The sequence below is a fragment of the Triticum aestivum genome, chromosome 3A (assembly GCF_018294505.1).
Source record: "Triticum aestivum cultivar Chinese Spring chromosome 3A, IWGSC CS RefSeq v2.1, whole genome shotgun sequence".
Classification (NCBI taxonomy): domain Eukaryota; kingdom Viridiplantae; phylum Streptophyta; class Magnoliopsida; order Poales; family Poaceae; genus Triticum; species Triticum aestivum.
The window spans coordinates 543,535,066-543,607,154 of NC_057800.1; positions in this window are offsets into that span (position 1 = coordinate 543,535,066).

A 72,089-nucleotide genomic window follows, 5' to 3' on the forward strand; every position below is an offset into this window, starting at 1 on the left:
TTGTATGGGACTAACAGATAAGAATCTCAAACCGTCTAACACAGTATTCCACAGTGTAGTGCCTGGCAGATCAGCATATCCCGTTGGCAAGATAGCTCTGGAAGTGGCCTTTGGGGATGATCATGATTCCAGGTCGGAGACATTGACGTTTAAAGTGGTGAAAATCCAAAGTCCATATCATGCCCTGTTTGGGCGACCGACATACGCCAAGTTTATGGCTCGGCCCTGTTATGTGTATTTGCAGCTCAAGATGCCGGGTCACAAGGGGACAATAACGGTTCACGGAAGCCGCAAAATTGCTTTGGAATGCGAGGAAGGAGATGCGGCTTATGCAGAGTCGGTTTGTGCCACCGAGGAGTTGAAGTACTATAAAGACAATGTTGATCCGGCGGACATGACTCCATCAAAGAAGCCAACTACGGAGCATGATCCGGCCCTGAAGTTCAAATCGGCAGCAGAAACTAAGCTTGTTGACTTCGTACCCGACGATTCGTCCAAGCAGTTCAGCATTAGTGCCAACTTGGATCCGAAATAGGAAAGCGCGCTCATCGAGTTCATCCGTGAGAATCGGGACATTTTTGCATGGAAGCCCTCCGACATGCCAGGTGTACCGAGGCAACTCACTGAGCACACACTTAATGTGGATCCTAAATATAAACCGGTGAAACAGTTCCTCCGCCGGTTTAACAAAGAAAGACGCAAGGCGATTGGAGAAGAGGTAGCCAGGCTCTTAGCAACTGGCTTTATTGTTGAAGTTTTTCACCTTGAGTGGCTTGCCAATCCGGTGCTGGTCCTCAAGAAAAACGGCACCTGGCGCATGTGTGTGGATTAAACAGATCTTATTAAAGCTTGTCCAGCAGATCCTTTTGCCCTCCCCCGTATTGATCAAATTATTGATGCTACGGCGGGTTGTGAGCGTTTAAGTTTTTTGGATGCGTATTCTAGCTATCATCAGATCAAAATGGCAGTTAAGGACCAGGAGAAGACAACATTTATAACTCCCTTTGGAGCCTTCTGCTATGTGTCTATGCCCTTCGGGCTCAAGAGTGCCCAGGCAACTTACCAACGGTGTGTACAAAATTGTCTTCACAAGCAGATTAGCCGTAATTTACATGCTTACGTGGATGATATCGTGGTTAAATCCAGGGAGAAGGAGACTTTGGTTGATGATTTGAAGGAAACCTTTGATAACCTGAGAACATACAAGATGATGCTTAATCCAGACAAGTGTGTCTTTGGTGTATCGGCGGGCAAGCTATTGGGTTTTCTAGTGTCCAACAGGGGAATTGAGTCTAATCCGGAGAAGATCACGGCTATCACCTCCCTGGCTAAACCGAAGTGTATCAACGATGTTCAACGCCTGGCAGGCCGGATAGCTGCGCTAAGCCGGTTCATCAGTCGCCTGGGTGAGAAGGCAATCCCTTTGTATCAGATGTTGAAAAAGACGGATCAGTTTGTCTGGAGTTCTGCTGCTGATGAAGCATTTGAGGACTTAAAAGCGGCAATTGGCCAATCCGCCTGTGCTCGCCGCTCCAATTGACAAGGAGCCGTTACTGCTATATGTTGCTGCTAATGTTCGGGCGGTCAGCGTAGCTATTGTGTTGGAGCGAAAGGAGGCAGGTAAGGAGCATCCGATTCAACGTCCGGTCTATTATATCAGCGAGGTGCTCATTGAGTCCAAGCAAAGGTATCCGCATTGGCAGAAGCTGGTGTATGGAGTTTTTATGGCAAGCCGGAAGCTTAAACAATATTTCCAAGGGCACTCAATTACGGTGGTCAGTTCTACTCTGGGAGATATCATCCAGAACCGGGAAGCAACTGGCCGGATTGCAAAGTGGGCCATAGAGCTGGCGCCGTACGGTTTGAAGTATGTGCCTCGGACAGCGGTTAAGTCTCAAGCACTTGTTGATTTCATCAATGATTGGACAGAAATGCAAGCACCTGAAGAAAAGCCGGATCATACGTATTGGACCATCCATTTTGACGGATCCAGGCAGTTGGAAGGCTCGGGGGCTGGAGTCGTATTAACTTCCCCACGAGGTGCTAAGTTTTGTTATGTTATCCGTTTAATGTTCCCTTGTACTAACAATGCAGCTGAGTATGAAGCCTTGCTCCATGGTCTCCGGATGGCTAAGGAGATGAATCTAAGTCGAGTTAAGTGCTTCGGTGACTCGGACCTTGTGGCTCAGCAAGTGTCTGGCACTTGGGACTCCAAGGACCCACTCATGGCAGCATATCGCCGTGAGGTGGATACTGTCGCAGGTTATTAAGGCTATCAGGTGGACCACGTGGACCGGCGAAAAAATGAAGCGACAGACGCTTTAAGCCGGCTGGGCTCTTAGCGCAAACCGGTCCCACCCAATGTTTTTCTGGATGTGCTACACAACCCGTCGGTCAAGATCCCTGGTGAAGAGGATTTGGCTATTCCTGATCCGGAGGCTCAATTGGTGGCGGCTCTTCATGTTATTCCAGATTGGACGCTTCCTTACCTGGCGTACAAGAACCGGGGTGAGTTGCCAGAGGATGAGATTCTAGCCTGGCAGATAATCCGGTGATCCAAGTCCATGGCTATCATCAACGGCAAGTTGCATCATTGCAGTATATCAGGAGCTTTTCAACGCCGCGTGTCTCCTAAAGAAGTCCATGAAATTTTGCATGAGATCCACGAAGGAGATTGTGGTCACCACGCCGGTTCAAAGTCTCTGGTGGCTAAAGTGTTTCGCCATGGTTTTTATTGGTTAACTGCTCATGCCGATGCGGAGGATCTGGTCAGACGATGTGATGGTTGCCAAAGGTTTTCAAGGCGTGCTCATGTACCGGCTCAAGAATTGAGAATGATTCCAATTACTTGGCCGTTTGTGACTTGGGGGCTGGATATGGTTGGGCCTTTCAAAAGGTCCAAAGATAAGAAGACCCACCTCCTGGTGGCGGTTGACAAGTTTACAAAGTGGGTGGAGGCAGATCCTGTTAGCAAGTGTGATGCGGCCACGGCGGTTCAGTTCATCAAAAAGGTGATTTTCCGGTTTGGCTTTCCGCACAGTATTATCACAGATAATGGTACCAATTTGTCCAAAGGTGCTATGAAGGAGTTCTGCGAACAGGAGCACATCCGGCTCGACGTTTCATCAGCACATCCACAGTCCAATGGTCAAGCAGAAAGAGCTAATCAAGAGATCTTGAGAGGCATCAAGCCCTGGCTCATGGTTCCTTTGCAGAGAACGCCGGGTTGTTGGGTAGAAGAATTACCATCTGTGTTATGGAGCATCAATACAACACCTAACATATCAACAGGATACACACCATTCTTCATGGTTTATGGAGCAGAGGCAGTTCTCCCCAGTGATATCCGTCATGATTCACCTCGTGTCACGGCTTATATTGAAGCGGATAATGAGACAACACGGCAAGATGCTTTGGACCGGTTGGATGAAGAGCGTGACATCGCAGCCGCCCGGTCGGCGATTTACCAGCAGGATCTTCGTCGTTATCACAGTCGTCGGGTCAGAACCAGAACCTTTCAGGAAGGAGATTTGGTGCTTCGGCTCATCCAAGATCAGACTGATATGCATAAGCTATCCCCACCTTGGGAGGGGCCTTTCGTGGTCAGCAAGAATCTGCACAACGGGTCGTACTATCTGATCGATATTCGAGAGCATAAGGACTCACGTACATCAGAGGAGGAGACTAACAGGCCGTGGAATATAGCTCATCTTCGGCCTTACTATACCTGAGCCATTGGCTATACTTATGTACATATTACGACAATGTATATATTATGATTAAATATAATAAACCGGAACCTCAGCTAAAGCGGGGTATCTGTTCTTTTACATCATGTGAGGTTACAGGAGTTGCTCTAAAGCGGCCTCCGGTTTACCCCTTGAGTTCGCTTTGCTAAAAGCATCGTGCTATATCACTTGGAGGATTGGTCGTGTCCGAACCAATACCATGCCTCTTGATAGGCGAGAGCCACCAGATCACTTGGGGACTTGGTCATGTCTGAACCAGTCATGCCTCTTGATCGGCCTAAGGCCACAGAATCACTTGGGGGCTTGGTCGAACCCGAACCATGACCATGCCATTTGGTCGGCATAAATGCCACGGTTTCATTTGGGGACCTGGCTGACTAGAACCATAGTCACACCTAACGGGAGCTTGGTCGTGTTTGGCCATGGTAACGCCATTTGATGAGCTTAAATAAACCTTTTTTGGCAAACAGTTTTGTCACTGCTTTTGCTTCACACTTTTCTTTGAAGGTTTTTTTTGCTTTTCATTGTGTTTTTTAAACCAACAAAGTTTTTTAACCAATCAATTGACGGAACACAGTTCACGTCAATCCGGAGACTATTTGTCCGGTTTGATCCTTGTTATTAACATCCTCTTATGGAGTAACACGATGTTTATTATAACCCGGCACGGTTTACATGGTAAACCAGCGTCATATATATTACAGGAGTTGTTATCTCCTCCAACAGTGTGGGTTTGTAGAACTCCGCTTCAAGATTGGCCAAGCCAACTTCATGCTCAATGATGGCAGGTATTATGTATCTCAAAAATTTGATCATATACTTAAAATTTTGTTTTGATTTCATATATGCAGACATCATATTCCGCCTGACGGTACAACCGCGGTGGCACTTGATGAATTTTTCATTTCAGAAAGTGTTTTGGAAAGTTCATTACCACAGGAAGAACAAATTATGCACAAAGGCATATCAACATCAAAGGTATCAGCTAGCCTATTACAAGGCAACATGGTGCCCATAATAATATAATTGTTTTTCGCAAAGGAGAGGCAGTTTAAAACCGGCTTCCGGTTCAAGTTTGGTCACCGGCCTGGCCTGATGGTTGTGGGTCATCCTGCGCCGCTTCAGCCTTCGTTTCTCTACCCAGTGGCTGGAAATCCACAGTTGTCCAGTCGATTCCCATTAATGCTTGAAAAACAGCTTCATCATGGATCAGCAATGACGGGTCAATATCGGGAGCGTAAGTATGCTTACGAATTGGAGGGATCAGATTTTCCGATTCATGGATTGGTGCAGCTATTCGCTTGTTCTGACTGTCATATTGGGCTTGATAATGAGACAAGTCTACCTCCTCAACCAGTTGACAAGCTAGCGGACGTATCTCCTGGTTTATTGCTCGCAGATCTGCTTCGCCAAATTCTGACCCATCTTCCTTCAAGCTGGGATAGCCCTGAGCCACTTCAATAGGATCAAAATCCGGCACCCAGGCTTTTTCCCGGATTAAAGCATTGATTGCGCCGGTTCGAGCAGCAGATTTCTTCAGCTCTTCAACCTGGGCAGGAAGCACCGACAATTTCATCAGAGTATCTTGAATCAAAGTGGGCGCCGGTTTGTTATGAGATGCGGTACAGATGATCCGCTGGGCACCAATATACAATTGTTCAACCAATGTATAGGCGGCTTTTAGTTTCTTCCGCACATCTGACCCCAAGTGACCAATACGTGTCCCTGAAATACCATAAAGGGTTAATAAACTGGCGACTCTGTCATAAGACAGAGCCAATTTAGAAGGCAAACTGGCTTACCAAAGATAGCAGTAGTCATGGCATGCACGTGCCACTTTATGCTAGTCAGTTCATCCACCACTGGTTTTAGTGCAGCCTCGGCATCCTCTGCTCGTTTGATCAAAGCGGACTTTTCAGTGGCCCAATCTGCCCGCTTCCTCTTGAAGTTCTCCTTAAGCTATTCCATGGCGCTTAAAGCGCTGGCCAGTTCCTCTTTTGCTTTGGAGGTTTCAGCCTGTTGGGTTTTCAGGTTTTCTTGGAGATCGGTAACTTGGTTTTCTTTCGTCTTTAGCTCCGCCTGCATGCATACAGTTATATGCTTCAACAAATCAGTATAAGGATTCAAGTACCAATCACATAACAAGTTATGCACTTAGCACTTGGGGGCTAATGCATATTAAGTTTTGATCTTTCAATTGCTTACAAAGTCCCAAGATCAATACAAGTATTCAACTTGGCACTTGGGGGCTAATGGCTATTTGCTCGTATATATTCTGATGCGGCAATTTCAATTACTTAAAGTACCGGTTTAACTACGTTAAGTTGAACCGGCCCTTGGGGGCTACATCAGCGAATTTCAAAGCATCAAGATTTATATTGGTAAGTCCCGGTTTGAAAGAATATTACAAACCGGCCCTTGGGGGCTAGGAGAGTCAGCAAGAATGGAAGCATACAAGCAGGAAGGAGCATATGGAGGTTACCTCATATTTCTCTTTCATCATATTAACCAGACCGGCTTCATAGTCGCGACTGGTATACAACCGGTTCAGATAGCCGGAATGGATATCTTGGGCGTTCAGAGCAGCATAAGTCGTCAGATCAGCGTTCCACTTGCCTTTGCCAAAGGCAACAAATTCTTCCTTGGCAGAATGTTTGGATAAAGCGACAGGATTGCTTGGCTCAGTATGGCCAGTGCCAGTAATGACAACCTCATCATCCTGGGTACCGTCGGTTTGCACTGGGCTGTTGGCTTGTTAGTAGGTTTTGCTGGACCGGTGGAACTTTCAATCCGGATGGAACCTGTGGGCTGATTGACAGGACCTGAGGCGTCAGTAGGTCTCTCTTCAGCAATAAGATCATCATCCTGCTGTGGTGGATCGTTGGGTATATCTTCAGGAATAGCCGCTTCAAGATTGGGTGTCTTGCCTGGTTCAAGAATGACATCTTCTTCGGCCGCTTTGTCCAGGCGGGCCTTCTTGCTTGGCCTAGGTTTGGCCCTGAGAAGAATAACAAAATCAAATACAACATATGTTCTAAGGCAATGTACTGTAAACATCACAATAAGTATAGCTTACCCAAGCACCGTTTTGAGCGGTGGGAGCTGAGTAGCCGATGACTCGCCAGAAGATGAGTGGGAAGTAACCTGGTAATCGGAGTCAGACGGATTAAAAGGTTGACGAAAGCAGCCCGCTTTAGGACAAGCACTGACAAGCAAATTAGAGACCTTTGAATGGCGTTTCTGAACCGGACTATTCGGTAAACCGGCGGAGGTAACTACCTGGCTGCTGTGTTGGGTGGTGCGACGAGCTTCGTGTTGTTGGGTCTTCATAAGAAGTTTAGGATCCAAATAAGCAAGAGGATGAGAAAATTTAACTTTCCGGTTTGCCTGACAGATTTTTTGTGAAGGCAAAGTTTCTGAATCGGAAGAGAGAATAATTACCTCTGCAACATCCGCGTGCCTGGCTTCGGCATCATCCTGACAAATATCATCATCAATAAGACGCATGAAAAATAAACCAAGTGAGTCAAGTTCTACCTCAAAGTCTGGATTATCCACCTCATCACCAGGGGCCGGATTAGAAGATGCAGTGGTTCTTTTCCTGTGGGCAGTCTTCTTCACAGCTTTAGTCTTTTGCCGGGTTGCTCTTTCCGGTTTGTCTGGTTTTTCTAGTTTCTCCTGTGGCAGTTTTTTGCTCCAAAACGAATCATTGCCCTGATTATGCAGACACTGATATTAAAAACAATGACCTGACATATCAATAACAGATTCAGCAAAGAGAAAAATCAAAGTCTTATAGCTGGCGGTTTGTTGGTGGCACAGCAGGGAAGCAGGCCGGTTCTAGCGCAGACGTGTTCCGGTTCATTCAGTATCTTATGCACAGCCTCGTGATTTCTTCATCGGAGAGCTGGAGTTTTGAATGTCGCAGTGGGTCATCAACACTGTCAGTATACTCGCACATCAAATCGGAGCGCTGACTAAGGGGCAGTATGCTCCATGATATCCAACAGCGAGCGAGATCAACCCCTGTTAAACCGTTGGCCATAAAGGCTCTGAGCTTTGACAGCTGGGGAGCATATTTGCTTCTCTCCTGGGCAGTCAATCTTTGAGGAAAAGGGTGTGTATTGCTGAGCCGCTCCGGACGAAAGCCAGGCAAGGGATTCTCACCAGCAGGGGAGGTGTCTTTGCAGTAGAACCATGTCTGATTCCACTCCTTGGGGCGACTGTGCAGCTTGGCGTGAGGGTATGTGACCTCTTTCCTTTTCTGAATCGCCATGCCACCCAGCTCCGTATTAGAGCCATCAGTATACTCAGTACGGCGGTTTAGATGGAAAAGGTCTCTGAACAATTCCACTGTGGGCTCCTCTTGAAAGAACACCTCACAGAGCACTTGGAAGTGGCACATATTTGTAACAGAGTTGGGGCCAATGTCTTGCGGATGGAGTTGGAAATCGGCTAAAACATCCCGGTAAAATTTAGAACCGGGCGGCTTAAAGCCCCGGGCTAAGTGATCTACGAAAACAACAACCTCTCCTTCTCGAGGTGTGGGAGGGCATTCTTTGCCAGGAGCCCTCCAATGGATGGTATCTTTGCTGCCTAAAGCGCCAATCAGGACTAAATCGTCCAGTTGATCCTCTGTGACGCGAGAAGGAACCCAATTGCACTCATATACTTGCTTGGCCATGATGGAATCTACAAGGTAGAAGATCCCGGTTCAAAAATGCATTTGATCAAGGTACGTTGGTATGGGCACTGTTAAACCGGAGACAGAACTATCTGAACCGGAGTTTCATGAAGCAACCAACATCTGGCGGTTCAACAAGGGGACTAATGGCATATACCGGTTTGAAATTTTTTCTATAAGGTTAAACCTCCTGATCTAAGCATTGAAAAACTGAGATTGCGGATGGACAAGTACGCACAAACAGGTTTCACAAGATTTCTTTACAGCATTGGATCTGAAGCAAGTTCAGAGAAGAGATAAATACTTAGAGGTTCAAAGGAGCAGTACCGAACCAATGAGCAAAACGTTCATATAGACCCATGGTTTGAGATGCATAAGTAAAGGCGAAGGTCAAACAACTATCATTGCACAGAATAAAGATTTGCGGATTCATCTAAAGATCTATTGTATGAGCAAGAGGCAGACGATGAACACTGAAGAACTGCGAAACCCTAGGCCAGATATGCGAGGGAAAAGATAGAAGATTTACCGGAGCTGAGGAAGATGCGGAAGGTTGCCGTGATGTTCTGGTGCGCTCAGGTTGATGCAGCGGCCGAGGATGAGGCAGAGGTCGACGGCGGCGGCGGAGCTCCGAGGCTGGCGATGCGAGGAAGATGAAGAAGGCACAGAAGGAGAAAAGAAATGACCCTTCGGTCCTATTTATAACATGAAAGAACATGAGTCAGGCGCGACAATCAAGGGGCCACAAAACGGAGTTGTCGCCTCGATTTCCGCCAATCTATTAAACAAAGAAGCATAATGGATAGCTTCGTTTTGACAGGTGACATCACTCCGGTTTACATCAATCAGAGAAGATGACATCATGGCGGTTTACCAATTTATAATAAGATGTTGAAGATGAAGCTTTTATTAAAGGATTGACATGAACCCGTTCAAATCAATCTGGGGCCTAATGTTGGGGATATTACTACTGGGTGTAAACCGGCCTATTTGGGCCGGGTTAACTTCGTCAGTAGTTAAGTAAGTTAAAGCCCAAGAAGACAGAGGAGGGATCAAGGCCCATGGTTGGCTCAAGGCCTGCAGCCGTAAACCGGCGTTAGTAGTTAACCTGTATTGTAAGTTAGGAATAAGAAGAGACCAAACCGGACACATCTATGAGCCGGTATTGGGACTCCGTAAGCCGACGAGAGTCACCCGTGTATATAAGGGGACGACCCGACGGTGGTTCAAGGATAACAGACAACAACTCGAGACATAGGCGAAGCTTGTTTGCTCCCTAGTCATCGAAACCCCATCAATTCCATCACAACTAGACGTAGGCTTTTACCTTCATCGAAGGGGCCGAACTAGTATAAACTCTCTTGCATCCTTGTGTCCGCTTTAACCCCTTCAAGCTAACCCGTCGCGATGGCTCCACGACTAAGTCCTTTCTCTAGGACATCTGTCGTGACAAAACCACGACAGCATTGGCTGAGTAGCTTGCCAGCAAACTGCGTCGGCAGTTGGGAGGATTTGGAAGATGCATTCCTTGACAACTTCCAGGGCACTTATGTGTGACCACCGGATGCTGATGACTTGAGCCATATAACTCAGCAGCCAGGGGAATCGGCCAGGCAATTCTGGACATGGTTCCTAACTAAGAAAAACCAAATTGTCGACTGTCCGGATGCAGAGGCCTTAGCGGCATTCAAGCATAACATCCGTGATGAGTGGCTCGCCCGACACCTCGGCCAGGAGAAGCCAAAGTCTATGGCAGCCCTCGCGACACTCATGACCCGCTTTTGCGAGGGCGAGGATAGCTGGCTAGCTCACAGCAACAACACATCAAGGAATCCGGGCACTTTGGATACTAAAGATGCGAACGACAGACCATGTCGTAACAGAAACAAGCGCCGTAACAATGGCGATAACGCCGATGATACGGCAGTCAATGCCGGATTCAGAGGCTCTAGATCCGGTCAGCGGAAAAAGCCATTCAAAAGAAGTACTCCGGCCCCGTCCAGTTTGGATCGCATACTCGATCGCTCGTGTCAAATCCACGGCACCCTCGATAAGCCAGCCAATCACACCAACAGAGAATGCTGGGTGTTTAAGCAGGCCGGCCAGTTGCTTGCCGAAAACAAGGACAAGGGGCTCATAGTGATGACGAGGAGGAGCCCTGGCCGCTGAACACGGGAGGACATAAGAGGTTCCCCCCACAAGTGAAGACGGTGAACATGATATACGCAACCCACATTCCCAAGAGGGAACAGTAGCGTGCACTAAGGGACGTCTATGCGATGGAGCCCGTCGCCCCAAAGTTCAACCCATGGTCCTTTTGTCCGATCACCTTCGATCGCAGGGACCACCCCACTAGTATCCGTCATGGCGGATCCGCTGCATTGGTCCTAGACCCCATCATCGACAGATTTCACCTCACTTGAGTCCTTATGGACAGCAGCAGCAGCCTGAACCTGCTCTATCAGGATACAGTGCACAAAATGGGTATAGATCCCTCAAGGATCAAACCCACCAAAACCACCTTTAAGGGCGTCATCCCAGGTGTAGAGGCCCATTGCACGGGCTCAATCACACTAGAAGTGGTCTTCGGATCTCCAGACAACTTCCGAAGCGAGGAGTTAATCTTCGATATCGTCCTGTTCTGCAGTGGCTATCACGCACTGCTCGGGCAAACCACATTTGCAAAATTCAATGCGGTACCGCATTACGCATACCTCAAGCTCATGATGCCAGGACCTAGGGGGGTCATAACAGTCAATGGAAACACAAAACGCTCGCTCGTATGGAAGATCACACTGCGGCCCTCGCAGCAGAAGCACAAAGCAGCCTTTTAAGGCAAACCGCCAATTCGGTGATACAGCCCCCGGACACCGTCAAGCGAGTCTGGAGTAACCTGTAACAGGATCGCCTGGCACGTTCAGAGCTCGCCTACAATTCGTCCCCCGTCCTAGTCCCAGTCATGCGACGAAATCCATGCCGCGCGTACATAATTATGCACTGAAAATACCATGGGCATAGGCGGGGGCATGATCAGGGCAAGTCCCGCAATGCGGCTTAACTGCCCTAGGGGCTGCATACCTTTATCATTTTTTGTCTTTCAGGACCTTACTCTCTGGAAGCCCTTTCCGACAGTATGATTGCCGGACACATTACGGGAAGGAACAACCAAGGAGGCAAGAAGCTAAGACGTACAAGGGAACCCCAGGTGGTCTCTAATAACAATCGACATACCTGCTTTCTACTACCCATACGCAGCTTGCCCTTAGATAGGACATGTCAAATAGTCCTATTTTTTGCTTATTGCACTACTTGTAGCAGTACGCTTCGACGTATTATTTAAATAACAATGCATAACATTAGTCTATTATTGCATTGTCCATCCCTTTTTTCTTATATGTTCATTTACGACAACTTGCACCCGTACATTCTGGTACGGTTAGTATGCCAGGGGCTTTCGTTTACCCCATAATACGGCGTGAGAAGTACGAACACTTTCGACAGTGCGGCACTCCGAACTTATAGCATTATATGCATCAGCTCCAAATGATGCCATGGGTCAATAGTTGGGTTTGCCTGGCTCCCATGTTTTGGTACCTTACGTTCCGCTATATCGGCTAAGGTAGCACTGGGAGAACTACTGCGATTGTGTCCCGGTTCTTCCAGACAAGCACCTCAGTAGAGAAAGCCGAAAACTGACTGTCATGATAAGGCGAGAGTTGGTCACTGTTCGAGAGGTCTCAAGTCCTTAAAGACTTTTTCCGCTTTGGGCGAGGAGTCGGCCTTGCCCGAGTTAGGCGTATATAGCGCCCCAAATTCGGCCTTCCGAATACTAGGGGCTTCGCCAAAATTTAAAATTGTAGACTTCTATGGCTAAGTGAGAGTGATAAAGCATTATAGTCTGATTGCCTGGTTTGTTGTGCTGAACACCTCCCTCGAAGGACCCAAAATTGGGATAAAGAGTGCTCAGGTTTATCCCGAACACCCAAGTAATAGTTACATGGGGGCAGAAGCTGACGACTGGCCAACTCTCAGATTTTATAAACGGCCTCACATAAGGTAATATTTTAAATTCAAAAAGCGTTGCATAGTGCAAATGAACTCGTTTCACATTACAGGATCACATGAGCACGTTCATTCAAAAATTACATCTCTAGCACATTCCTCCGCCACAAGGAGGGAACCCTTCAGGACACTGTCATAATATGTTTCGGGGCAACGATGCTCCTTGCCCTCCGGCGGCCCCTCCTTCACCAGCTTCACGGCGTCCAGCTTCGCCCAGTGCACCTTCGCCTGGGAAAAAGCTCTGCATGCACCCTCGATGCTGACGGACCGCTTTATGACTTCAAGCCATGGGTAGGCATCCACAAGCCGCCTCACCAGACCGAAGTAGCTGATAGGCAGGGGATCGCCAGGCCACATCCGGACTATAAGACCCTTCATGGCCTGTTCGGCCGCCTTGTGCAGCTCGACCAGTTGCTTCAGCTGGTCGCTCAATGGCATTGGGTGTTCGGTTCAAGTATACTGAGACCAGAACAACTTTTCCGTCGAGCTCCCCTCCTCAGCTCGGTAAAACTCCGCGGCATCCAGCTCACTGCGGGGAAGATCTGCGAACACTCCTGGAGAGCTTCGAACTCGGGTAAGTAAAAGGAAAGTTTCCTTCACATGCTTGCTTTGCATAATGAATGCCTTACCCGCTGCTATCTTCTTCACCGCATCAATCTCCTAGAGGGCCTTGTGGGCTTCAGCCTTGGTGCTCTATGCGCTTTCGAGCGCCTTTTCAAGCTCGGACTCTCGTGTCTTAGAGTCAAGATCCAAGGACTCGTGTTTTTTGGCGAGAGCCTCGAGCTCTTGCTGCAGCTCGCCTACCCGGGCTTCTTGATTTTCCCGCTCAATGCGCTCCTTGGCCGCTTTGTCTTTGGCCTCGAACATCGCCTTCTTCAGGGTCGCCACCTCGGTCGTGGCCCTTAGCAAATTCATGATGATCCTATTATTTTCTAACCAAATTTCTTTTTAATATATAGACAAGGTATTGCTTACCTTTGCTCTCCTTGAGCTGCCTCTTGGTAAGGCCGAGCTCGTCCTCGGACCGCTCAAGGTCCTGTTTCAGCGCAGTGACCTCCGCAGTATGTGCGGCAGCGGCCAACAGTGAAGCCTGCATATGCACATAGACATATTCTGATTAGACTCCTGAGTCATTATTTGATCCTTGATGACCCACAAGTATATGGGATCTATCGTAGTCCTTTCGATAAGTAAGAGTGTCGAACCCAATGAGGAGCAGAAGGAAATGATAAATTGTTTTCAGCAAGGTATTCTCTGCAAGTACTGAAATAAGTGGTAACAGATAGTTTTGTGGTGAGATAATTTGTAACGAGCAACAAGTAACAAAAGTAAATAAAGTGCAGCAAGGTGGCCCAATCCTTTTTGTAGCAAAGGACAAGCCTGGACAAACTCTTATATAAGGAAAAGCGCTCCCGAGGACACATGGGAATATCGTCAAGCTAGTTTTCATCACGTTCATATGATTCGCGTTCGGTACTTTGATAATTTAATATGTGGGTGGACCGGTGCTTGGGTGCTATTCTTACTTGAACAAGCATCCCACTTATGATTAACCTCTATTGCAAGCATCCACAACTACAAAAAAAGTATTAAGGTAAACCTAACCATAGCATGAAACATATGGATCCAAATCAGCCCCTTACAAAGCAACACATAAACTAGGGTTTAAGCTTCTGTCACTCTAGCAACCAATCATCTATTTATTACTTCCCAATGCCTTCCTATAGGCCCAAATAATGGTGAAGTGTTATGTAGTCTACGTTCACATAACACCACTAGAGGCTGACAACATACATCTCATCAAAATATCGAATGAATACCAAATTCACATGACTACTAATAGCAAGACTTCTCCCTTGTCCTCAGGAACAAACGTAACTACTCACAAAGCATATTCATGTTCATAATCAGAGGGGTAATAATATGCATAAAGGATCTGAACATATGATCTTCCACCAATTAAACCAACTAGCATCAACTACAAGGAGTAATTAACACTACTAGCAACCTACTAGCACCAATCCCGGACTTGGAGACAAGAATTGGATACAAGAGATGAACTAGGGTTTTGAGATGAGATGGTGCTGATGAAGATGTTGATGGAGATTGCCCTCTCTCGATGAGAGGAGCGTTGGTGATGACGATGGCGATGATTTCCCCCTCCGAGAGGGAAGTTTCCCCGGCAAAGCAGCTCTGCCAGAGCTCTAGATGGGATCCGCCAAGGTTCCACCTCGTGGCGGCGGAGTTTCGTCCCGAAAGGTTGCTTCTTATTTTTTCTCGACGAAAGACTTCATATAGGAGAAGATGGTCATCGAAGAGCCACCAGGGGGCCCACGAGGTAGGGGGGCGCGCCCTAGGGGGGGGGGGCACCCCCACCCTCGTGAGCAGGGTGTGGGCCCCCTGGTCTTCATCTTTGGCGAGGATTTTTCATTATTTATTATAAGGTGTTCCGTGGAGTTTCAGAACTTTTGGAGTTGTGCAGAATAGGTCTCTAATATTTGCTCCTTTTCTAGCCCAGAATTCCAGCTGCTGGCATTCTCCCTCCTTATGTAAACCTTGTAAAATAAGAGAGAATAGCCATAAGTATTGTGACATAATGTGAAATAACATCCCATAATGCAATAAATATCGATATAAAAGCGTGATGCAAAATGGACGTATCAACTCCCCCAAGCTTAGACCTCGCTTGTCCTCAAGCGAAAGCCGATAACAATAAATATGTCCCCATGTTTAGAGCTAGAGGCATCGATAAAAAATAAAATACGGACATGAGGGCACCATGATTATTCTCATAACAACAACATATATAGATATTGTCATATGATTACTTATGTTCAAGTGATGATCTATTCACAATGCAAAAGTATGAATCAGAAACCTTATTGAGAACTAACAAACTATAACCTCAGTCATTGAAACAATTGCAATTTATCATAACATCAGAAAGAGTCTATGTCAGAGCTAAAAAGCAAGTCCACATACTCAACTATCATCTAGTCCTTCATAATTGCTAACACTCGCGCAATACTTGTGGTTACGGAGTTTTAATCGGACACAGAGAAAGATAGGGGTTTATAGTTTTGCCCCACAACCTTTTACCTCAAGGGTAATGTCAACAATAATAACTCATGCTCCCCTACATCCAATTAGATATATCTATCAGGATCTTTCCAACACATTGGGCTTGCCAAAGGATAAAATGTAAAAAGGAAAGGTGAAGATCACCATGACTCTTGCATAAGGTAGAAGATAATAATAATAAAAGAAATGCCCTTCGCAGAGGGAAGCAGAGGTTGCCATGCGCTTTTATGGTTGGATGTACAAAATCTTAATGCGAAAGAACATCACTTTATATTGCCCCTTGTGATATGAACCTTTATTATGCAGTCCGTCGCTTTTATTACTTCCACATCACAAGATCGTATAAAGCTTATTTCTCCCACACCAACCAATCATACATATTTAGAGAGCAATTTTTATTGCTTTGCACCGATGACAACTTACTTGAAGGATCTTATTCAATCCATAGGTAGATATGGTGGACTCTCATGGCAAAACTGGTTTAAGGGTATTTGGAAGCACAAGTAGTATCTCTACTTGGTGCTGAGAATTTGGCTAGCATGAGGGGGAAAGGCAAGCTCAACATGTTGGATGATCCATGACAACATACTTTATCTCAGATATAAGAAAACATAACCCATTATGTTGTCTTCCTTGTCCAACATCAACTCTTTAGCATGTCATATTTTGATGAGTGCTCCCAATCATAAAAGATGTCAATAATAGTATATTTATATGTCAAACCTCTCTTTCCTTATTACTTCTTATTAATTGCAACGATGACCAAAGCTATATCTGCCAACTTCCAACAACTTTTAATCATCACACTCTTTCTATGTGAAGTCATTACTATCAATAAGATCAATATGAACTTTTGTTTCTTTTTATTCTTTTTCTCTTTTCTTTTATTCACCCAAGATTATAGCAAGAAAATCAAGCCCTTGACTCAACACTAATCTTTATTATATAGCTCACGGACTCGATTACATAGAAGGATAATAAAGCAAAACTCACAACTAGATCATGCCATAAACTTTATTCTACTAGATCAAAATACTACTAAAAGGATCGAACTAAGAAAAACAATAAAGATAAAAGTGATGGTGATACGATATCGGGGCACCTCCCCCAAGCTTGGCTGTTGCCAAGGGGAGTGCCCATACCCATGTGATTATGTCTCTCTTTTCGGGGATGGTGATGTGATGTTTTTGGCGATGATGCCCTTCAAAATACGATTCTCCTCCTCAAGCTTGTTGACTTGCTGCTTGAGATCCATTATTTACTTTCGGAGTTTTCCTGTAACAGCCAAAGCTCCCTGCACCCAAGGGTGCTGCATAGCTGCGGGAGAACCAGTGACACTCTTTTTCATATTCTCATAAGAAAGAAATCTAACATTGGAAGGGATAACCGAGTTTGGAATAGCTGAGCTCTGCAGTTCTCCCATTGTGAATCCAGCTCGGAAGAGAGAGGTGACTTCTTAATCCTCCATGGCATCTACCCTCATTAGGCCAGCCTCCATCTCTTCCTCCATTGTTGGCTCAAAGTGGTCAGGGTCGCCGTTTGCCCTTGGTTCCAGTGCCGGATTAGATACTCGGCTCTCCCCGACTGACTCTTGAGAAGACATCTTGCTCTAATCTGCAGCAGCAACAGCTCAAAACAAAAACAGAGGATATTTGCGTGATACGGGAGTCAAAACCTTTGGGAGAATATATAATGAATTTTTACCGACCAAAATACGTATCATGCAAGAAAACGGAGTCCGGAAGGCACACGAGGAGCTCACGAGGTAGGGGGGCGCGCCCAGGGGAGTAGGGCGTGCCCTCCACCCTCGTGGGGCCCTCGTGTCCTTCCCTGACTGCTACTTAATTTTCTATTTTTCTAAATATTCCAAAACGGAGAAATATTGCCTTAAAAATTGTTTTGGAGTCGGTTTACTTACCGTACCACATACTATAAGTGCATCTAGTGCCACCCCTAGTTGGTTTTGGAGTATTGACGACAAACCTAGTTGAGGGACTAATGTGTTTGTGAGAATTGCAGGATAACACAGGTAGAAGTCCCTCATTGATTCGGTTTTCCCACCAGAGATGACCCCTAAAAATGTATGAAGACATTGAAGTCAAATGTGGTATATGAAGATATTCACATTGAAGACTATGACAAGAGAAGACACCACATGAAGCCTATGGAGCTTGAAGACTTAGATCTTTCGTAGTTCTCCTTCTTCTGCGTTGAGTCATAGGAACCACCGTACTGTTAAGTGGGGTCCAAGAGAACCAGTCAGAATGACTGAAGTGATGCTTAAACAAAACCTATGTCTTCGAGTGAAGACTATGAGAGCGAATCTTGTCCAGAGTTGGACAAGTCAGCTTTGCTTGTAGCCCAAGTAAAGTTGCCGTGTGAGTTTGAAATCTGACCGTTGGAACACGTGTCAGTTCCTTAGTGACCCAGGGTCATTTCGGACAAATCAGGTCGGGTTGCCAAGTGGCTATAAATAGCCCACCCCCTACAACCATAAACAGTTGGCTGCTCAGATTCAGAGTACGGCTTTTGTCGTTTGAGAGCAACCCACCTCGAAGCCTTTGAGAGAGAATTCCTTGCGAGGATAAAGCCCTAACCACCCACAGCCAAAGAGAATTAGGCATCACTTAAGTCTTCTTGTCTGTGTGATCTGAAGACTTATTACACTTGAGGACTGTGCATCCTCTAGCCGGTTAGGCGTCGCGTTCTGAGCATCCAAGAGACATTGTGGATTGCCGGTGAACGAAGTCTGTGAAGGTTTGGGAGTCTACCTTGAAGACTTACCAGAGTGATTGGGCGAGGTCTGTGTGACCTTAGCTCAAGGGGAATACGGTGAGGACTGGGTGTCCTGAGCTGCGTGTTCAGGACTGGGTGTCCGGGACTGTGTGTCCTAAGGTTTAAATACCTAGCTGCCCTAACTAGACGTACAGTTGTCACAGCAACTGGAACTGGTCCAACAAATCATTGTCTTCAGCGAGTCACTAGTTTCATCTTCCCTTCCCTTTACTTACTGTTACTCCTTGTGAAGTCATTATATGTTTGCACTATCTTTTGTCTTCACTGAGTGACTGCGTGTTCTGTGTGGCTTCACAATATCTTCCTACCTGATCCTTACTACATTGCTGCTATTAGTCATTGTGCTTTCACTCTATTGAATACTTGACTATGGCTTGCCTAGTGTAGTCTACCTTCCGCTATAGGGTAATAGGTTTATTTCTATCGTTTGTCTTCATAACTTCCACGTTTTGAAGACTTTCATAAAAATCGCCTATTCACCCCCCCTCTAGTCGATATAATGCACTTTCAATTGGTATCAGAGCAAGGTGCTCCCTTGTTCTGTGTGATTCAGTTTAACCACCTGGAGTTTTAGCTATGTCGACTGCAGGGATAATTAAAGTCTCCACTGCGTGCCCCGTCTTCAATGGAACCGAATATCCCTACTGGAAGAATAAGATGCGCATGCATCTTGAAGCCATTGATGTTGACCTATGGTATGTCGTCAAGAACGGCGTTCCCAAGGCTGGAGAAGGTGTCACTGCTGTTGATGTCAAGAAGTTCGTTCAACTGGACTCTACTGCAAGAATATCATCTGTGGTCATCTGACCAAAGGATAGTATGGCCGTGTGAGTGCTTTGGAAACATCTAAGCTGGTCTGGGACTGGCTCTCCAAGGTCAATGAAGGCGTCTCAACCCAGAGAGATCAGAGAATCAGTGTCCTTCGCAACCTCTTCAACCTCTTCAAGCGAAATGACAATGAGAATGTCGAGCTCACATTTGACCGACTCACTGACATCACAAATGAGCTTCAAGCCCTCGGCGCTACCGAGATCACCAAACATGAAGTCGTCAAGACACTACTGAGATCACTTGATAGTTCGTTTGACACCCTAGCCCTGATGATTCAAGAACGTCCTGATTTCAAGACACTCGAGCCGTCTGACATACTTGAGAGGCTCAACACACATGAGTTTCAGCTTTCTGAGAAAAGAGATATCTACGGTCCAAACTATGGGCGAACTCGTGCCTTGAAGGCAAAAGCTGTCTCCTCATTTGAAGAAGAATCTGATAGCAGTTCGGATGATCCTGAAGACATTGGAAGGGAACTTGCTATGCTTGTGAAGAAGTTCCAAAAATTCACCAAGAAGAAAGGTTTCAGAAAGTCTTCCCGATCAAGCTCAAGGAATGATGAAGCTTCTACTCATGACTACAAGAAGGAAACATGTCACAAGTGCAAGAAACCTGGCCACTTCATCTCTGAGTGTCCACGGTGGGACAATGAGAACAAAAAGAAGAAGAAGAGCAAGGAATATGACTCTGACGACAAGAAGAAGAAGAAATACTTAAAGTCTTCTTCCAAGTCTTCCTCAAAGTCTTCATCACACAAGAAGAGCTCATCTGGCAAGGCATGTGCGTTTGTTGGCAAGGAAATGGATTCAGAGGAGGAGTCCGCTTCTGAGGAGGCGGAGGTGGAGTCTGAGGAGGAGTCCGATTCAGGCGTCGCAAGTCTGGCTACAACATACGTTGCCAAGTCCATCTTCAACACTGAAGACAATGACTTCATCACCGACACCGGTGCAAATGACAAGGACTACTCCGCTTCTACCTACTGCTTCATGGCACGCGGTGCCAAGGTAAACACACGCACTACTCACTATCAAACATCTAGTGACGATGACTTTGATTGTGGTTCAAAACCCAGCTACAAAACACTTGCTAAAATTGCAACTGAACAACAGAAAGCTATGGAACATATTCAAAAACTGTTAGACAGAAGCGATGATCTGTTAGGTGCTGAAATGACTTGATCTGAATCCTTAATTGAAGACATAAAAAATCTTCACGTTAAGTATCAGGAACTTGAAAGTCGTCATGAAACTCTCTCAACAACTCATGAAAAGCTTTCCTATGATTATCTTCAAAGGAAGCAAGATCTTGAGAAATTGAGAGCGGCTCATGAAGATCTTCAAAAGGAAAACGAGTCACTTCGCGCCAAACAGATCAGTTCCGCTTAGGAAGGATTTGAACCACCATGTCTTAAATGCATTGAGCGTGATAATGCTACTTCTGTTGCTGAATGTTCTACTGCTACTGCTGTTGCAATATCTTCAACTGTTGATGTGGTAACTAACCCCTCTATTGAGGAGACCACTGCTATTGCTGATGAGAATGCTAGGTTGAAGACATCGCTTGAAACAGGGATGTACAAAAGTCTTAAAGGGCATCAGACACTATGTGATGTCCTCAAAAAGCAGATTCTGAACCGAAACCCGAGGAAAGAGGGTGTTGGGTTCGTAAGGAAAATGAATGCTGATGGCTCTTACTGGAAACTTGAGCAGTACCCCAAAACCACGTGGGTTGCTGCAAAGGAACCTTCAGCAGATCCATCCAATCTATCTGGCTTCACTTGTGCTAACCCCATTATCATTGATGAATCCCTTGATGCAAACTATAAACTATTTAAGAATCAGAATGGTGAAGTGTTTGCCAGGTACATTGGTACTAACTGTAGGAATGGACCGCCTATGAAGAAGATCTGGGTTCCGAAAAGGTGTCTGGAGAATCTTCCTGTGAATGTCATCATGACACCTCACGTGAAGAAGACAAACCTCAGACCAAAGGCTTCATACGGTCCAAAGGCTTCATACAGACAGAGGACTCACCTGAGTCGCACTAACGCAAATGTTTTGCAGGGAAACCATACTCAGGCATATGAATATGAGAGCGGTTCATCAAACCGCCATGTTCATAAGACCAAGAACTATTCTGCTTATTCTTATGAGTACTATTGTCCGCCTGCAAGACTGTTTGCTAGGGCTCCAAAGCCAAAGTTCTCAGATGCTGCACTTAGACTTATTGCTTCTAAGCCACCCTTGAAGATGTGGGTGGCTAAGAAAGCTTAACTCTCTTTTGCAGGGAAAGGTCTCCAGCAGAAAACCAAAATCGACTGACTCTATTGCTGGGGACCCTAAACATCTTGTAGGGCGCAAGATCAAATGCCCAAATAGTCTTACTATGTACTTCGTTCCTGAATCGCTTGCTACTCTCCCTATTAGTCCTAATCTGGATCTAAGCTTTCATAACCCACTGGTTCGTCAAACATTTTTGCTTCACAATGCTCTTCGTGAAGCCTATCCCCCTAACTGCACTGTAGGGTACGACACCAGCGTCTTCAGAATGGATTATTGATAGTGGGTGTACAAATCACATGACTAGCAAAAGAAGCCTTCTTATGGACTCAACCTTACGTCCATCCGACAAGAGCCACATCACATTTGCTGACACTGGTAAAAGTAAGGTATTGGGTCTAGGTAGAGTTGCAATCTCAAGGGATCAACACATGGATAAAGTCATGCTTGTTGAATCCCTTGGCTTCAACTTAATGTCTGTCTCAATGCTTTGCGATTTAAACATGATCATAATATTTGGAAAATATCGTTGCCTTGTTCTAATGGAATCTGACAAGTCTCTAGTATTTGAAGGGTATCGAAAAGATGATTTGTACGTGGTAGATTTATCAGCAGGACCACAGCTTGCCGTATGTCTTCTAGCAAAAGCTTCAGAATGCTGGCTCTGGCATCGGAGGCTTGGGCATGCTGGCATGAGGAACCTCCACACCCTGGCAAAGAAGAAGCATGTCATAGGCATCGAGGGCGTCAAGTTCAAGAAAGATCACTTATGAGGTGCCTGTGAGGCAGGAAAGATGACGAGGGCCAAACATCCCTCGAAGACAATCATGACCACTACTCGACCCTTCGAACTACTTCACATGGATCTTTTCGGTCCCACTCATTACTCAACTCTTACTACTACTGCTTGTCTCTATAGCTTTGTCATTGTTGATGATTATTCTAGATATACTTGGGTGCACATAATCCTTTACAAGACTAAAGTGCAGGATGTCTTCAGACGCTTCGCCAATCGAGCAATGAACAACTATGGCGCCAAGATAAAGCATATCAGAAGTGACAATGGCACTGAATTCAAGAACACTGGCCTTGATACATATCTTGATACCTTGGGCATCACACATGAATTCTCAGCCCCGTACACGCCACAGCAGAATGGGGTCATCGAACGCAAGAACAGAACACTCATTGAGATGGCCAGAACGATGCTAGATGAATACAAGACTCCAAGAAAATTCTGGCCTGAAGCCATTGATACTGCATGCCATACAATCAATCGTGTTTATCTTCACAAGCTTCTGAACAAGACATCTTATGAGCTCCTTACTGGCAAGAAGCCAAATGTCAGTTACTTCAGAGTATTTGGCGCCAGGTGCTGGATCAAGGACCCACATCACACCTCAAAGTTTGCACCAAAAGCACATGAGGGTTTTATGCTTGGATATGGAAAGGATTCGCACTCCTACAGAGTCTTCAATCTCTTTCATTACAAAGTGGTTGAAACAATGGATGTGCGGTTTGATGAGACCAACGGTTCACAAAGAGAGCAACTGCCAAATGTGCTAGATGAAGTTCCATCCAGTGAATCAATCAAGCTAATGGGAACTGGAGAAATTATACCTTCTGAAGCTCATCCTAAAGAAGAACTTATCATCTTAGCACCTGATCAACATGAAGACAATGCTCAGCCTGAAGACATTCCTTCTAACAACGACAATAATCAGCAAGAGAAAAATCTTCTCCCTGTACATCCTCGCGTTGCCAATGAAGTGCAGATTGAAAGAATAATTGATAGCATTAATGCACCCGGTCCACTCACTCATTCAAGGGCAACTCAGCTAGCAAATTTCTATGGGCACTTCGCATTCATCTCAATAACAGAACCCAAGAAAGTTGAAGAAGCCTTCATGGAACCTGAATGGATTCAAGCTATGCAAGAAGAGCTTCAACAGTTTGAGCTGAATAATGTATGGGAACTGGTTAAGCGTCCTGATCCACGGAAGCATAATATAATAGGCACCAAATGGATAAACGGCAACAAGCAAGATGAGCATGGTCAAGTTGTCAGAAACAAAGCTCGTCTCGTTGCTCAAGGATATACTCAAGTGGAAGGCATTGACTTCGATGAAACATTTGCTCTTGTGGCTAGACTTGAAGCCATACGCATACTGCTGGCCTATGCAAATCATCATAACATACTTCTATATGAAATGGATGTGAAGAGTGCTTTTCTCAATGGCAAGATTGAAGAAGAAGTGTATGTTGCACAACCGCTTGGCTTTGAAGATCCAAAACATCCTAACATGGTATACAAGCTCAACAAGGCACTGGTATGACACACTCAAATACTTCCTGAAGAGCAAAGGCTTCATACCTGGTTCCCTAGACCCCACTCTCTTCACGAAGACATATGATGGTGAACTGTTTGTGTGCCAAATATATGTGGATGACATTATCTTCGGCTGCACCAATCAGAAGTACAGTGAAGAGTTTGGATATATGATGCAAGAGCAATATCAGATGTCCATGATGGGAGAGCTGAAGTTCTTCCTCGGTCTTCAAATACGACAGCAACGCAACGGCATCTTCATATCTCAAGAGAAGTATCTCAAAGATTGCCTGAAGAAGTTCGGTATGCAAGACTGCAAAGGCTTCATGACGCCAATGCCAGCCAAGCATCATCTGGGTCCTGACGACAATGGTAAAGAGTTCGATCAAAAGGTATACTGCTCCATGATTGGTTCTTTACTTTATCTATGTGCATCTAGGCCAGATATTATGCTTAGTGTTTGCATGTGTGCTCGATTTCAAGCGGCACCAAAGGAGTCGCATCACTTAGCCGTGAAGCGAATTCTTCGATATTTGGCTCACACCCCAACTCTAGGATTATGGTATCCAAAGGGCTCAGAGTTTGATCTGGTTGGATTCTCAGATGCTGATTCTGCTGGTGACAAAGTTGATCGCAAGTCTACATCAGGCACATGCCACTTTCTGGGACGATCACTTGTATGTTGGTCTTCAAAGAAGCAGAACTGTGTATCTCTCTCCACTGCTGAATCTGAATACATTGCTACTGGATCTTGCTGCGCTCAGCTTCTGTGGATGAAGCAAACGCTCAAAGACTATGGCATTCATCTGAAGCAAGTGCCACTCTACTGCGACAACGAAAGCGCCATCAAGATTGCCAACAACCCAGTTCAGCACTTGAAGACAAAGCACATTGAAATTCGTCATCACTTTCTCAGAGATCATGTTGTGAAGGAAGATATTGATATCATACACGTCAACACTAAAGAGCAATTGGCAGATATCTTCACCAAGCCCTTGGATGAGAAGAGATTTTGCAAGTTACGGTGTGAGCTAAATATCCTGGAATCCTCAAATGTCCTGTGATCAGGCACACATCCTAACCCTTATGCATATTGATGACTTAGATGTGCAACACACGAAGTAAAGTATATCTTCAATCAATGAAGACATACATTCTAAGTGTGAATACATTAATGTGGAATTTGACTTCGGAGCGCCACGATAATTGTGCGCCGTGTCTGGGTCTAATACTTCCTATACGGTGGGTAATGCCACCACCAAATGTTCTGTTTGAAGTGTTTCACTCATGGCGTTACATTTGCTATGTCTTCACATTTGGTTTGGCTTCAATCTCAACATATCTTCATGATTATCTTCACTATGTTGATTATATAGATATATATATATATATATATACTAGTGTTCTGTCCTCTACAGCATTCACTTATAGCTATGTCTTCTTGTTGAATTTTTTGAACTAAGTGAATGTGATCGGACCCTAACCTCTCTATGCTATCTATCTCAAATTCTATCTCTCCAAATCATATGCATTCTATTGAAACTGTCGAATGTCTTCTCTGCGTCCTTGTCAGCAGAAGATACAGAGACAACCATTAAGTCCGTTTTCAATGCTCATTCCTCCACATGAAACCCGAATAAGTAGGAACGACCACCCGACAATCCAGGCGTGCGTGGGACGTGGAACAAACCCCAAAATTCCGCATAATGGCCACGTGTTCCTCATATGCGAATCGCCAGGGGCACCTGTGTAATAACGCAGTGCCGCCCCTGTACCTATAAATACACACTTCACGGCGGTCATTATCTCTTCTTCCACTCTCGCATGAACCCTAGCGCCACCACTAGCCCTCGACGACGCCGGCGACGAAGCGCTTCGCTGCCACAACCTCTTCGACGCCGTCTTCACGCCGACCGTGGACATCGTCCTCTCCGCCGTCGCTGTAGGTGTCCTCCGTCGCCAAGTTAGGGCACGGAAGATCGAACTGCTCGGCCTCATCTTCCACTCCGTCTAGCAGTTCTTAGTGTGGTAAATAAAACTTCCTTTTTACGACACCGTTGATCCTATGGCTTTGTCACTTTCTACCACAAGCAGTTTCTATTCACACAAGTTAGATCTCTCTCATACTGCATCTCATAACATGCCTAGTATATTCACTTATGCTTCACAAAGTAGTTAGATTCCTCACTTGTACTGATCTCTGGATTCGTACAAATCTGGAACCAACTCCTTATCTATGAGTGAATGTCTTCGCACGATGAGGTCAATGTCTTCTAAACTGATTTATATTCAAAATCTTCTGAGAATGCATATGACCTCTTCCCCTTCCCTCGCACCTTAATGCTGTCACAGGTACATGTCCATGGGAGAATCCCTTGGTTCTCATAGTCTGCATTCATTTGCAGAATTCTTACAGCATCATATAAATTCACCCGAAGCAAGTTCCTGTTTGTCCAGCAAGTGAAAATCTTTGAAGCCTTTGAATGTGTTGAAGCCTTTCAGTTTAAAGTTCATGGCTTCAGAGAAATCAGCAAGGAAGGGTGGCAGAAAGCATCGTGGAGAAACATCTAGAGATCTGCCAGATGACCTCTCAGAACTGTACAAGACAGATCCTGAAGATGATTACAATCAGCGCAAGACCCGAATCCAATGGATTCGAAGATATTGGGCAGAACAATGGTTCAAATACCGATTTGTAACCCAGGAATATGCTGAGAAAAATGCCATCAAGAGACCGTGGGGAGACATCCTATACAAGAATCTTCAACCCAGGTCCAGAGATGAAGCCATTGAACAAGGCTTCTATCCCTGCATGGTCCGTGGGCCACAGCCTATTGATGCACACCCATCGTCACTACTATGGTGTCGTGACGACACTTTGTTCAAGCGCAACTTCCAGTTTGCCCAAAACTCAGCGAAGCAAAACAAGAAGACATTGGGACTAGACTTCAACCTTGGTCCCTCAGCTCCAAGGGCTGATGGCACACGAGATGCAGAACCCAATTTCATCGGTCCTTTCTACAACCTTGAAGGCCTCATCACCCATATCTTGGTTTAAGGGACTGCAGAGAATGAGCCTGCAGCTGACGCTGAATTAGATGAAGCGCCTGTAGCGCCAAAGCCAAAGAAGTTGAAGAAGCCTAAAGCTTCAAAGCCTGCCCCTTCACCAAAAATCTCACGGGCGAAGCCACTGGCAACTGCACCTCCTGAAGACAGTGTGCAGTCCAAAGATTTATCACACATCTCCAAGCCCCAGAAGATCAAGATGCCTCTGCCACACACCAGCCAAGAGCTAACAGCTGCTGCCATTCTGCGCAATGATGCCATTGATCTGTCAAGTGATGAAGATCTTGCAGATGACGCTCTTGAGCAACTCATCAAGAGCAAAGAAGAAGCAAAAATCTTCAATGATCTGCCTCTCTTTGATGTAACAATCATGCACAACTTCATTGATGAGTGGTTTGACATGCCAAACATCAGCTTCGAAGATCTGCAACTACCCATTGGCCTCAGTGTCGCCTTCCATGGCGCCATTGCTTCAGAACTAGCTATCGCCCAGCGCATTGTTGAACTGAAGCAGAAGATTTACTTTGAAAAGCTCAGTTCAAGAAGCATATGGCCAAGCTCAGCATGCAAGAAGTGAAGAACTTCAAGATTATGCTGCACGAGCTCAAGGAAGCCTTTCTAAAGAAACATGCAGAAGCTCAGGGTTCGCGTGAACACATGAAGGTTCTGGCTGACAAATGTGTGCAGGCCTACAATGAGGCTGAGAAGTGCAAGGCCCTTGGGCGTCCTGGCATCGACCCCAGGATGGCAGCAAAGAAGATGAAGAAGCCCGCTACGGCTGAACCTGACGCACCAAGGCAGGAAGCAGATCCCATTGTCTTCCCAACTAGAATGACTGGCTCGGAGCCAAAAAGCCGGTCAACCGCTTCAGAGCTCAAGAAGACGAGGACTGCTGAGGCTGAAGCCAGGAAGAGGAAACATCCTAAAGCCTCTCCTATTTCCCCCTCCAAGAAGAAGAGGAAGACCAAGAAAGATCGGGCTGCTCCCACAGAGCCTTTGATAGTTGAACCCATTTCCATGGTTCGTCCTGACGCTGAACGCCAACTGACAATCCATGAGTCTGCTTTCACAGAGGCTCATGAAGCTGAAGACTTTCCAGCAGCTGATCCCATCGCTGCTGAAGACATTGGTCAACACGACCATGTAGAAGATGGTGCAGTCCTTCCTCAGCTTGAGAACAGCGAACTCATCAGCATTGATCGTCCTCTGACGCCAATCGCTCAGGATGCTTCATGGGCTGATCGCCCACAAGAGGAAGAAGACTTTGAGGCCCAGCCAACTCCAACTCCACAAGCGTCGCCAGCGTTACGCAGGCTTCGCAAAGGACCAAGGCCTCCAGCCTCTGAGTCTGAAGCTAAAGCTGCTGAAGACATTCCGGCCGCATCAGCCGATGAAGAAGAAACCCCAAGCACTGCTACACCCCCGTCTCACCAAGAAGCTGTTCTCGAGGAGAATGTGATTGAAAATCTTGCGGCTGCCACCACCAACACCACTAAAGCCACTGACGCTGTCATGGATGAAGCAAATGTGGAGCCCTCACCAACAAAAGCACCAGAAGTCAGCGAAGCCACTGATCTCGCTGCTTCTGTTCCTGCGTCTGCTGCCGGTCCCCAATTCGACTATCATGTTGAGCACAGACCTCAGGTACAGAAGCCAATCCCAAGATTGCCCAAGTTTGGATCCTTCAATTTCAATGGCTTCAGAGCAGACAACACATTCTTCAATAGCTCCAGGAACCCCTACTCAAGGGAAAGGATATCATCTGATCGGTTCTGGAGCTATCTGCAGCGAAGCTATTACTCCTGCATTCTATATAATCAAGGTCGCATCTTCCCCCACAAGCGTCTTGACATTGAAGCTATAGCTGGTCTGCCCTGTCTGGAAGAAGCTCTGGATTGCTTCAAAGAAGTTGGACTGCTGCCATTCGTCACTGACCAAGAGCATTGGAATGAAGAGTTGCTGCTCCAATTCTATGCCACACTTCACATCCGCGGGTATAGCAGAGATCCGAAGACTTGGGTCCTGGAGTGGATGACAGGAAACGTTCATCACGAAGCCAAAGCCTTTGACATCATTGAGCTCACTGGTTTGCCCACTCCTGGCGATCTCTACGAGCATGGCTGTCAGCTTCATAGTGAAGCTATTGAGAGCATCTTTCAGAAGACTGAACCTAATATGAGTCAGATGCTCAGTATGATGAAGCCATTGCCCCAAGATGCTGCTTATCCCACGGGGTTCTTCGTTGAAGACCTTGAGTATCTGCCAAGAACCATTTATCACATCATAAGGCGAACTCTCTGGCCCATCAAAGGGCACTCTCCACATGCCAAGCTTGAAGGTGCAATGAAGACTTTGGTCTTCTATATTCTTCATGGAAAATGCTTCAATGCACAGGACCTCTTCATTCGCCAACTTGCTGCATCAGGCTCTGATCTGTTTGGCTTGAAGTTCTACGCCCCATGGTTCATGCGGTTGATCAAACTTCACTCCACTATCTCATACCAGCCATCTGCTTGCAATCATCGGATTTTTCTGCCTGATGTGGATATGTCTATTGAAGCCATCTATCCCGAGCCTGCCAAGGAACCTCTAAGTCTTCAAAATGCAGAGCATCAAAGTTCTTCTCAGAACATTGAAGGAGTTGAAGCAGTCACTCGTGTGTATCCTTTGGCTGGCACTACACATGCACCGCATCCTGCTCTCACTGAAGCCACTGACAGTACAACTGCTCCACGACCCAAGAAGCGCACTCGTGTTCTCAATGACCGAGAGCTTCTTGTGGCTCTTCATCAGAAACAGGATAGGCATCATGACTGGCTGAAGCGTCAGATGCAAAGCCTCTTGGTGGATGTTAATCGCATTCGCAATCTTGCCACCAAGAATGCTTTTGTTGCCCATGAAACCTCTCGCCGCACATGGAAAGGGCTAACGCTGATGTGTTCTGAAGATGATCTTCAAGAGGATGGCTTCACTGAGCGATTCAAGTTTGACTCCACACCTCCTTGAAGGGCAGTGCTACGATGAACTCCATCCCTTGAAGACTCTGAGTTCTCTTCCTCTGCTGCAACTGTGAATGCCAGAGTGATCGAGGATGAAGACGATGCTACTTCACCGCCACCTCCTTCAGCACGCTTCGACTCTGCTCCAAGCTCTTCAGCACCGCCAAACACCACCAACGACCCTGCTGCTTCACCTACTCCTCATGGGAACGAGTAGATGCTCTATGTCTTCAAACCTTTTTGGTCCTTACTGACAAAAGGGGGAGAAGCATATGAGGTTGATAGTCTTCAAGCGGGTCCATATGGGCGGGTGCTTTATATTTTGCTTCGTGCTTACAACTCTCATTTTGCTACATTTGTTTTTTTGAGTTGTAGCACTTAAACTCGATGGTCGTCTGCTACTTATCTGCCACCTTGTGTTGCGATGATAAATTTCGCATGTGCGACGATAAATTCCGCACTTAGATCATTCTGCAGACGTCCATTTTCCATTATGCATGTCATTATCTTCATATACTTTCACATGCATAGTGGATTGTCATCATAAGTTGAAGTGGATCTCCACAAGTACAACCTGCCATGTGCATTTGCATTCCAAAAGCAAATTACTTATATGCACATCTTCAGGGGGAGCCCTTGCAACTTATGAAGACAATTCCTTATCCTTTACAATTTCACAGATTATATTCCTCGTTGAAAACTTCAACTAGTTTGTCATCAATCACCAAAAAGGGGGAGATTGTAAGTGCATCTAGTGCCACCCCTAGTTGGTTTTGGAGTATTGACGACAAACCTAGTTGAGGGACTAATGTGTTTGTGAGAATTGCAGGATAACACATGTAGAAGTCCCTCATTGATTCGGTTTTCCCACCAGAGATGATCCCCTAAAAATGTATGAAGACATTGAAGTCAAAGGTGGTATATGAAGATATTCACATTGAAGACTATGACAAGAGAAGACACCACATGAAGCCTATGGAGCTCGAAGACTTAGATCTTTCGTAGTTCTCCTTCTTCTGTGTTGAGTCATAGGAACCACCGTACTATTAAGTGGGGTCCAAGAGAACCAGTCAGAATGACTGAAGTGATGCTTAAACAAAACCTATGTCTTCGAGTGAAGACTATGAGAGCGAATCTTGTCCAGAGTCGGACAAGTCAGCTTTGCTTGTAGCCCAAGTAAAGTTGCCATGTGAGTTTGAAATCTGACCGTTGGAACACGTGTCAGTTCCTTAGTGACCCAGGGTCATTTCGGACAAATCAGGTTGGGTTGCCAAGTGGCTATAAATAGCCCACCCCTACAACCATAAACGGTTGGCTGCTCAGATTCAGAGTACGGCTTTTGTCGTTTGAGAGCAACCCACCTTGAAGCCTTTGAGAGAGAATTCCTTGCGAGGATAAAGCCCTAACCACCCAGAGCCAAAGAGAATTAGGCATCACTTAAGTCTTCTTGTCTGTGTGATCTGAAGACTTATTACACTTGAGGACTGTGCATCCTCCAGCCGGTTAGGCGTCGCGTTCTGAGCATCCAAGAGACATTGTGGATTGCCGGTGAACAAAGTCTGTGAAGGTTTGGGAGTCTACCTTGAAGACTTACCAGAGTGATTGGGCGAGGTTTGTGTGACCTTAGCTCAAGGGGAATACGGTGAGGACTGGGTGTCCTGAGCTGCGTGTTCAGGACTGGGTGTCCGGGACTGTGTGTCCTAAGGTTTAAATACCTAGCCGCCCTAACCAGACGTACAGTTGTCACATCAACTGGAACTGGTCCAACAAATCATTGTCTTCAGCGAGTCACTGGTTTCATCTTCCCTTCCCTTTACTTACTGTTACTCCTTGTGAAGTCATTGTATGTTCGCACTATCTTTTGTCTTCACTGAGTGACTGCGTGTTCTGTGTGGCTTCACAATATCTTCCTACCCGATCCTTACTACATTGCTGCTATTAGTCATTGTGCTTTCACTCTATTGAATACTTGACTATGGCTTGCCTAGTGTAGTCTACCTTCCGCTGCAGGGTAATAGGTTTATTTCTATCGTTTGTCTTCATAACTTCCACGTTTTGAAGACTTTCATAAAAATCGCCTATTCACCCCCCTCTAGTCGATATAACGCACTTTCACATACCTATTCCTTTTCGGAGTCTGAAACATTCTGGAAAGTGCCCCTTATGTATTCCTCCAGGCTTACGGTTTCAATAATATTGGTTTCAACATTTATGGGATTACTTGAGATATAATGTTTGATTCTTTGACCGTTTACCACCTTCAGATTTGTGCCCTCGAAGTTGTTGATTTTTATGGCACCAGAACGATAGACCTCCTCGATAACATAGGGGCCTTCCCATTTAGAGAGAAGTTTCCCTGTAAAAAATCTTAAACGAGAGTTGTATAGCAATACATAATCACCTACATTAAACTCATGCTTTTGTATCCTTTTGTCATTTCATCTTTTAACCTTTTCTTTAAACAACTTGGCATTTTCATAAGCTTGGGTTCTCCATTCATCAAGTGAGCTAATATCAAATAACCTCTTTTCACCGGCAAGTTTAAAATCATAGTTGAGCTCTTTAATAGCCCAATATGCCTTATGTTCTAGTTCGAGAGGTAAGTGACATGCTTTTCCATATACCATTTTATACGGAGACATACCCATAGGATTTTTATATGCAGTTCTATAGGCCCATAATGCATCATCAAGTTTCTTGGACCAATTCTTTCTAGACCTATTGACAGTCTTTTGCAAAATTAATTTGAGTTCTCTATTACTCAATTCTACTTAACCACTAGACTGTGGGTGATACGGAGATGCAATTCTATGATTGACGTCATATTTAGCAAGCATTTTACGGAAAGCACCATGAATAAAATGTGAACCACCATCAGTCATTAAATACCTAGGGACTCCAAACCTCGGAAAAATAACTTCTTTAAGCATTTTAATAGAAGTGTTATGATCAGCACTACTAGTTGGAATAGCTTCTACCCACTTAGTAGCATAATCAACAACAACTAAAATATGTGTATATCCATTAGAGGCAGGAAAAGGTCCCATATAATCAAAGCCCCAAACATCAAACAGTTCAATAACAAGTGAATAATACATAGGCATTTCTTGACGTCTACTAATATTACCAATTCTTTGACATTCATCACAAGATAGGACAAACTTACACGCATCCTTGAAGAGAGTAGGCCAATAAAAACTGGATTGCAATACCTTATGTGCAGTTCTATCTCCCGCGTGGTGTTCTCCATAAGTTTCGGAGTGGCACTTGCGTAGGATCTGTTCATGTTCATGCTCAGGTACACAACGTCTAATAACACCATCTACTCCTTCTTTATAAAGATGTGGGTCATCCCAAAAGTAATGTCTCAAATCATAGAAGAACTTTTTCTTTTGTTGGTATGTGAAGCTAGGTGGTATAAATTTAGCAACTATGTAATTAGCATAATCATCATACCAAGGGGTACTACGAGAAGTACTTATGACATTTAATTGTTCATCAAGAAAGCTATCATCAATAGGTAGTGGGTCATCAAGAACATTCTCTAACCTAGATAAGTTGTCTGCAACGGGGTTCTCAGCTCCTTTTCTATCAATAATATGCAAATCAAATTCTTGTAGCAAGAGAACCCATCTAATAAGTCTAGGTTTAGCATCTTTCTTCTCCATAAGATATTTAATAGCAGCATGATCAGTGTGGATAGTTACTTTAGAATCAACAATATAACGTCTGAACTTATCACAAGCAAATACAACTGCTAAAAGTTCTTTTTCATTGTAGCATAATTTCTTTGAGCATTGTCTAGAGTCTTACGAGCATAATGGATAACATTTAATTTCTTATCGACTCTTTGCCCTAGAACAGCACCTACAGCATAGTCACTAGCATCACACATAATTTCAAAGGATAAATTCCAATCAGGTGGCTGAACAATAGGTGCAGAGACTAATGCGTTCCTAAGTATTTTGAATGCTTCACACAATCATCATCAAAGACAAATGGTATATCTTTTTGTAATAAATTAGTCAGAGGCCGAGAAATTTTTGAGAAGTACTTAATGAACCTCCTATAAAATCCGGCTTGACCAAGGAAACTTCTTATACCTTTGATGTCCTTGGGACATGGCATCTTTTCAATAGCATCAACCTTGGGTTTATCAACTTCAATATCTCTTTCAGAAACTTTATGCCCCAAGACAATACCCTCATTAACCATAAAGTGGCACTTTTCCCAATTCAAGACGAGATTAGTTTCTTCACATCTCTGCAAAACTCGATCAAGATTGCTCAAGCAATCATCAAAAGAAGATCCATAGATGGAAAAGTCGTCCATGAAAACCTCAAAAATCTTTTCACAAAAGTCAGAGAATATAGCCATCATGCATCTTTGAAAGGTAGCAGGTGCATTACATAAACCAAAAGGCATACGTCTATAAGCAAAAGTACCAAAAGGGCATGTAAAAGTAGTCTTTGATTGATCTTTAGCCGACACAGGTATTTGAGAGAAACCAGAATAAACATCTAGAAAGCAGTAATGTGTATGTTTGCATAATCTTTCTAGCATTTGATCGATAAAAGGTAAGGGGTAATGATCTTTCTTAGTAGCCTTATTTAATTTGTGGAAATCAATTACCATCCTATAACCTGTAATAATTCTTTGTGGAATCAATTCATCTTTATCATTAGGAACAATAGTAATACCTCCCTTCTTAGGGACACAATGAACATGACTTACCCACTGACTATCAGCAACGGGATAAATTATACATGCCTCCAGAAGCTTTAGTATTTCTTTTCTTACCACTTATTTCATTTTAGGATTCAGACATCATTGAGGATCATGAACCGGTTTGGCATCTGCTTCCAAATTTATTTTATGTTGACATAGAGTGGGACTAATGCCCTTAAGATCATCAATAGTATATCCAATAGCAGCACGGTGCTTCTTCAGAGTTTTCAATAATCTTTCTTCTTCATGCTCTGAAAGGTTAGCACTAATAATAACAGGATATATCTTCTTTTCATCAAGATAAGCATATTTAAGATTATCAGGCAACGGTTTAAGCTCAAACACGGGATCACCCTTAGGTGGAGGGGGATCCCCTAGGATTTCAGCAGGCAAATTGTGTTTCAGAATAGGTTCCTGTTTAAAGAATATTTCATCTATTTCCCTTCTTTCATTCATAAACATATCATTCTCATGGTCTAGCAAATATTGTTCTAAAGGATCATTAGGAGGTACGGCAATAGAAGCAAGACCAATAATTTCATCCTTACTAGGCAATTCTTCTTCACGGTGTTGTTTACTAAATTTAGAGAAATTAAACTCATGAGTCATATCATCTAAGCCGACAGTAACAACACCCCTTGTGCAATCTATGGTAGCATTAACAGTATTTAAGAAGGGTCTACCAAATATAATGGGACAAAAGCTATCTTGTGGGGAACCAAGAACAAGAAAATCAGCAGGATTTTTAGTTTTCCCACACAAGACTTCAACATCTCTAACAATTCCCATTGGTGAAATAGTATCTCTATTAGCAAGTTTAATAGTAACATCAATTTCTTCTAACTCAACAGGTGCAATGTCATGCATAATTTCTTTGTATAAGTCAATAGGTATTGCACTAGCACCCATATCACATAAGCCATGATAACAATGATCTCCTATTTTAACAGAAATAGCAGGCATGCCTATCACAGGTCTAGGTTTATCTGTATCACAGGGTTTAGCAATTCTAGCAGTTTCATCACAGAAATAAATAACATGCCCATCTATATTATCAGACAAGAGATCTTTAACAATAGCAATATTAGGTTCAACTTTAACTTGCTCAGGAGGTGTGTATGTTTTAATATTGCTTTTACAAACCACAATTGAAGCTTTAGCATGATCCTTTATCCTAATAGGGAAAGGTGGTTTCTCAACATAACAAGTAGGAACAATAGGATCATTATAAGTGACAGTCTTTTCTTCAACTTTAATAGGTGCAACTACTTTTACTTCTATGGGAGGATGATATTTAAACCACTTCTCCTTAGGGAGATTAACATAAGTAGCAAAAGATTCACAGAAAGAAGCTACTATCTAAGAATCAAGTCCATATTTAGTGCTAAACTTACAAAAAATATCAGTATCCATAAAAGATTTAACACAATCAAACTTAGGTGTCATACCCGACTCCTTACCATTGTCGAGGTCCCAATCTTCAGAGTTGCATTTAATTCTATCCAATAAATCCCATCTAAATCCAATAGTCTTCATTGTCGGCGTTCTGGGAACGGGGGTCCCCAGACTTGCCTGCCTGCGGCCTGCGGCGTGGCTCAAAGGGGGCCCAGCACGGCCCATCTTCACCAACACAAACTCAAGACCCTCGCGAGGGGCCAAGCCTCGCGGGGCAGACGACACGGAGCTTCCTCAGGCACGGCCTCGTCAGGCTGGCTCACGAGGAGGTGGAGAGATCAAGGCGGGGTACCTCGCGAGGTGCCCGTGACGCAAGCCATGACGACTCAGGGCGCCAGGCGGGTGCCAGCCCGTGCAGTGTCCTCCTTTCCTCTTTGGTGCAAAGGGGGCAAGCGCAGCCGCGGAGTACCGAGGCATCAGGCAAAGGTTGCCATTTCGGTGCAACGAGACCAAGACCAGGAGGACTACGAGACGGAGGTCACCATGGGGCGCAAGACGGCGTCATCACCAGAGCTTTGCGCAGGCGAATACTACTTTTGTCAGGATAGCTGATACTTGCTGTCCCCTTTCAAATTAGCCCGCCATTGTTGGCTCCCTTCCCGCTCAATATTTGGGAAGAGGACCAGGGCCTCTATAAATAGGACCAGACACCCACATGGCAAAGGGTCGACCAGTTGGAAAGAGGGAGAGAGAGAGAAAGGTGGCTGAACTCCTCCCAACAGTTCACCGCCCCAGCCAAGAACAGACCCTCGCGAGGCTGTTCTCCCTTGCATTGTTCATCATTATCAGCCCAAGAGGCAATCCACACACCACACACTGGTGTAGGGTATTACACCACAACGGTGGCCCGAACCAGTATAAACCCTGTGTCCCTTGTGTTGTTCTTTTCATAGCTTTGATCCTAGCGCGGCGGAGGGGTGCAGGTAGGTAGGAGGCGAAATCTCCGCGCGCACCCCAGTGTTCGAACCTCAAGGGTCTGCCGGAACCCGAAATCCGACATTTGGCGCACCAGGTAGGGGTGCGCCGGAATTCGTCTTCCACCGCCCCGCTCTCCTCCGAAATCACGCTCATGTCTGATGCACGTCGGGCCCGCGCGGAGCGCCGGGCCGCCCTCGCTTCCCGCGTAGCCCAGACAGCCCCTGTCGGCAGGCGTCCTCGCTGTTCCCTGTCACCTGCCGTCAACGCCGCCACCGGCCCGGCGGGGGACGAGCAGCAAGCATCGTCTCAGCATCCATTCGTACGCCAAGACGGCCGCACCGTGACTCCCTCGCTCGCCCCAGCTGGATCTTCATCCCGCGCGCTCCGCGCGGCCATGGAGGCTCGGGCTGCACTCGTCGCGGCGAACAAGCTCCTGCGCTACCGTCCCTTCGACGACGTCTATGAAGAATGGCTCGGCCGCGTCGCCGAGCTCGTCCGCGCTGCAGGGGGTTCTTCCGCGCCGTCCGTTCCGCTGCACTGCACCCCGCCCCGCACGGGCGACGAGGCTCCGGCGGCGCCCCGGCCGCCTCCTCCCCAAGAAGACGCCATGGCTCCAAGGCGCGTGGCCCCTGGGCAGAACCCGCTCCTTCAGGTGCCAGCGCGGCAAGAGCAGAGCTGCTAAGAAGTCCCTCGCCCGCCAGAAGCTGCCCGGGCGCTCCCTGCTCCAGCACGTCGCGACCATACTCCCGCTCCGGCGCGTGGGGACATGCAAGACCAGGCTCTCCGTCACCCAAGGCCTCCCGTGGCCACGGCAGGCTGCCGCGCCTACACCACCGAGCTGCGCAGTGTCGCGTGGCCAGGCAAGTTCAAGCCGGACCTGCCTCCTCGCTACGACGGCACGGCCGACCCTGCGGAGTTCCTCTAGCTCTACGAGTTGGGCATTGAAGCTGCCAACGGAGACGAGAAGGTCATGGCAAATTGGTTTCCCATGGCGCTCAAGGACGGGGCCCGCACCTGGCTCCTGAACTTGGCTCCAGGCACAATCTCCTCCTGGGAAGAGATGCGCACCCGCTTCATCGCCAACTTCCAAGGTACTCGCGACCGGCCACCCGCCGTGAGCGACATGCGCCGCGTCAAGCAACAACCCGGGGAGACCCTGAAGAAGTACATCCAGCGCTTCAACAACGCACGCCTCAAGATTCCCAAGGTGACTGAAGAGGCCATCATCTCAGCCTTCTCCGACGGTGTGCGCGACGTCAAGATGAAGGAGGAGCTGGCGATGCATGAAGACCTGTGCACTTCTTTGGAGCTGTTCAACTTGGCGAACAAGTGCGCCAGGGATGAGGAAGGGCGTCTCTCCCTCCTTGAGCTGCCTACCGCAGACCCAGAAGAGAAGAAGCTCAAGGCCAAGGAAGTGAAGCGCAAGGGGGCTACCGTGCTCGCGGCAGAACCAGACACCAAGCGGGGCAGAGATCAGCCCGAGCCTCCCAAGGGCAGCCGGTACTGCGTGTACCACGACCTCCACACCCACAACACCAGAGAATGCCAAGAACTCCGAGCCGTGCGTGAAGGAAGGATCGGCCATCGCCCTGACCGTGGTGACCGGGGATACGGCCGAGGAGGAGGAAGGAACGCATGGCGCTAGGAAGACCGTGGCCCGCGCCAAGGGTGGTGCGACCAACCTCGTGAGGATCGCTGGCAAGACCCACCTCGCGAGGGAGGCTGGAGGGATTAGCCTCGCGAGGATCGCCCGCAAGGCAACGCAGGCCTCCCACCGCTGCCGCCGTAGCCAAGGAGGAACGAGGACCGCCACCAGGACGAGGAGGCTGGGGGCTTCCAGGAGCCTCGCACGATCGCCTGCATCCTGGGCGGAGCTCTGGCCCCAGCCTCTCAGCGCATCTTCAAGCAGTTCACCCGTGAAGTGAATGCAGCCCTCCCCAGGCTCGAAGCCACGCACCCTCTCAGGTGGTCGGCGTGTGCCATCACCTTCAGCTCAGCAGATCATCTCAAGTGTGCGGCTACAGCCGAAGTCCTCCTGATGCTTTGTTCCCCAATCATCAGCAACGTGGTGGTCACCAAGACCCTCATCAATGGCGGGGCAGGGCTCAACGTCCTGTCCGTAGAGACGTTCAACAATCTCCAAGTGCCCTATAGCCAGCTTCAGCCAACCAAGCCCTTCTCCGTATCACCGACGGCTCCACAGTCCCGATCGGGCAGGTCCGCCTCCCCGTCACCTTCGGGGCACGCGACAACTACCGCACCGAGCTCATCGACTTCGACGTCACTCACATCTGCCTGCCGTACAACGCCATCCTCGGGTACCCGGCGCTGGCCAAGTTCATGGCCGTGACTCACCACGGCTACAACGTCCTCAAGATGCCAGGAAGCGGCGGAGTCATCATGGTGCCCTGTGAAGAGAAGGACGCAGTGTGTTCCCTGGAGCGGGCCTTTCAGGACGCATCACTGGAGGACCCAGATCGCGGAAGCAGGAGGCTTCCCGAGGCCGCCCCCAAGAAGAAGAAGACATCGTCCGGCCTGGCCCATCAGGAGGTAGGCCCCTCTGGGCCCGTGCCTGCCCAGGGGGAACCTCCTTCCATCGCATAGGAAAGCGCGCCCGGCGCCCTCCTCAGGCAGGGCTCGGGGGCTCTCCCTTGGAGGGCCACTGACCTAGCAAGGGTCACGAGGGAGGCGCTGGGGCACCACATGGAGGCGTGTTTCGGAGCACGTTTCCCTCAAGAAGGAGCAAGGCAAGGAGATCCCGACCCACAGAAGTTTGTCAGCAAGGCCATTCAGGAGCTACAGGAGTCCAGAGTCATGAGAGGCGCCCGCCGCCTACCAGCAGTGGCTCCCCATCCAGACGAGGATGGCGGGCTACGCGTCTGCGTCGACGTACCAGGGCTCAACCAAGTCGCCTCCCTGGAGCGCCTCTGGCCCTCGCGAGTGGGGCGCTGCGGAGGTCCACCCCACAGCTACGTTCGCATGCCTTACGGCTTGCCGAGCGCGGCTGACGTGTACCAGCGCCTCATGAGGGGCATCGCGGAGGCGCAAGAGGCCAGGTGCTCTGCAGCCCTGGCGGAGATGAAGATGGCCCGCGAGGAACCGCCAGTGCCTCCGGAGCCTCCCGAGGCCCCTGGGCCTGGGGGCTCATGAGGATCGGCTTCCGCAGCCCACCGAGCCGGCTACACCAACACCCCTTCTTCTTTAGCGTCATAAGGTGACATCTTTCAAGTTTCACTTCCAGCTGGGAGCGCCCCCAGGGCTACATTATTCCCAGGCCGCGTGGGTCCGTCCCTGCGGCGTGTATCCCTTTTATTTCGCGTCGCTAGCTTACCTTGTTGGGGGCGCCCCTCGGGCTGCATGATCCCCAAGTCGCTCGGGCCTGACCCAGTGATCTCCGCATCTACTTGAACAAATCCACTCCTTCGCGGCTAATGTGCTTTACCTAGTTGCCTGCTCAGCTGACGCCAACTAATAGAGCTGCTCGCAAATGGCACGACGCTTGCGCATGGGTCCGTCCCTGCAACACCGACGAACCTGGATGGCTAAGCTCTGGCCGCGGGAGCCCCGCATAGCGTCACCTCGTCAAGCCTTCAGTGCCTCACTACCCTTCGGAAGCAACCAACGGCTGACCGTCAATTGTTATGGCAACCCCTTGCTTTTTCTATGGTGGACCTGCAGGACCTCCTGAAGGAGCCGCGTCAGGCGAGGCTCTTGCTGTGTCTCCTTCGCTCTCGTCCACGCGAACCGCTTGCACGTTAAAGGGGGGTACCTGAGCATCACGAGTCAGGGCTCTTACTGCCTCTCCAGCCCTCACCCTCTGGCCTTGACCACGGCATCGCGACCTGGCATACCAGCAACGGCCGAGACTCGCTTGAGGGTCGGGACCCGAGGACATAGAGCAGAAAGGGGAGCAAAGGCGAGAGGGGAGAGACACGCGAGGACTTCACCGAGCAACCTCGCGCCTGCCGATGCACGGACCCGGCCACACACCAGAGAGCGGCCCCTGATCCTCGAGATAAGTTATTGCCCGGAAGCGCCAGCTACCGTGGCACCATCCCTGCACCTAACGCTATCCCATGTTAGCGACGTCGCTCCCCTTTCTCACCAAACGACGGCTGCTTGGGCGCCAAAGGGGACCTCCTGAGCATCGCGACTCAGGGGCTCTTGTCGGACTCCGGGTCGCTCACCTCCTGGCCTTGACCACGGCATCACGACCTGGCATACCAGCAACGGCTGAAGCCGCCTTGGGACTGGGACCTGTCGGCGCAGAGCACCAAGACCTCGTGAGGTTCGAAAGGGAGGACCGAGCTAAGACGGGATGAGCAACTTGCGTAAATCTACGGCAAGGGTTATATTAACAAACAGGATCACATGCACCTTACAAGCCCCCACGGGGCACGCTTTTGGTTCCTCGCAGGGAACAGATCCTAAAGAGACGCAAACTACGTGCATCGCTACAAAAGACGCCATCATCAACAGTGGGCCGCCAAGTACCGATGCCAACCCCATCCAGATCAGAGTCGGCGGCGGCCTGACGAGCCTGCCCTGCTCCGGGAGCGGCGCCGGCTCGGGGGCTCGTAGCTGTCGTCGCTCGTCTCCGGAGTCGCGAAGGGCTCGCCGGAGTCGCTGGAGCCTTCGACGTCTCCACCGCTTGAGGAGCCACCAAGGGAGCGATTGGCGAGCCCGGTCCTCGTCACAGCAGGGCCCTGACCGTCTGCACCGGGGTAGCACTCCACCCGGCGCCCGTCCGCGTCAAAGACCTTGAGGAGCATCACTGAAGCACCGTCGTAGTCCAAGTGGATCGCGAAGACGCCCCTTGTCCTACAAACCTGGGCAATCTCTCTCCAGCCCCGGGTCATGTAGACCTCGCCCGGGGCGACGACCGCGACCTCTGCCTCAGTCGCAAGGGTGCTGCAGCCGGCGTGCTGCAGCCAGAGCTCCAGGGGCTCCCCCTGCAGGATGACGGAGGCGAAGAAGGGAGGAAGACGGATCCAAGACTGAAGAGGAATGGCGACATGGAGCACGAACTCTTGGGAGGAGCCCTCGTTGTGGACCCTAGGGGGGACGACCCACACCTTCGTGATCCGTCGGCGCCGGCGGTGGCGCCGCCCGTGGCGGTCAGCATCAGCTCCTTCGGGGCCCTCGACATGGGCGTACAATGGAAGCGAGAACCCCGGCGGCGCCCGCTCGCCCCAAGGCCTCGACACCACCTGAAGGCCCCCCTCGTCCGGGCCATGGTGGACATGCCGTTTCTTCGGCGGAAGTGGGTCTGGTCCCTCTCGGGGAGCCTTTCCCTTCTCTATCAACGAGAACCGGTGGATCGGAGCCATCGCAGCAAGACGGAGCAAGAATCGGGAAGAAGGAGAAGCAAGGAGGGATGGACTGGAAGGACACACGACATTCTGTACTTATAGCCGGCGGAGGCCAACCGCCGACCTCCACGATCGCAGGTAATCATGACCCATTTTGCATGCAGGGACTTGTCCAATTCGAGCAGTTGCCGAGGCGCCGTGGGGAAGTGGAGACGCCCACGTCCAGTCAACCGCCACGCGACGCCCAAGGCCGTAGGCTGTTAGGGCCCGCGGCGCTTCGCTCTTGCCCTTCCGCCTCCCCGCACGGCCAAGTCTGGGCGCGCCTTGGGCCCCGGGGCTACTGTCGGTGTTCTGGGAACGGGGGTCCCCAGACTTGCCTGCCTGCGGCCTGCGGCGTGGCTCAAAGGGGGGCCCAGCACGACCCATCTTCACCAACACAAACTCAAGACCCTCGCGAGGGGCCAAGCCTCGCGAGGCGGACGACACGGAGCTTCCTCAGGCACGGTCTCGTCAGGCTGGCTCACGAGGAGGCAGAGAGATCAAGGCGGGGTACCTCATGAGGTGCCCATGATGCAAGCCATGACGACTCAGGGCGCCAGGTGGGTGCCAGCCCGCGCAGCGTCCTCCTTTCCTCTTTGGTGCAAAGGGGGCAAGCGCAGCCGTGGAGTACCGAGGCATCAGGCAAAGGTTGCCATTTCGGAGCAACGAGACCAAGGCCAGGAGGACTATGAGACGGAGGTCACCATAGGGCCCAAGACGGCGTCATCACCAGAGCTTTGCGCAGGCGAAGACTACTTTTGTCAGGATAGCTGATACTTGCTGTCCCCTTTCAAATTAGCCCGCCATTGTTGGCTCCCTTCCCGCTCAATATTTGGGAATAGGACTAGGGCTTCTATAAATAGGACCAGACACCCACATGGCAAAGGGTCGACCAGTTGGAAAGAGGGAGAGAGAGAGAGAAAGGTGGCTGAACTCCTCCCAGCAGTTCATCGCCCCAGCCAAGAACAGACCCTCGCGAGGCTGTTCTCCCTTGTATTGTTCATCATCATCAGCCCAAGAGGCAATCCACACACCACACATTGGAGTAGGGTATTACACCACAACGGTGGCCCAAACCAGTATAAACCCTGTGTCCCTTGTGTTGTTCTTTTCATAGCTTTGATCCTAGCGCGGCGAAGGGGTGCAGGTAGGTAGGAGGCGAAATCTCCACGCGCACCCCAGTGTTCGAACCTCAAGGGTCTGCCGGAACCCGAAATCCGACATTGATCATAAAAGAGCCAGCACAAGAAGTATCGAGCATGGTGCGATTATTTTCAGAAAGCCGAGCATAAAAATTTTGAACAATCATTTCTCTTGAGAGCTCATGATTGGGGCATGAATATAACATTTATTTAAGCATCCCCCAAGCTTCAGCGATGCTTTCTCCTTCGCGAGGCCAAAAACTATATATATAATTGTGATCAGGATGAACAAGATGCATAGGGTAATACTTTTGATGAATTTCCAATTTCAATCTTCTATAGTTCCATGATCCCATATCATCACATAGCCTATACCATGTCAATGCGTCTCCCTTCAAAGATAAAGGGAAGACCTTCTTCTTAGCAACAACATCGGGTATACCTGCAAGCTTAAATAATCCACAAACTTCATCCACATATATTAGGTGTTCATCAGGATGCTTTGTTCCATCTCCTGTAAAAGGATTAGCTAGCAGTTTTTCTATCATACTCGAAGGATACTCATAAGGAATTTCATTTTCATATTCATTTTCAATAGGTTCAGAAGGTTGAGGAGAAACTCTTTGCTCTACTGGTTGGGGTGAAGATACCCCGAACAAGCCCCTCAGAGGATTACTTTCCATAGTAACAAGTGACATTAAATTTCAGCACACTATATAAATTTTTCCTTACCAAATTCAACCTACCAAAGACGCTTCACTCCCCGGCAACGACGCCAGAAAAGAGTCTTGATGACCCATAAGTATAGGGGATCTATTGTAGTCCTATAAGTAAGAGTGTCAAACCCAACGAGGAGCAGAAGGAAATGATAAACGGTTTTCACCAAGGTATTCTCTGCAAGTACTGAAATAAGTGGTAACAGATAGTTTTGTGGTAAGATAATTTGTAACGAGCAACAAGTAACAAAAGTAAATAAAGTGCAGCAAGGTGGCCCAATCCTTCTTGTAGCAAAGGACAAGCCTGGACAAACTCTTATATAAGGAAAAGCGCTCCCGAGGACACATGGGAATATCGTCAAGCTAGTTTTCATCACGTTCATATGATTCGCGTTCGGTACATTGATAATTTGATATGTGGGTGGACCGGTGCTTGGGTGTTGTTCTTACTTGAACAAGCATCCCACTTATGATTAACCTCTATTGCAAGCATCCACAACTACAACAAAAGTATTAAGGTAAACCTAACCATAGCATGAAACATATGGATCCAAATCAGCCCCTTACGAAGCAACGCATAAACTAGGGTTTAAGCTTCTGTCACTCTAGCAACCCATCATCTACTTATTACTTCCCAATGCCTTCCTCTAGGCCCAAATAATGGTGAAGTGTTATGTAGTCGACGTTCACATAGCACCACTAGATGCTGACAACATACATCTCATCAAAATATCGAACGAATACCAAATTCACATGACTACTAATAGCAAGACTTCTCCCTTGTCCTCAGGAACAAACGTAACTACTCACAAAGCATATTCATGTTCATAATCAGAGCGGTAATAATATGCATAAAGGATCTGAACATATGATCTTCCACCAATTAAACCAACTAGCATCAACTACAAGGAGTAATTAACACTACTAGCAACCTACTAGCACCAATCCCGGACTTGGAGACAAGAATTGGATACAAGAGATGAACTAGGGTTTTGAGATGAGATGGTGCTGATGAAGATGTTGATGGAGATTGCCCTCTCCCGATGAGAGGAGCGTTGGTGATGACGATGGCGATGATTTCCCCCTCCGGGAGGGAAGTTTCTCCGGCAGAACAGCTCCATCGGAGCTCTAGATTGGATCCGCCAAGGTTCCGCCTCGTGGCGGCAGAGTTTCGTCCCGAAAGGTTGCTTCTTATTTTTTTCTCGACGAAAGACTTCATATAGGAGAAGATGGTCATCGGAGAGCCACCAGGGGGCCCACGAGGTAGGGGGGCGCGCCCTGGGGGGGGGGGCGCCCCCACTCTCATGAGCAGGGTGTGGGCCCCCTGGTCTTCATCTTTGGCGATGATTTTTCATTATTTATTATAAGGTGTTCCATGGAGTTTCATGACTTTTGGAGTTGTGCAGAATAGGTCTCTAATATTTGCTCCTTTTCCAGCCCAGAATTCCAGCTGCCGGCATTCTCCCTCCTTATGTAAACCATGTAAAATAAGAGAGAATAGCCATAAGTATTGTGACATAATGTGAAATAACAGCCCATAATGCAATAAATATCGATATAAAAGCATGATGCAAAATGGACGTATCAATCCTCTATTCGGCCTTTCTTCGCGAACGCCAAACAGAGCATCAGGGGCTACTGTCTATGCGGTAATATTTTGCTATATTTTGATTGCTTACCTGAAAGCCTATTAGGAGGCTGGCACAAGCTTCGGTTAGTCCGTTTTTGGCGGACTGAACTTTCTCGATCACAGCACTCATGATAGTGCGATGCTCTTCGTCGATGGAAGCGCCGCGAAGCGCTTCCAGCTACTTGTCTGGTGCCTCTGGATGGACAGAGGCCACCGGCACGGGCGGCTTGCCCCTCTTAATGGGGGATCGCCTGCCGGAGTCCGGAACCACCGAAGGTTCCGGCGGAGTGTTCGGTTGGGGGCCGAACTTGGAGCCCGTGGGAGCCTTGCTCCCTTTGCACCCAGGGTCCGGAAGGTCGCCTCGAGGCGCCGCCAGGACTACCTCCCCTCGGCTCGGTGCCTTTTGAGACAACACCTCGACGTTGTCCGTAGGGCAAGGGGTGGGGGCGGTCGGAAGTGAATCGTTATTCATATACGACGAGTCCAAAGAAATGTCCGACGAAGATACGTCGATACAGGCTCGGGATGGACTGCATAATCATATTCGGCGTAAGGAGAAGCAGTGAATGAAACCTACCATGAATTACTATGGTATCCGGATACTTACAACTTCGCCAGGGCCTTGTCCCAGGGTAACCACTCGTCGCCACTATAGGCGGCCATCGTGGAGCAGTCCGGAAGGAGGTTCCTTCCCTTCTTGGACCCTTCGACCTCCCCATTTGGGGCGGCCTTCCTTTTCTTGTCTCCCCCAACTGGGGGGGGGAGAACTTTCCTCTTCCTCCTCCTCATTTTCGTGGGAGGAGTGCGCTTTGGAGTTATCGGACGATGAGTCCGACATAACCTTGCACCGGAGACCCTTTCGGGTCCCCGTGGCCTTCTTCTTGGCCTTCTTCACCGGCACCTCGTAAGGCGCCGGAACCAGCATCTCCGTTAGGAGAGCATCTGCAGGATCTTCAGGCAGGGGGGCGGGGCAATTGATATGCTCCGCTGTCTCTACCTAGTCCTTTTAATGGCATGGAAGCTTAGATCCCGCACATGATTAAACTGGGGCAAATAAATATCCTATGAGATATAAAAACTTACCGGATTGGCATGGCGCTTTGCGCTGAGTCCGCGGTCCTTAGTAAGGGGAGGAGGTACCTCGGCGCCCTTGAACAGCACCTTCCAGACATCCTTGTGCGTTGTGTCGAAGAGCTCGTAGCATCTGGTGCTTGGCCAGGTCGAACTCCCACAAATTGAATGCCCGTCGTTGACACGGGAGGATCCGGTGGAAGAGCATGACCTGGACCACGTTGACGAGCTTGATTTTCTTGCTCATCATGTTCTTGATGCAGGTCTGGAGTCTGGTCAGCTCTACCGGGGAACCCTAGGACAGGCCCTTCTCTTTCCAGGAGGTGAGCCGCGTGGGGATTCCGGATCGAAATACGGGGGCCGACACACAGTTGGTGTCGCGTGGCTCAGTGATGTAGAACCACCCCGATTGCCATCCCTTTATGGTCTCCACATAGGAGCCTTCGAGCCAGGTAACGTTAGGCATTTTGCCCACCATGGCGCCTCCGCACTCCGCTTGCTGGCCGACCACCACCTTCGGTTTAACATTGAAGGTCTTCAGCCACAGGCTGAAGTGGGGCCTGATGCGGAGCAAGGCCTCACACACGATGATAAACGCCGAGATGTTGAGGATGAAATTGGGGGCCAGATCATGAAAATCCAGCCTGTAGTATAACATGAGCCCGCGGACAAACGAGTGAAGGGGAAATCCCAGTCCGCAGACAAAGTGGGTAAGGAAAACTATCCTCTCATGGGGTTCGGGCATATGGATGATCTGCCCCGCATCTGGCAGCCGGTGCGCGATGTCCGCGACTAGGTATCCGGCTTCCCGTAGCTTTGTGATGTTCTCCTCCGTGACGGAGGAGACCATCCACTTGCCTCCCGCTCCGGACATGCTTGGAGTGGTTTAAGGAGAAAGATGCGAACTTGGGCGCTGGAGCTCGAGTGCGCGAGAATGGATAAGCAAGGAGGAAGAAGGCGTGGGTAAAAAGGGTGAATCTTTGTCCCTTTATAAGGGTGGAAGAGGCGATGCGCCTCCCCACTTACCTGGTAAAATCGCTTATTCCCCGAGCGCCGTAATTGATGGCGCGGTTGGGTTACCCACGTCCGTATTGATGAGAATCCCGTGATAAGGGGACACGATCTCTGCTTCGACAAGACGTGTCAAGAAAACCGCCTCGCAATATGTGCAGTGCTGGTTGAGAAAAACGGTTCGAATAATGACCGGGCCATGACATGATGTCATGTTGCTAAACGTGTCAGTAGAGTAGATTTGTGGAAATATTATTCTCTCTACAGTGGTATGTGGAACTTATTTTGCAGAGCCGGACACTATCCTCGTGATCAAGATCTTCTATGGAGTATTCGGAGGAGGAACCCGCCTTGCAATGCCGAAGACAAATATACGCGCCGGACTCATCGTCATTGAAGCCTGGTTCAGGGGCTACTGAGGGAGTCCTATATTAGGGGATCTCCGGACAGCCAGACTATATCCTTTGGCCGGATTGTTGGACTATGAAGATACAAGATTGAAGACTTCGTCCCGTGTCCGGATGGGACTCTCCTTGGCGTGGAAGGCAAGCTTGGCAATACGGATATGTAAATCTCCTCCCTTGTAACCGACTCTGTGTAACCCTAGCCCCCTCCGGTGTCTATATAAACCAGAGGGTTTAGTCCGTAGGACAACTACAATCATACCATAGGCTAGCTTCTAGGGTTTAGCCTCTACGATCTCGTGCTAGATCAACTCTTGTAATACTCATATCATCAAGATCAATCAAGCAAGATGTAGGGTATTACCTCCATCAAGAGGGACCGAACCTAGGTAAACATCATGTCCCCCGCCTCATGTTACCATCCGCCTTAGACGCACAGTTCGGGACCCCTACCCGAGATCCTCCGGTTTTGACACTGACAATGAGTCTTGGCTTATAGTGATGTGCATTACCGAGAGGGCCCAAAGATACCTCTCCGATACATGGAGTGACAAATCCTAATCTCTATCTATTCCAACTCAACAAACACCATCAGAGACACCTGTAGAGCATATTTATAGTCACCCAATTACGTTGTGACGTTTGATAGCACACTAAGTGTTCCTCCGGTATTCGGGAGTTGCATAATCTCATAGTCATAGGAACAAAGTTACGAAGAAAGCAATATCAACAAACTAAACGATCATCGTGCTAAGATAACGGATGGGTCAAGTCAATCACATCATTCTCTAATGATGTGATCCCGTTAATCAAATGACAACTCTTTGTCCATGGCTAGGAAACTTAACCACCTTTGATTAACGAGCTAGTCAAGTAGAGGCATACTAGTGACACTCAGTTTGTCTATGTATTCACACATGTACTAAGTTTCCGGTTAATACAATTCTAGCATGAATAATAAACATTTATCATGATATAAGGAAATATAAATAACAACTTCATTATTGCCTCTAGGGCATATTTCCTTCAAAAAGACGTCCTACAAGTTCTTAGGATAAGCACGTATGACTATATACAGAATACATGCCTACATTGAATTGATGAGCTGGAGCTATTGTGTAACGCTCTAGGTAGCGACTGTTATATGATGAAAGTTATCCAACACAAATATCCATCACTGATCCAATGTCTACACTTTTCTCATATTGATCTTTGCTAAGTTACCACCGTTCTTGTTATTGTTACTACTGTTACTGATACTATTCAAACTATCAAACTACCGTGCTACTAAACACTTTTTTTCAAAGATTTATTTTCTAGGTGTGGTTGAATTGACAACTCAACTGCTAAGGCTCATAAATATTGTTTGGCTCCCCTTGTGTCGAATCAATAAATTTGGGTGAAATACTACCCACGAAGACTGTCACGATACCCTATACTTGTGGTCATCAAGACCTTCCTCTGCCGCCGTTGCCGGGGAGCATGGCTTCATTTATTGAGTTCACTTGGGATTTATACATCTGTTGATTAGTATGAAGAATGTGAAAGACTCTAAGACTAAGATCGTACCCTCTAAGATGAGGGGAGGTAAGGAACTGCCATCACACTCTGCACTTGATTCACCTTCTGTTTTGAGTAGACTTCCGACACCACCACCTGCTATACAATCTGATATGTTGTAAGTAATTGATGATGCTACTTCTTCTATGAATGATACTTATGATGATGCTACTACTTTGCTTGATGAAGCTGTGCCACTAGGTGAACTTCTTGATGAACAAATTGCTAAAGCTAAAGAATTTGAGAATTTTGAAACTACTAAAAATTATGATTCACCTATTATGCTTAGCTCTCCTACTAGATTTGAAATGCATAAAGTACTTGAGGGTTATGTTATGGATGGGAGATTGCTAGAGAATTTCTTGCTTGTAAGAAAAGGCTATGATAGAGAGAATGAAATATGATCCTAAGTTTGCTACTTCTGCTATCTTTGTTATTGATAAGGATTATGAATTCTCTGTTGATCCTAAACTTATTACCTTGGTAGAATCCGATCCTTTTCATGGTTATGAATTTGAAACTGTTGTGGCACATCTTACCAAATTAAATGACATGGCCTCCCTATTTGCTAGAGATAAAAAAATCGCTATTACTATATTCTTAAGTTGTTTGCTTTCTCATTAAAGGGTGATGCTAAAGAATGGTTTAATAATCTTGCTCCTAGTTGTGCGCATAGTCCCCAGGATATGATATATTAGTTTACTGAAAAATATTTTCCTGCTCATAAGAAACAAGCTGCCTTACAGGAGATATATTTTGATCTCCATGAATACAAATTCATTTCAACACAAAACCCTAGAGTGAAGATAATATGACTTCTTCCATCAAAGAATGAAAAAGGATTTGAAAATGATTTGAATTCCATTTGAAATATTTTCAAACCAGGAACTTCATGTTACTCACGGATTTTCCTGAGGGGAGATAACACGACTTCTTCAAATGTTAGAAAAAGAGTGGGAAGTAGGAGGCCACTTTCACGATAGCATTTGAGCCACTTTTGAAAAAAACTTCCATATGGGTTTCAAAATCCTTTTTCACATATTCCAAAAAATAAACAAAGAGAGAAGGTAATGGGACTCCTTCAAATACTGGAAATAAATTATGGAACCAATGCAAAGTGTTTTGAAAAAATATTTGAATCCAATAGCCATTTTGGATTTAATTGAATTTTGCTTTATTTGGCTTTTATTCAAATTATTTTTCTCCAAAAATTAAATATATGGAAAATAGGGAAAAATGATTCCATACAATAGAAAAGTTGATAAAAATGAATTTCAAATCTATTGGTATTGTAAAATAATTTTATTTGAATTTTAAATGCAACAGTAGCACTGTTTTCATTATTGGAATTTTTTTGTAATTTATTTGAACTCGTAAAATAGTTCATGTTTTAGGAAATCTTGTTCTGAACATTTCAATATATAATATGTCTATATATAAGTTTTATTGATTTATCTATATTTAGTTTTCTTTGCTATCTTTTGTAAAAGAAAAGCCAAAGCCACGGTCCTAGGCCCAGCCCACGAACTGGCTATCTTCAACCTCAAGTGCACACGAGAGCAGTAGTGCATTTGGCACTTATAGGTACCTTCGAAACTTCGCATGTTTGTGTGGAGGCTTGCGAGAAATTCCATGCCCATTGTCAAATTACTAAAGCATCGGAACATGGCTACCGAGGACAGGTGTCCCTTGTGTGGGGCGGTTGACACATGGAGACATGCTCTTTTTATGTGCCTAATGTCAAGTAGCATGTGGGCGCTAGCGCTGGAGGATTTGGTTCATCATTTAGTGGACAGAATGGAAGAACACCCCAAAGATTGGCTCTTCGCAATGAGTGAAACATTGAACAGAGATATGTTTGCGCATATGATTGTTATCTTGTGGGCTATTTGGCGAGCTCGGAGGAAAGTGATCTATGAGGATATCTTCCAATCTCCACATTGCATTAATAGTTTCATCACAAGCTTTCTTGAGGATCTAAAGCATATTAACGCAAGGGAACCACAACAGATTGGTGTTAAAGCCCCTAGGCCGACCCAGTGGCAGGCCCCTGTCATAGGATGTGTTAAGATCAATGTAGATGTTGCGGCACCAAGACATGCTAGATTTGGGGCCGTTGCACTACAAAAAAAGTCACATCCGTGACATTTTGGGCCAAACGAAAAAACTTTCTGTCATACATATGACACTTCTATGACGATAATTGTGACAAAACCCGGTATCATCATTGATGTGGTGGGCTCCTACTTCTATGACAAAAAATCATGACAGAAAATGGACTTTTCATCCTGGGCGTGCCGGAGACGCAGCTGCATGACATTCTTTGCGCCGTCCATGACGGAAAAAACCGTGGTAGATACGAGGGCGAGGAAAATTTCGTGGAGTTCCCGGTTACGGTGTGAGGTCGGGGGCCGAGCGATGCGCGTTTCTCTCGTACACATACGCGCGTGTGTGCGAGGCGTTGGCTCTAACTGAACCCGAGCGAGGCATTGGGCTCTAACTGAACCCGAGCGATTGCACTGCAGGCTACGCGTTACTAAACCCGAGCGATTGATCGATGGCTGTTAACTGAACCCGATCGAGCGATTCCGTCGCTACTGCTACTAACTGAAGCCGATTGATGCTACCTCTGGGATGAACAGTGAGCGTTGCGGGGGGGTTTGGATGAACAGTGAGCGGTGGCGTTGCCTCTGGATGAACAGGACCCCGTGGTGAGGTGGAGGGCTGGATGAACAGTAGACGATGGAGGGGTGCCCGTGGAGGGGTGGTTGAACAGGACCCCATGGTGTGGAGGGCTGGATGAACAGTAGACGGTGGAGGGGTGCCCGTGGAGGGGTGGTTGAACAGTAGCCGGTGGAGTAGCACGCGGTGGAGGCTGGATGAACAGGAGCCCATGGAGGCTGGAGGAGGTCGACGGTGGAGATGAATAGTATCCCATGGAGTCCCATTTTGCGGTACGCCACACCCCTCCCGATGAACAGGACCCCCGTTTCGACCGTAGGAGGTCCGTTTCGTCCGTTCTGCGGTACGCCACACCCCTCCCAATCAACAGGACCCCCGTTTCGACCGTAGGAGGTCCGTTTCGTCCGTTTTGCGGTACGTCACACCCCTCCCGATCAACATGACCCCTGTTTCGACCGTAGGAGGTCCGTTTCCTCCGTTTTGCGGTACGCCAGACCCCTCCCGATCAACAGGACCCCGTTCTGAACATAGGAGGTCTGTTTCCTCCGTTGTGCGGTATGCCAGGCCTCGTTTCCATCGCCTGTTCCGTCCAAGCCCTCCCGATGAACACGACCACGCATTCCATTCCGACCCAGCCGGTTGGCTCCCACACGTTCCGTTGCCTCCCGATGAACACGACGCATTCCGTTGCCTCCCCATGAACACGATGCATTCTGTTGCCTCCCCATGAACACGACGACGACGCTGTTTCTCTATTCCGACCCAGCCATGTACACGAGCCCTGGCCGTACGTATGCGCGAGTAGGCGTTCGAGACCCCGCCCGTATGTACACATACGTGGCCGTATTTTCTTTCTTGCACCCTGGCCGCTGTACGTGCGTGTACATGCTACGTGCGCGCCTCAACTACGACACGTACGCGTCTCTACATCCACCAGTATATATGTACGTACACGTTCGCGACCAAAATGACTACGCTACGTATGCTTCGACCAGGTGGGTCACGACTGTCAGACACTTCCTTGCGTGCGAAGATGTAGCTGGTGGGTCCCAGCAGTTAGGAGGGCGAATCGCTTTTTTTGCCCGGACGCACTTCCTTGCGTGCGAAGATATAGCTGGTGGGTCCCAGCAGTCAGGGGCAAACATTTTTTTCACGAAATACGGTGGCCCACCCGGTGGGTCCCCACTGTCAGGTGGAGGAATAATTATTTTGCACGTAATAAGGAGGCACTTCCTTGCTGCGGCCGTGGACCCAGCTGTCAGCCTCTCCACGTACAGTCCACGTCCGATGGAAGCCGTTCCTTGACCATGTTGACCATGCTGCGCCAAGAGCACCAGGGCGGTGGACGACGGCGAGGCCTAGGAAGGGGACGACACGGAGCCAGGGAAGACACGGCAGTGGATGCCCACGTGTAGAGGAGTACGAGGGTTCACCGGTTCGCTGCGGTGTGAGGCTGCCGTCGCTGCAGAATAACAGGGGGTGTGGGTGAGTAGAGGGAGGCCTGGCCAGCGGTGGGAGTAGTAGGGGGCGGTGAGGCCTTCGCCGCATCGTAGCCGGCCACGGGAGGCAGGAGCACGAGGCACGACCGGCGCTGGTTTGGGCGGCTGGAGCAAGAAGACCAGAGGTTGAAGAAGCACTACGGCCGTTGGATGGACATCGTACGGTCACTGGAGCTAGAATCGTGCATATTGACTAAGTTGACAAAGCCCTCCGTCCCCGTCAACTTAGTAGGCCCACAAGTCAGCCTGCCACTATACTGGGTCCCAGCTAACAGGGGGAGCATTCATTTTTTTTGTGCGTAATAAGGAGGCACTTCCTTGCGTGCGAAGATATAGCTGGTGGGTCCGAGCTGTCAGCGGCGGTAACGTTTTTTCTGCAAAATACAGAGGCCCTTTCGGTGGGTCCCTGATGTCAGGTGGAGGAATCATTATTTTGCGCCTAATAAGGAGGCATTTCCTTGCGTCCGGCCATGGACCCAGCTGTTGGCCTCTCCACATACAATCCACTTCAGATGCATGTCGGTCGTTGACCACGTTGACCAGGCCGCGCCGAGAGCATCAGGGAAGTGGACGACGGCGAGGCCTAGGAAGAGAACGACACGGAGGCAGGGAAGACTCGGTAGTTGTTTCCCACGCGGAGGGGAGTACGACTGTACGAGGCTTTACTGGTTCGTCTGCCGTCGCCGAAGAATAACAGCAGGTGTGGGTGAGTAGAGGGATGGCTAGGGCAGCAATGGGAGTACGGTGGGGCGTTGAGGCCCGCGCGGCAGCACAGCCAGCCGCGGGGAGGAGGGAGCAGGCAGTCCCACCGGCGCTTGTTTGAGCGGCTGGAACAGGAAGAGCAAAGATTGAAGAAGCACGATGGCCGTTCGATGGACATCCAACAGTCACTGCTTGTGCGTCAACCTTTTTTTAGGAAAGCCTCAAATCTGTGGAAAACAGCATACGACCCATCTGCCATTATTTCTAATAATTTACTGCCCATTTGCTAATTCTTAAGGTTTTTTTGGAGCCCATATTCTTTTTGTTAGCATTACAGCCCATATTGTGGCCACGGTTAAAAAATTATACGAAATTTTGCATATTTCGGTGCAGTCCGAACTGTTTTTAATCTCGAAATTTCGACTCACATTCAAACCGATTTTTAAAATAAATGTATATCAATATAAAATCCAACAAATTCTCCATGCATAAAAATTAATGTAATTTAAAATCTCGAAATGAAAAAAAAGATATTTGAAACTAATTGCCGGTTTGATGTGTTTTAAAAATGTACAGCCCATTTCTCATTACTGATGGGCCATTTTCTCGGCCAGCCGAATGAAAGCTCTCATCGTCTTGAAATATTTGCAGCCCAATAGGCCTGACAAAGCGACTTACTTGGCAAATCACAAAAAAACTGGGCTGTGGCCGTGGACCCAGCTGTCAGCCTGTCCACGTACAGTACTCTTCCGATGGAAGTCGTTCCTTGACCACATTGACCATGCCGCGCGGAGAGCACCACGGCGGTGGACGATGGCGAGGCCTAGGAAGGGGACGACGCGGAGCTGGGGAAGATGCGGCAGTGGAAGCCCGCATGGAGAGGAGTACAAGGGTTCACTGGTTCGGCTGCGGTGTGAGGCTGCCGTTGCCGCAGGGCCTGGCCAGCTGTGGGAATAGTAGGGGGCGGTGAGGCCTCCGCGGCAGCGCAACCGGCCATGGGAGGCAGGAGCATGCGGCACGACCTACACTGCCTTGGGCGGCTGGAGCAAGAAGACCAGAGGTTGAAGAAGCACTACGGCCGTTGGATGGACATCGTACGGTCACTGGAGCTAGAATCGTTCATATTGACTAAGTTGACAAAGCCCTCCATCCCCATCAACTTAGTAGGCCCACAAGTCAGCCTCCCACAATGGTGGGTCCCAGCTAGCAGGGGGTATTCATTTTTTTGTGCGTAATAAGGAGGCACTTCCTTGCGTGCGAAGATATAGTTGGTGGGTCCAACATGTCAGCAGGGGCAACGTTTTTTTTCGCGAAATACAGAGGCCCTTCCGGTGGGTCCCAGCTGTCAGGTGGAGTAACCATTATTTTGCGCATACAGTCCATGGCCGATGGATGCCATTCGTTGACCATGTTAACCAGGCCGCGCCGAGAGCACCATGGCGGTGGATGACGGCGAGGCCTAGGAAGGGAACGACACGGAGCCGGGGAAGACTCGGCAATGGTTGCCCACGCGGTGGGGAGTACGAGGGTTTACTGGTCCGGCTGCCGTCGCTGGAAAATAACAGGAGGTGTGGGTGAGTAGAGGAATGGCCTGACCAGCAATGAAGTAGGGTGGGGCGGTGCGGCCTGTGCGGCAGCACAGTCGGCCACAGGAGGCAGGAGCAGGCAGTCCCGCCGGAGCTGGTTTGGGCGGCTGGAGCAAGAAGATCAGATATTGAAGAAGCAGCACGGTCATTGGATTAACATCCAATGGTCACTGCTGCTAGAATCGTTTCTGGACTAAGTTGACAAAGCCAAAGTACACGTCAACCTAGTAGACCCACAAGTCAGCCTCCAAATCTGTCCCAAACAGTATACAACCCGAAATTTCTAGCCAGATTCAAATTAATTTTAAATCTAAATATACCTTAATTTAAATTCAATGAAATTTTACCCACGCAAAAACAATGAAATTTAAAAATATCAAAATCCGAAAGAAAACAGTATTTTGGAACTAATTGCATGTTTGCTGTGTTTTTTCATTTTACAGCCCATTTATTATTACTTATAGCCCATTTTTTGGGCAAAATGCATCCCTCCTCGTCTTGAAAGATTTCCGGCCCAGCAGGGCGTAGAAAAGTAAGTAGGCCTACGTTGGTTATTCTGCAAAAAACAAAATAGTTGGCTAGCCATTTTCAGAAAGGAAAAAAACAAACTGGGCTGGTCATGTGCTAAACATATGAAATAAAAGCCTGGGCTAGACGGGCCACGGGTCCCGCACAACCCAGTTGATACCCTTCTCCGTCCCGAAAAAACAAAATTACTGCGCACGTTGTTGGGTCCCTACTGTCATCGTCACCATGCACAGTCATCTCCTTATTCCTCTTGGTTGTTGACCATGTTGACAACACCAGAGGGCGGCGCCGCGGCGAGCGAACCAAGGCGGATGACGATGGTGAGGCCTCGGACGGGAATGAACAGGAGCCGGGGAAGATCACAGCCAGCCGTGGGAGGCGGGAGCAGGCGGTCCCGCCGGTGCTGGTTTGGCTTTGGCGGCTCAAGGAAGAAGAGACTGAAGAAATGCGACATACGTTGAATGTCAATCCAACAGTCAAGGTTGGCACAATCGTTTGTTGACTAAGCGGACACCAAGTAGCATACTTTTTTATATATAGAAAGAAAATCAAAGACTTGGGAAGGCGTACAGAACAAGCTAGTGTACCAGTAAAGAGACGTTGCCGAGTTTTAGAAAAAAGAAAGACGTGCTCCTGTAGCTGGTTCGAATCCAAACCTAGACTATGACTATATATGGTGCTATGCTACTCTGCAAGTAATGAAACTGACATATCCAACATTCGCTTCTCCTCTTCTCTACTTACTCTGCCTAGCATCAGAAGCTCTGGCCGTAGCAACCATGTCCGCTGGCTGCTTGTCCACCTGCTCTTCAGCAGGCAACAACCAGATATGCGCCAAGTCGCCACCCGTACCATCACCTGTGGGTGTCATCACACCCCCGCCGGCACGCGCACCGCAGGCGATTGCTCATCGCAACCCGCTGCCATTGGTGTGGTGCCACTGCTGCAAATCATGCAGAGTCATCCATCACATCTCAACCACAATCCGCAACCCTCGCTGAGTCTTCTACAAATGCCCGAATCATGGGGTAATGATATGTTTAAGTGTTGTTCTGCTGCTTTTAGTTGCTGATTTTTTAATAGTTTGGTTGATGATCTTCCAATTTGATTCGTGCAGAAAAGGGAAGATTCATGTGATTTGTATTTCTGGGAAGTTGCTGATGTGGGGAAATGCAACTACGTTGATTATTTGGTTAGCCGAGGAATCCCAATACCAGCAGGTTGGGGTGTTGGACAAGTAACTAAAGGAACGACAGAAGAGGAAGATGCAGAGCAGAAGGTTAAAGATGCAGTTCCTCTGATCATGGCCAAGCAATAGCTGCTGAACAGCCTTGACAGCAATGAGGAGATGGAAGAGCTTGTGAAGATAATGGGCAAAATCGATGTGCTCTATAGGATGATTGTCTCTTTATTTGCAGTGTACGTAGCACTCGTGATGTATTCAGTGGCTACGACATGAGCACTTTGCTGAAACTAGTAATGAATGAAACCTGTGTAGCAGGCTGGGCGTAGTGTTGTGAACATCTAATAATTTCTATTAACGGAAATCAGGGGGTATCCCCTTTTGCTCATATAAATAAATAAATAGCAGACGCCCTATCAGGTCAGCTTTGTTCTCATTCGAAGACGTCAAGCAAATTGCAGTCCAACAGCAAACTATGTCATCAAATTCAAGTTTCACAGCCAAATATGAGTACAACTAAACAACAATGTCGTCATGTTTTAGTTGTCATACAATCACCAAACACAAATCAGCATACATAACAAGTGATGTTCTCACAGCAAAATACTAAACAACATGTTCATCAGGTTTTAGTTGTCATAGCAAACACAATTTCACATAGTAGATAAAAAAACGTCTTCTGACAGACAAATACGACAAAAGCAATGTAATCATCATCCGCAGCAGCAGCGTTAACATCTTCGCCATGTGTATCAGTCTGAATTGTAATTCCCCACGGTATCATCTTCTTCTTCGTCCTCAACGTCCTCGAACGTTGGCTTCTTCTTGATCAACTCTTGTATGTCCACAGCACGACAGGCAATCTTTTCGCCGGCGTCATTGACGTGATGGTTCCCAAAGATATTAGGAACATCTGTGTTATCTTGTACATCAGGAGTAGTGTAAGCATCATCTTGTTGTGCAACTTCATTAAACGAATTCCTCTGCTCAAACCTTTACAATACTCTCCAGTCATCGCTACGTGCAAATGTGTCTTCCAAGAAAAATATCTGTGTTGCTTGATTTGCCAAAATAAAAGGCTCGTTGGTCTGGTACGCCGCCTTGACATTGATGGGTTTGAAATAATCATCAGCTCTGGGTTTTGCGATCCTGGAAAACAGGTTATACCAACGACAGCACAACAGAACCACACACCGATGATCCTCGAAACTGGAGATATACTGCAACTGAACAATAACTTTATGTTAGCATACATTTCAATTGTCTCTTTGTCATACGTATCCGTGCTCATGATGGAACTGTTTTGTGTCTTCCTGCCTTCGTCTCGTGCAAGGGTGTTGTAGCGCACATCTCTAACAACGCAAGATTCATAATGTCTTACCCAAGTATCAGGATCCATTGCTAGTGAGTAAAGGGCATCATCAACTGCCTACCCATCCTCCCGCATCTTCTTAACCTACGGTTAGAAAATAGACAAGCTGATCATCTTATGTACTCAATATATTAAAAAAACTGACAGTGCACTTCAAAAGCTTACATGGTTCTTGAACCATTTCGCAAATCCTGCCATAACCAGTTTGTCAATGTTTCTTGGATTTTGCGACAGTAACTCCTCTTTGTAGATGCTGCACAACATAGTGATCGCGTCAAACATCTAAATATATAAGAATGTGCTGCAAGTTTAGTAGATTATGATGTATAAGCTACAGTACTGCACTTACTTGATATAAGGTAGTATCTCAGGACAGTTACTCAACACATACCAAACCATTTTGTCCAAATATTTAGGTTTGTCCTCTTGTCGACTCTTCCCTGTAACTCGAACAGAGTAATCGAAAACAATGAGCCCAGAATTGTCTTCACCCACCTCTTTGCTAAGCTGATCAACTGTTTCAATGTATTTTGAGCAGAATGTCAATGCTTCTGTAGCAATGTAGGCCTCTGCAATGGAACCCTCAGGTCTAGCTCTGTTCCTAACATAGCCCTTGAAAGTGGCTAGCCGCCTTTCAATAGGGTACATCCAGCCATACTGTACTGGACCTCTAAGTAGTGCCTCATCAGGTAGATGAACAGCCAAATGCACCATCACATCAAAGAAGGCTGGAGGATATATCTTCTCAAAGTCGCATAGGATAGTTGGTATCTTGTCTCTAAGACGCTCCAAAGCATCTATCCTGATATTCCTACTGTAGAGTTCCCTGAAGAATTGTCCCAACTCTACAACTGCTCTGTATAAGTCAGGGCGGCCCAATCCTCTAAGGATAACAGGTAAAACCCTTTGAAGTAGGACGTGACAGTCATGAGTTTTCAACCCTTGTACCTTGTTTCCATCTGCACTGACTATCCTTTCAGGTTTGGAAGCAAATCCATGTGGGAATCTCACCTGTGACAGGATCTCACAGAATTCTTTTCTTTTTACCTTGTCCAAGACATACACAGCTGGTGCCATATCCCGTGGTTTACCTTCATCTTGCACCTGCAAATCCTTTCTGATACCCAGGTGTGTCAAATCATTCCTAGATTTTAAGGTATCTTTTGTCTTGCCTTCAATATTAAGAAGTGTGTCGATAATGCTGTCACATATATTTTTCTCGATGTGCATCACATCAAGTTTATGCCACAGATCCAAATCTTTCCAATACTCCAAGTCCCACAAAGTGGACCTGCGGGTAAACAATAATCTCTCTTCTACCCTGCAACACTTCCTTTTCCCGCTACCATTACCAGGACGGTTTCCTGGTGTAATATGCCTGACCTTCTCTAATTCCACTTGCAACTCATCGGCGGTGAGCCTCTTTGGAGCATCATGGTTTTCATGCTTTGCATTGAACACATGTCTTCGGTGTTTTCTAGGATGCGGCTTGTCCTTGGCAAGGAAACGACGGTGTCCAATGTAACAGATCTTGCTAAGTATTGCGTATGATAGCGGATTCCTGTCACATCGAACACATGCATTGTAACCATGTGTTGTTCGCCCTGACATAGTGCCCAAAGCCGGATAATCATGGATGCACCAAATTATAATAGCATGCAGAAAGAAATCAGCTGGTGGGCTGCTATATAGGTCTCGAGTGAGAACACCCTTTCATAGCTATTGAAGTTCCTCCACAAGAGGCTCCATGAACAAATCAAAATCCTTTCCAGGACTTTTTGGACCTGGGATGAGCAAGGCCATCATGTAGTTTGATTCTTTGGTGCAGACATTTGGAGGCATGTTGTAAGGGATAACAAGCACTGGCCACATGCTATATGTGGCGCTCTGGTGGCCAAATGGGTTAAATCCATCTTAAGCTAAGCCAAGTCTAATGTTTCTCGGGTCAGCAGCAAACTCTTTGTGTTTATCATTGAAGCTTTTCCACTCACTACCATGAGATGGATGGCTCATTACATTCTGATCTCTGTACTCCTGGTTCCTAGAATGCCACAGTATATCCTCTCTTGTTTCAGCATCATGAAACAACCTCTGCAATCTTGGTGTAATTGGAAAATGTCTCAGAACATTATGAGGAATCCTCTTCACAACATCGCCATCTTTCCATCTTGATGATTTGCATTTTGGGCATTCACTTAAGTTGGCATAATCCTTCCGGAACAGATCACAATTATTCTTACAAACATGCATCATATCATATCCAATTCCAACTGCACGAAGGAAATTCTTCATTTTACTGTAGGTGTGTGGCAGCTCAGACGCATCTGGGAAAGATTTCCGGAAAGCAGCCAACATCTCATCGAATGATTTGTTGGTCATCCGCTCAGATGTCTTCACCTAAAGAAAGGTGACCATAGCTGAGAATACTGACAGCTTATTTCCTGGGGTGACAACAACGTTGAATTGTTCTAACATGCGGGCCCACCATTTTTCTTCTGCAGGTGAAAGTTCACGGAATGCACGAGCATTTCGTAGCATTGTTTCAATGTTGGTCAAACTCACTGGCTCCGCCACCACCACCTCCTCCTCCTCTTCCACCTGAGCATCAGGCAAATCAAGATGGTGATCTGCTGCTTCCATGTAGTCAATACAAGTGTAGATGAACCCACCTAGTATATGTGACCGACATCCCATACAAGTGTAGATGATTTTGCATAGTTGACTAGGGTCTTGTAACTGAATTCATACAACTGCTACATGGGCAGAGCACATCTGATTTCGGACCACCGTACTCAGCTCTAATAAAGTTCATGAAGTTTTCAACCCCCTCGACATATGCAGCGGAGAATCTTTGAGCAGAAGTTATCCAAGTCCTATCCATCTGTTAGACATACAAATTAGTTCTTCTACTAGATATTACAGGAAAAACATATATGCTTTTTTATGAAGTCCAGAAAAAAAATACCTAGGTCGATGTCTAAAGCTATGGCAAGATATTTGGACGAGCAGATCTAAGTAACGAAATATATGTAAAGCTAATTCAGCAAACAGATTTGAGTGCCAAATTATGGCAGGCTGTTTCAGTAGTCAATAAGGCCGAGCACACAACCATCAAACTATCGAAGGCCATCGCAAAAACAAGATCGAGTATAAAACGGTGTAGAGCTATTTCACCTAACAGATTGGCTACTAGACCATGGCAATCTATGTCACAATAAATATATGGCAGGATATTTTAGCAACTAATCGGCCTTGGCATGCCATCTCAGCTAAGCAGATTGAGTGCAGAACAGGGAAAGGAAGCTTCTTAAGCAGAGCATATTAACAGTAAACTACTTCGGCAAATAGTGAGATTAACAACGTCTATCAGCTAACATTCAGCGCTACACCGACATGAACGGGGCCTCAGTCTAGAATGCGCGTACCGTGGGAGAAGCTGACCACCGTGCGTCTCCACACGAACTACGCCAGCGGTGGCGGCGCTGACCGCCGTGCGCCTCCACAAGAACATAGCCAGAGGTGGCGGCGCGGCTAGAGGACGGCAGTCTACGAGAGCATACTATGGGAGCGAGAGGATCGCCGAACCGCGGCACCGATGTATCGGCGCGGCGGGGAGGGCGGCTTTGGTGGAGCGAATGGAGTGGAGGGGGACAAGGGGGAGGAGGGTTTGGGGAATATTATTGGCAAGTTGGCCGAAGGGCGGTTGAATCGGATTTGGGGGGAATTTTTGGGTGTGGGGGGGGGGAGGATTTTCACGCAGTAGGCGGGGGGAGTTTGGCGCATGGTCAGTTTCTCCAAGTGCAGTCCCACGTGTCAGTGAAGAGGCAAGCCGAAGCTCGTTCCGTTTGCGTGAGCCGTGTGCAGGACCGAACGTGTGTGGGGTGCAATGCGACCACGACAGGAGTGCTGTGAGTGAACCGCCTTTTTTCCTTTTAAACTAGGTGCTTCTCCCCCTCAAAAAAAAATTGTTGCTTCGCGCGATCCATCAATACTAATACTAGTAATCCGGTAATCCTGACTAAAATGGCGCGTCTGGGTCTTTTCCCGCGCAATATGCTGGGAGGTTGGCTTAGTTGGGTTTTTTAGGATGGGTGATGCTGCACCTACGTAATCCCAGTTACGTAATTAACATAATGTGGAACATGTGAGCTGTTGATTGTAGATTGGGGGGAGGGAGGGGCCCACCACCATGAAAATCAGGGGAGGAGAGAGAGAGGCAATTTACGTTAACCCTTTCGTAGGTTCCCGTAGATGTAGAAAGATGTGAAATGCGTGAATGTGTAGTGGACGTACTATTGGAGTGCCTAAGATAATTTGTGTATGTATAGACCCTATGTGTTTATTTTACTTCGCATGTTAGATTTGTCTCAGTTCAATAAAAAGCAGAGTTGGTGATGATGGTGTGCCTGTCATCCTGCAATATAGGCCGTCCGATCTATATCTAACGGATAGGAAGGAAACTATGACAATTTACCCGCACTCCTCTCCACATTTGCAGATAAGGCTTTCCCTCATTCATCCTTTTCTCCCACAAGATCTTGATCTTTCGTGCAACGCATGGGCATCTTGCTAGTACTCCTACAATATGTATATTATTGTGAAAGTTCATATATACCGACCGAGATTAATGCAAACATGGTAGATTTTCATTAAATTTCGAACTTTTATAGGATAGAAAAATAAAAGAAACCCGACCCTAAACCTATTCTACGGCGGCGACCGACGTCCTCCATCTGCGATCTCTATGTACGGGGGCGGGGTTCAAGACCCGTGAAGTGAAGGTGCGGTCTCCGGCGAGGAAGAGTAGAACACGGGATATGGACCGGCCAGTTGGCACACCATGCCCTACCGCCTCCCATGCCCTACTCATCCTCGGAGGAGTCCCCGACCTCGGCGGTGCCGGAGGTTCGACGGCGGCAAGTAGGACGCGTGGCTGACGGTGCTCCCGTCGTCGGCCGCCAGCGTGGCCACCGCTTGTGCGGTCGTGTCCGCGTTTGGCTACGCCGCTATTGCATCGCGAGAGGCGACTTGAGCGAGGGCTGCGACCTCGAGCTTCATCCCCGAAGACAAGCTCTCCCGCTGAGCGTTCGCACTTGCGGTCATGGCGGATGTGGTGCCAGGTAGGAGGACGATGCGCTATGGTGTGGAGGTTAGCTGGGCGTTGCCGCTTTAAGTAGCGCATTCCGGTGAGGCCAAGTGTCCTGGTGCGTCATTAAGTCACCAGAGTTGGTTCCTCGGGCACCGAGCCTCTTAACTACGACATACGAACGAACGGCATGAATGCGGGCAGCTGGCGCCGGCTGGGAACGCACCGCGCGACGGCGCGAGGGACAAGGGTTTTGATGTGCCAGGGTAGTCAGCTGTGGTCGTGGCAACGTTGGAGATGCCCTTTGCTCACATGCGATCCCGACATGTCATTGAAAAAGCAAGACGACCCGGCATGGTCTCAGGTCCAGAGGATGCAGTTGGCCGCGCTACACCACTCCGCGGACGCGTCGCGGTGCCCCGTGCATCCTAGACGAGCCGAGTGTTGGGGTGTGTTTGGATTGTGGCCAAAGTGCACCTTACCAAAATTTTGGTCATGACCCAAAGATTGGTCTTTGTTTGGATGGTTGCCATTTTTTGGCATGCCAATAAACTCAAGCCAACTCTAGTTCATTTTTCTTGCCAATGTCGGCCAAATCATGGGCAACCAATACCTCAACCAAAATTTTGGTCATGACCCAAAGATTGGTCTTTGTTTGGATGGCTACCATTTCTTTGGCATGCCAATGAACTCTAGCCAACTCTAGTTCATTTTTCTTGACAATGTCGGCCAAATCATGGGCAACCAATACCTCAACCAAAATTTTGGCTACCCAATGCTTTGATGGGGCAACCTTGGGCACAAACCAAACATACCGTTGGTCGTGCCACAGCACTAACGGCACCCTCGGCACACTAAAACCAACCGTGTCTAGCTATGATATGAGCGTGTCGCTCACCGCGGTCGCCGTGTCCAGAGGCGGTGCTGGAGCTGCGCCCCATTGTTGGCCCCAACGACCCACATGAATAGTTGTCGATGGCGAGGAGGTCGTGGGCCAGTTCCTCCATTGGACTAGTCTGCGCTACGTCGTCCCGACGGGTGTGCCCCACATGTCGGTTTTCCTGTTTTCCTGGCCATATTCGAGCGTCAGTGCTCCGCATTGCACATTAGGCCTTTCACTATGTAGGCCAAGCGAGACAACTTATTGTTTATTAGATCCGTTCAAGTATAATCATGTGGCGTTTCCTTATTTCTCATTCCTCTCCAATCCTCTTCTCCATTGATCATGTCGCCCTCCAGCCGAGTCCATCCTCCCGCATGCATCATTTGAACATTCCGCCGAGTATCATTCGCATGTACCCACCCTAGTCCTCTTTCAATAGATCTCCGGACCCCGAGATGAAATCGAGAGGGAACGAGTGGGGGCACGTGATACCTAAGGAGGATTCAAAATTTTGAACCGGTGATCATAGCATCCGCAAATCATATATAAAGGGTATTCAATGTTCATTTCGTTTTTGAACGTACAATATACTCCCTCCTATCCTTTCTAGTTTACATATAAGTTTTATGTGTAGTCAAAGTATCTCTACTTAGATCAAAAAGGTATCAACATTCAACAATGCCCAATCAATATTGTTAGATTCGTACGTACTCCTAGATTTGTACTCGAGATGGTTTCCAATTTGACTATTGACAAGATTAATAGTACATGACATGTATAATGTGAAAATTATATCATTGGAAACTCCTTTCACATACGAATTTGACTGTATGCTTTGTGTAAGTTGCATGTCCTATATTATTACTCTAACATTTGGTCAAAGTTAGCCTTGAAAAACGCATTAGACCCTGTATGCTTTGTGTAAGTTGCATATCATATATTATTACTCTAACATTTGTGTAAGTTGCATGTCATATATTATTACTCTAACATTTGGTCAAAGTAGTATAGTGGAAGTGGATCCTCTGACGTAGGTAACCCTGCCTTACCCTCCCTTTCGGTCACTTACTGGCAGACCCATGCTTGCTAGGCCCCGCATGTCAGTTACTCAATGGGTTCGACCACGTCAGGGGATCCTCATCCGTAGTATACTCCCTCTGTTTTTATTTACTCCGCATAAAGCGGAGGGAGTGGTGGTATAATAAATGATGCGGGCGGGGGAGGGGGAGGGATGTCGGTTTGCTCTCAACTGTGGTCCCACAAGCGAGCGAAAACGCAAGACGAAGCGCGTTCCATTCAGTTAGCGACGTGGAGGGTCCAGTGTGCCGGGCTGCAATGCGAACGCGACAAGAGCGATGTACAGTCAAAACCGATTGACCGGCCGTCACCGGAACCACTATTCACACCAGAACCTTCGCTGCTCGGCCTACGCCAGCCACTGCCCTAAAACCACACAAAATCTCCAGCCCATTCCCCCACCTTTCGATCCCCTAGCCCGCATAAAGTGTCCCCTAGTTCGCCGGAAAGCCATGGTGCGCCGCAAGATCACTTACTACAAGATGCTGACGCCGGAGCGCCGCACAGCGGCGGTCGGTGCCACAGACCTCCGTTCCCAAGCTCGCTTTGCGGCGGGCCAATCCCCGAGTTCTCTGGAGCCAAGCTACAAGGAGAAGTAAGCCGATCCAATGTTCATGGCGAAGGTCGCGGCGCAGAAGGCCCCCGATGGGTATGAGACGATGGACGTCGACTTCGTGCCGGCGTCTGAGTCCCCCATGGTGCAGGCGGACCAGTGGTTCAACGTGGCGATACTAAAGGAGGACCGGGAGGCAGAGGCTCAACTCGACACGGAGCGCGCGCATGCCGCTGCCATCGAGGCTCTCCTGCAGGCAAAACCGAATGTCGTGGATGTGAACCGGGCGGTGGAGGCTCAACTTGAGGCGGAGCGCGTGGATGCCGCTACCATCGAGGACCTCCTACAGGCGGAACCGGACGTCCTGGACTTGAACCGGGCGGCAGAGGATCGACTCGACGCAGAGAGCGCGGATGCCGCTCTCATCGATGACCTCCTGCAGGCGGAACCGAACGTCCTGCACTTGAACCGGGTGGCGGAGGATCGACTTGACGCGGAGCGCGTGGATGCCGCTGCCATCGAGGCCCTCCTGCAGGCGGAATCGGACGTCCTCGACTTGAACCAGGCTGTGCTCTCGTCCGTGCAGAGCGCCCGCACGCTCCGCTTGAACGAGTAGCTGGAGGTCGAGGGCAGCCACAGTGCGGAGACAGACGTCGGCAGCGACGGTTGGTTCACGCCGGCAGCCAAAGACGACGAGGTCGTCTCTTTCCGCAAGCAGTGATAGTTTTTCTTTATGTTGTTGTTTTTATGGATCCTTTGCTGGGTAAAACATATATTTGTTATGCAAGTCGCCTGACTTGGGTCAGTCTACCATTTCAGGAGGTTGGATGAATATCCTACGTCTCCTAACCCTTCTTTCCTTCTTTCTCACCTCTTCTTCTTCCCCAACAGACCACCGCACGGGCCGTACGGATACTCCCCAACATGCGGTTGGATAAACATACTCTATGAACGAAAATTATGTGTTAGCGATAGGATGGCTGAGTTTGGTTTGTTCACATGCGACAGCACGTGTGAGTGAGGGTGCGTTCCCTTGGTTGGGTTTGCGGCGTGCAGGAGCGACTGTGTGAGGGTGTGGTGCGACCGCGGCGTGCAGGAGCGACCGTGTGAGGGTGCGGTGCGACTGCGACTGCGACAGCCGTGTGCAAGTGTACCTTCTTCTCATTTTGAAAACTTTAGGCAAGCTTGGCAAAAATGTGTGGCAAAGTTTGGCAATGCAAGGCCTAGACCCGAACAGGATAAGTACATACGTACTAGGAGTACTAGTGTTAAAAAAGAAAGGCGGGGTTTTCCTTCGCGGGATTTAATCGATACAAAACCTTGTTTCACGTGTCAATTAATGCATATTTTTTCTCCAAAGACCAAAGAGCTAACCATCTCACTCCTCATCGCTTGATTAATGCAACACCATGCAAACCAACCTTCTCACTTCCGCGTGCATGCATGTCGTCTCTCTCTCCCCTGTCCATCTCTCTGCACGCATGCGCCTCTCGCTCTCTCTCCTGTTTCTGCATGCAAGCAGCTCTCTCTGCCTTGGGAAGATGCGAAACACATGGGAAAGAGAGATGGGATTACTGCAGGCACGCATGCGGTAGAAAGGGATGGAGGGCCCAGTTGGAAAGAGCAGCGAAAAATGCCAATGTGTAGAGCATTGCGGGGAAAACGAAATTTTCTTAGACACAGACAAAAAAGGACCGGAGGGAGTACTACTAGGAGTACTAGTGCGGTGAGATGGTTTCTCGAAGAAGACGATGGAGAAGCGGAGCAGCGAAGAGTGAAATGATGGTTTCTTCGTCCGTGATTTTGTGATTTGACGCCTCATTGATTTGTGATTTGTGATAGAAGGGACAGGGGAGTAGACTCTGTGCTCTATACTATACTACATGCGTCCAAGCATGGGAGAAAGAGGAGAGGCATTGCATTTTTATATTCCTTCAATCAATCAATCAGGGAGCTTCGGTTCCATATTTTTGGCTTTGGCAACACCGTCCACAATGGTTCCCACGATGCCAAAAGCTATTTTCACATTTGGCTATACATTATGGATGCCCCTAACCGTACCACTTAGTTTTGCTCCTGTGTGCTATCTATACAAATCTCAGTTATATTGATCTAAAAAATTATAGAATCAAGATTAGTAAAAAGGAGGTGATTTTACCGCGCGGATGGCGGGGGAGGTTTCTTATTTGAGCAATGCTACATCCACGTAATGGTTTACGTAAAGTTACGAACTGATGTGATGTGGGACTATTTGATTGGATTAAAGGAGAGGATTAGGCCCACTCCACCTAAAAATCAGGGGGCATATATAGATTAGATGGAAAGTATACGTAGCAGCTACGTAGCCCTTTGTAAGTCAAGGATTAGGCTTCTTATTTTCAGTGGATGTTGTCCTGGCGGTTTACTAACATGCGGTCCCACGTGTCAGTGCTTTACCAAGCCGATCCGTGTCCCACATGAGGCAGAACAACGGCAGAAGCAACACGTGGTTAAGTTGAAGAAGATGAGGGAGAAGCGGATTCAGCAACGAGTGAAATGATGGTTGCTTCGTCCCTCCAACTTAACTGCGGGAAAGGTGTAGCTTTGTGATTTGACGCCTCATTGCTCATTACTACGTCGGTGCCATGATTGGGGTGCTTCATCGCGACTGCTCTGCACTATATTCCGGTATGGCACGTGGACCTGGTAGCTTGATGTCCCACATGTCGGCGAAAGGGACTAGAAGAGTTATGAAAGCGAGCGCTCCACTCTTACGACAGAGGAGTAGACGACATGACGGCCCAGTGAACTGTCACTTGTACTGTATAGTACTATAGTTTGCTGTTTCGCATGATCCATCGATACAAACCCGATTAAACAGGAAAGGGCGGGATTTTTCCCGCGCGATAGATGATACTGGCCATACATTTCAAAGGCAATTTTAATGTATGCAAACTGAATAATTATAAGTAACAATATGATATCTAGTAAAACTAAAAACACATATGATTTATTGTGTTAGAGTGTAGTAGTAGTGCTGTATTGCATAGTTGTTAGATGTAACATGCGAGAACGTGTAGAGATGTAGTTTTGGAGGTCCTACAGAGAGAAAAGCGTAATACGGTCACCGAACTTCAGAATAAGCTGATTACAGTCACTACATACGTTTTGCGGTGATTATACGGTCACTTGCTCATAGTTCAGCATCGGATTGCACTCTATTGACCGACCAAATAGTCTACGTGGCGCCATGTTGACTAGTTAAATTGACCATGTTCCTTGTGGGTCCCACCTGTCAGTTCGCATAGGCAAAAGGTCAGATAAACACAAATTTACACAGGCGCGACAAGGCTCCAACCCGTGCGCGGGAATCACCTGGTTGTGTATGTGTCTGTCAGGGCCTGATGTGTGCACATGCACGTGTAGGTTGAGCACTTGAGCGTGAGAGTGTGTGTTGGTCGTGTGGTGTACTGGTGTGTGCATGCATGCGTGCATGTGAGTGTTGCGTGCATGCGTGTGAGTGTTGCATGCGTGCGTGGTTGAGTGTGTACGTGTGAGTGTTGCGTGCGTGCATGGGTGCATGTGTTTGTGTGAGTGTTGCATGGATGCAGTTCATGTGCATGTGCGCGTGTGTGTATAATTACCACACCAGCTTCTGTGTGTTAAAACAGAGAGCTCAGCATACCAATACAAGGCCACCTTGTCCGGTGTGCCCGCGGTCATGACTTCGAACCACCGTCCAAATATTTTTTTGTCGTTTTTTTTCATTCTTACTAGCAAGATGCCCGTGCGTTGCACGCAACATCAAGATGAATTTGTATGAATTGTTTATCTTGTGAGAGGAAAGGATGAACGAGGGAAGGCCTTATTTGCAAATGTGGAGAGGTGTGTGGGTACCTTTTTGCAAAATTGCCATAGTTTCTTTCCTATCTGTCAGATATAAATCGGACGACCTATATTGCAGGATGGCAGGCACACCATCATCACCAACTTTGTTTTTTATAAGAGTGTATTTTATGTATTTTATAAGAGTGTAGATGTAGAGTAGATACAAGTCGACAGGTGGGCACGATGGTAGTGAGATAATGTGATGCAACCCTAGAGGTGCCACGTGGAGCGTTTAACTGGTCAACTAGTCATGTCATGAGCAAATATAGAGTTGTACGGTGAGCCCGTGACTGTATAATAACCACTAAACATAAATGGTGACCGTAATGAGTGGATTCTGAAGTCCAATGTACGTATCGTGCTTTCGCTTCAAATACAATGATCGTCATTTCATATATTGCGAGAGAAAGATGAAACATGCGTGAATTTTCTGGGGGCTTACTTTTAGAGGACCTGGAGATAGTTTTGTGTGCATACGTGAAAGGGGCATACATGGGGTATGCGATGGAGAGAGAGATGCTCTTCGTTTCTCCTTATTATGACTAACTTTGTATATAATATAAAAATATACAAATTCACAGTGCGGAATAAATATCATTGTGGGCACCATGCAATGTAAATTAGCGTTTGTACTCCTCCATATAACTTTGTAATGTTGTATATATGTAGAAACTCTAAAATAATTTTTTGGCCACACTTTATTCAAAATGAATGTTGTATGCGAAATAAACGTGAAGAGAGGGCTTTTTAGATCAATGGGGTATGTGATGTAACATGTGTGAATGTGTAGTTGATGCATTTGGCGGAGCCTAGAGAGGTATGTGTGTGTATTACGTATTCGAGAGAGGCATGGATAGAGGGGCCGATGGGGGGGGCATGGGAGAGATAGCACGAGAAACGAGAGTGGTCTAGAGAGAGAGATGAATATGACGTCATGACAAGAGATTCCATTCCCTTGAGTGTGTATATGCAAGGGGGGAGGGAATAGAGGCACCATGCGAAATTTTCTGTGTGTGTGGTGTTTGTGTTGGTATGTGTGGGTGTGAGAAGATAATGAGATGTGGGGGCAGAGGGTGTGTCACCGTGTGAGGTCCGGTGGGTAGAGGTGAGGCCCTTCGTTTGGTTCTGTCCTACGCCACATTGGTCGGCCCGTGACACATTTAGGAAGACCCATGGATGACTAGTCGTACAAGACAAAGATAGCAGAAT